The 52,540-nt window shown below is 35.2% G+C and overlaps 2 protein-coding genes across 10 annotated transcripts; one reads left to right on the forward strand and one right to left on the reverse strand.

The window, feature by feature from the left end:
* Positions 1-10,878: 10,878 nt before the first annotated feature.
* On the reverse strand, positions 10,879-17,958 carry LOC132603558 (transcription factor BEE 1-like). 9 transcript variants are annotated; one of them, XM_060316687.1, is made up of 11 exons: positions 17,712-17,958; positions 17,295-17,356; positions 16,986-17,100; positions 16,748-16,908; positions 16,288-16,451; positions 13,148-13,743; positions 12,468-12,587; positions 12,279-12,344; positions 11,812-11,880; positions 11,645-11,722; positions 10,879-11,160 (listed from the first exon to the last, which is right to left on the reverse strand). In XM_060316687.1, the coding sequence occupies exons 6-11, from the start codon at positions 13,523-13,525 to the stop codon at positions 11,026-11,028; spliced, it is 846 nt and encodes a 281-aa protein (XP_060172670.1). In that variant the 5' UTR covers positions 13,526-13,743; positions 16,288-16,451; positions 16,748-16,908; positions 16,986-17,100; positions 17,295-17,356; positions 17,712-17,958; the 3' UTR covers positions 10,879-11,025. The 9 variants fall into 9 exon arrangements, with proteins under 9 accessions (XP_060172670.1, XP_060172674.1, XP_060172671.1 ...); XM_060316691.1 differs by lacking the exon at positions 16,748-16,908 and adding an exon at positions 16,098-16,169 and having other exon boundaries at positions 13,148-13,432; positions 16,964-17,100; positions 17,712-17,952; XM_060316688.1 differs by lacking the exon at positions 16,748-16,908.
* A 17,934-nt stretch (positions 17,959-35,892) lies between these two features.
* On the forward strand, positions 35,893-39,348 carry LOC132603560 (small ribosomal subunit protein eS7-like). Its single transcript, XM_060316696.1, has 6 exons — positions 35,893-36,047; positions 36,697-36,781; positions 36,881-36,954; positions 37,291-37,414; positions 38,506-38,688; positions 38,927-39,348. The coding sequence occupies exons 2-6, from the start codon at positions 36,707-36,709 to the stop codon at positions 39,044-39,046; spliced, it is 576 nt and encodes a 191-aa protein (XP_060172679.1). The 5' UTR covers positions 35,893-36,047; positions 36,697-36,706; the 3' UTR covers positions 39,047-39,348.
* Positions 39,349-52,540: the final 13,192 nt, after the last annotated feature.

Consider the following 52,540-nt stretch of genomic DNA (forward strand, 5'->3'; position numbering starts at 1 on the left):
AGGGTCTGGTATTGCTTGTGACTTGTTTGATCAGGCTAATGGCCTGTAGACTCCATAGGACCCTTTTTGGTATGTTGTGTATAAATTGGTGGATTCATTGTGAAATTGGGAGTAAATCGGAAATATGAAATTACTTGATATTGATATCGGTACTTAGTGTACGCCTCATTATTAGTATAGCCATTTTGGGATAGTTGGCTCTTATTGTTATTGAAATTAGGAATTCATTATGAATACTGTGTGGATTACTTGTTGATGATATTGGTTTGCTGTGTGTGGCACAACTTGAACTTGATACTCTTCATTGTTTGTACTTGCATCGTTCCATATTCATTTCATATCATCTTATTATGCTGTGTGACTGGTACTATTGATGGGAATGAGAATGGACATTGATGATTATGGAACATAGTAAGTCACCTCTGAGCTATGTGTGGAGGGGCTTATTATGGAACATGGTGAGTCACCTCTGAGCTGTGTGTGGAGGGGATGATATGGAACACCGATATTGTGATACTAGTTGATAATTGAGTCCTCTGAGCTATGTGTGGAGTGACGGTGCTTGAACTTCGCGGGTCCCCAATGGGTTATGCTGTCGAGGCATGGAGGTATTCTGTTGTCGGAGTGCAAGAGTACAGGCATTGCATTGCATTCATATCTCATATTGCATTACTTGATTATCCTTTGTGGTTGCGTGCAAGAGTACAGGTATACTGTGTTGGTCATATTTTTGGACTGTATTTGAGATGGGTTATGTGCTGATTTGACTTGGTAAGACTTGGATTTCGGTATACTTGGATATTTGTTTCATTTGGAGCTAGTTGTTACATCAAGGCTTGATTATGTGAGTCGATTTCTTGGGAGCATGACTTGTACTCTATGGTTTGCTTGTTTTCTCTTACCTTATTGGCTTTATATATGTCAACTAGTCTTAGTCGGCATATGATACCTACCAGTACTTATTGTTTGTACTGACCTGCACTTGCTGCATTCTTTTATGAGTGCAGAGTTCCAGATAGGATCGACCTCTGATTCTCGTGGTTGATTGCGGTGCGAGAGTTGCTGCTGAGAGTCTTATAGGGTGAGCATGAAGACGTTTGCCACCTTGGAGATTCTTCCTTATCTATGTCTTATTTCATATTCTGAGACATATTCAGACTTGATATATTTTGTTACTTTCAAAGTTGTAGTATCTAGTTAGAGGCTCTTGTATGGTTAGACCAAACTCTGGGTGGATTTGATGTATTTTCTTATTTCCGCATATTTCTATATGATTATTGTCAGACTTACGTGATTCTTATCTCTTTCACTTGTTTAATAGTTAATTTATGACTCGGCAAATTTTGGGATAAGGGTTCGCCTACTGAGGTGGAAAGGTAGGTGCCCGCACGACTTAGTTAAAATGGGTCGTAACAATGTGTAAGTATCATAGACCTCTCTCAACAGAGTAGTGATGAGTGATACTAAAGGACAACCATTACCACTAACTTGTACAGTATATTTAGAGAGATAAATGATAAGGGAAGAAAAATGATACATAAACATCTAATGTCACTTCATAATAATGACAATTAAAGTATAGAAAGATAGAAAAATGCATATAGTCAATTAAAAGAAAGCAACAGTCAATAAATGTAGTAAAGATTGAATATTTATCAATAGAAATTACCTTCCAACTCTTTCACAATCATCATGCACACTACAAGGGAGATACCAAATTGGTGACTCATGAGGGATGAATTTATATCCGCATTCGCACATCGATCATATCAATTATCTCACAGAATCAATAGTCATAGTATATCACTATCATATCCAGGATCAATAGCCCCCATATCTTTATATTAAACTGAACTCACACGGTCCTCGTCACTATGTCAACATCGAACTCAAACGGCTCCATTTCAACATCACACTCACACGGCTCCATTTCAAATTTCCACAAGAGTATCACATCACAAATAAAGAGTACATAAGTAAATAAAATAGTGTACACCATATAATACAGAGGTAAATCATGTTGTTCTAGTCTATAACTAGTCCAGATTCATCAACAAGGCATAGATATTATTCTCAACTCATCAAAATATGACTAGGGTAAATAATGACACATCTAATCAATTAACGTAAACCCCATTCCATACTCGATAGTTGCATATATTCTTGCCACACCATATATACACTATCCCTCACATTACAAAGCACGTTCAATGCATAAAGTTTGGTGAAATTCACCTATTGAGGTAAAAGTCTTAACTTACTTCAATCAATTGAGTTTTAACCTCTCACGACTGGATTTCCATGCCCAAACGCATCCAAATGGCTCAACACTAGCCAAATGTATATTCAATAATGTCAATGAACCTAAGAAACAATTCCTATATTAATACACGGTCTTGGTCAAAATCAACAAAAGCCGACTCTGAGCTCCGTGATCAAACCTCGAAATAAGTTTCAGCTTCAAAATCTATGTTTAGATTCTCATTTCGAATTCAAATTGACCTTCAAAATCTAAAAATATATGTCCTTGAACTTATGGAAAAATCCCCAATTTTAGACTTTAAAATCCATAATTTAAAGCTCAAATTCGATAGGTAATCATGATATAGAACTAAAATTGTGTTTAGATTGCTTACCTCAATTCAAATTATAAATTTTTCCCCGAATATCGCACTTGGTCGAGCTCAAAATTCCTAAAAAGATATTGGAATAAAATAAAACTTTGAAACTCAACTTTTATACGCTTGTCAGGTTCCCTTCGTGATCGCGACAGAAAGCTTCATGACATAAAGAGCGGTTTTCACAAATGCAATGACCAGTCCTTCCCTCTTGCGCAATCGCGACTAGTGCTTCACGATCACGAAGCACTGGTGTTGCACTAGAAAAAATAAAATTCATGCACTATCCAAATGGGTGTTTTTGGTGCCAAAGCCCTAGTGTTCCAAGTTGAACCCCTCAAATAAGTCCCAAATGATTGTATTAACTTGTACAAAGTCTCAAATACTAAAATAGAGCGTTAAAACTTAAAATTAAGGGTTGGGTTGCTACATCCTCCCTTTTTCTCCTTCTTTTAGACCTTTCACCTCACCAGCCAGTAGTTCATTGCGAAAAAATAGACATATACAAAGGCATCACAACAATGATGATTGTTGGATGAAAATGAAAATGGGGTTTTATGATTTTAGGGAATAGTTCTTTGGGTGGCTCTTTGTGAAAGGCTAGGGCGGGTTAAAGGTGGAGAAGTGGAGATTTGAGTTTTCTGGATGAGGACTTTTAGAGGTGAACACTACAGTTAGGCCTAAATAAAAATGATAAATATGACCTTTCGGCTATGGTGGTCGAGAGGGCATTGAAAAATCATTTTCTAGTTGTTGTAGGATGGAAGAGTAATGTTCGATGAAGATGGAGTATAGTTATAACAAGATGGAAGAGGTGGTTCTAAAAGGTTGAAGATGTGGTTGATATGATTTTTGGGATGGAGAACCTAATGACAGAGGAGGTAAAGTGGACTAGTGAAAAGAAGATCAGAGAGGAATGGTGGTACTCAATTATTTGTGGTCAATTGAGAATGGAGGTTCACAGGGTTTTTTGGGTGTTGATAGGTGGTCAAAAGAAGTGGTGGATAGGTAGGTGGCTATTTCATGGTGGAATAGTGAGAAGATGGAGGCAGCGATCTATTTTATATTGGAGGTGGTTGAACGTTGGTATTGAGGCTGTGAATTGGGTTGGGGTGGTGGCCGAAGGGTGGTGGAAGAATTAAAGTAGGAGTAAGGGGGAGAAAAGTATGATCCACATTGAAAAACATAAAAAAAGATACATAATTTTTAGCGGTTTGAATTTCGGGATAAGCAAAAAAGCTCTCTTCTCTCTCCTAACTTTCATGCAAACCCTAATTTTAAAACCCTAGCCGTCATCGGAGATATAGCCATTCCGGCCACTGGTCAGTCGTCCCAAGCGACTGGCTAGTAACCTAACACACGAGAGTCACAAATGGAGACTGCTAACACTATTCTTGAACAACCAAAGCCAAAGTACAATGATTTCTATAAACCTACGACCATAATTCCCAGGCAAAACCCTAACCCTACGTCCCACTTAACTTTGAAAGCTATCACATATTGCAATGGAATTCCAATATTGCGTTGGAAGCAGAAGAAGGTGGAGCAGATGGAAATCATGCAAAAATTACAATATGGAGTCATTGGTAAGTTTTCGTATGGATGACCTGCAATGAAGGAACTAAGAACCATAATTCCAATGCAATGTGGGATTAAAGGTCAATGTGAGATTGGTTTATTTCGACATAGACATGTTTTGATCAGATTATCACGTTTGGAGTATTTCATAAATCTGTGTTCTAAAGGAGTTTATGATATTCAGTCGAGGGATGGTTATGCTTATCAAATGAGACCACTAATCTATGATACAAAGTTTAAGATAGACGAAGAAACCTCTAGAGTGATTACTTAGATATCTTTTCCAGATTTGATGCCAACTTTCTTTGGAAAAGAGTCTCTCTTTTCCCTTGCTTCTACAGTGGGCACACCTTTGCATGTAGATAAGGCAACTGAAAATAAAACCAGACCTAGTTATGCTCGAGTTAATGTTCCGGTGGATCTATTAGCAGATCTCCCATCCTTTGTGAATATGGAGATAGAAGATGATGAAACTCAGCAGATTAGGGTGGACAAGGTGAAGATCAAATATGATAACTTGCCTAAGTATTGTTGTGAGTGCAGGTTACAAGGACATAATGAAGAAGATTGCCGGAACTTACATCCAGAATTAGCTTATCATGAGGAAGAGGTTATTAATGTGGAAGTTCAGGATGAACGAAATGAAGAGAAAGGGGTAGATCAGGAAGCTATTGTCAAAGAAAAATCTTCTCATGTTGATAAAGGCAAACAAATCATGACAAATGAGGTCACACAAGAAGTTAACCAATTACAAAGAAGGAAGAATAATCATTACAATAAGAGAAGATTCAATGCTAGAGTATTAGCTAGTGGAACGGTGCTTAGAGATCCTGGAAATTGGAATATTATTAAGGACAATAGAAGTAAGGAGGTGGCCTCATCAAATGATAGGGAGCAGAACACAAAGGAGAATCAGCACAAACAATAACACACAATTGAAGTGATAATCCACAACAAATTTGATGCTTTGCAGATTGAAGATCAGACCATTCAGGTCAACAATGAAAAGGCTGGTGAAAAACAGGATGATATAGTGGAAAGGGATACAGCAGAAGTACTTCTTGGTGGGACTGAAAAGAGTTCTGTTGATCAGGAAAATGTAGAGAAAGGGGTGGTTGCTTTAGAGGATAATACAACTTTGGTGTCTCATATTTCTGATGGCTAAACAAATAAGTGTTTGATAAGGGGAGAGACTGATGATATGAATGTTCATACTGAACAAGAAGAAGAGGCAACTGTCTTGCAAGAAGATGTGGCTCCTGCAAATTTACTGGGGAATAATGATGATATGGTGGAGACTGATGTAATTACATCTATAAAGGATGATGGGAACATTCCTCCTGTGGAGGAAAGACAAGGAGATGATCAACTGCAAATACATGATGAAGTACTACCAGGAGTAGAGGCTGAGTTGATGGAGCAATTACAGATGAAGTCTTCAATACTAAGTGAGGAAAAAACAGGAGATCACTTTGATATGGAGGAGTGTCGAAGTGGTAACAGAGATGAACAAGCTTTGATGATTATTCCACAAGATCAGCAGGTTACAAAATTGAGGGGAAATTCTCCTACGAAGGATTTGCATGATTTGGTTTCTCATAAAATTGAGGAAGTTTTTAAATCAGGCTCAGAATGTAAGGAAACTATAGATGATTGTTGTGAAGCTGATGTTGTAAACACAGTTTTACAACAAGTAACAAAGGAGGTTGGTTTATCACCTGTTGCACAGGTGAAGAGTTCAAGAAAGTCAAAGAAGCAAAGGAATCAAGAAGCATTACCATTAAGGGTACTGTTAAAGAGGGGGTGCTAATAAAAATGTTAAATCATGATGAAATCACTCTTTTGGAATATAAGATTTGTGAGAACTCAAAAAGCTTTCCATAGAGTTCAAATGCTTCATAGGCATCACAAATTCTTTTTTATAGCATTAATGGAACCTTTCCAACATGTTAGACAGATTTATCAGTATAGGAGAAGACTGGGAATGCCATATGCCAACTTCAACTGTAATGGTAGAATTTGGTTTTTTGTGAATGATAATATTGATGTGGAGATTATTGAGAACACTGAGCAGCAGATTACCATTAAGTTGAATTTTCTATCCATGAATAAATTTCTGATTGTCACTATGGTCTATGCTAAGTGTGACAGTGGAGAGAGGTTAATTTGTGGGATAGTCTATATTGTCAGGCTGCCAATATGACTCTTCGTTGGCTGATCGGTGGAGATTTTAATGTTATATTAAATGAGGAAGAAAAAATTGGAGGACTGCCAGTATATCCTCAGGAATATGAAGATTTTGCATTTTGCATTAACTCTTGTGAATTGTCTGAGGTCAGTTACAAGGGCTGTCCTTTTACTCGGTGGAATGGTAGAACAGATAGAGATTGCATTTTTAAAAGATTGGATAGGATGTTATCAAATGAATGGTTTCAGAACTGGTTTGGACATTTAGAGGTTGATCACTTATCCAGAACTGGATCAGACCATGCCCTTATGTTGCTATCATGTGGTAATCAAGTGCAGCAATTTGTGAAACCTTTTAGATTTTTAAAATTTTGGACCACACATAAGAAGTTTCAAGATATAGTGAATCAACATTGGCAATTAGATGGTACTTTAGATGTTTTTCTGTCCTTTAAGCAGGAAATGAAAAAGGTTAAAACAGTTTTATCTCTTTGGAGTAAGCAGGCTTTTGGGGATATTTTTAAGCAATTATGTATTAGGGAAGATATTGTTAGAGTTAAGGAGCAATTATTTGAAGAAGATCCTTCAAAAGTAAATATAATGGTCTTGCAAAGAGCACAAGCTGGATTGAAAAAGTACCTGCATTATGAAGAAGAATTGTGGAGACAAAAATCTGGTTTTGAGAGTTTCTCAGAAAGTGATAGGAATACTAGATTTTTCCACAATATTGTGAATGGTAGGAGGAAGAGAACACAGCTTGGTAGAATTCAGAATGCAGATGGAAATTGGATTGAAGGTATATATAACATTGAGGGTATATATAACATTGCTGCTAAAGCAATTTCTTTTTATCAGAAGCAGTTTTCACAGGAGAATGAAGGTGTTGATTTTTCCCTTTTGAATCATATTCCTAATATGGTTATGCAGGAGGATAATGATCTTATTTGTAGCATGCCATCCATAGAGGAGGTGAAACAAGCAGTTTTTGAATTGGCAAGTGACAGTGCAAGTGGTCCTGATGGATTGACAGGTGCTTTCTACCAATCCTGTTGGGAAACTGTAGGCTTAGATGTCTTTAAAGTGGTAACAACTTTCTATGAAGGTCACACTCTTCCTAAATCCATAACACACACTAATCTAGTGTTGTTGCCTAAGAAGAATGTAATTGAGACCTTCTCAGATATGAGACCTATCAGTCTTAGCAATTTTATCAACAAAGTCATATCTAGGGCGATTCATAATAAGTTGGAGAAGGTACTGCCTAGATTGATATGTGCTAATCAATCAGGATTTGTCAAAGGAAGGAACATTATTGAGAATGTCTTATTGACACAAGAAATTGTGTCAGACATTAGATTGAGAGGGAAACCAGCAAATGTAGTCATTAAGCTTGATATGACTAAAGCATATGATAGACTATCATGGTTAATTCTAACCAGGGTGCTAAGGAGAATGGGATTTGCTTAACAATGTATTGATTTGATCTGGAGGTTGATAGCTAATAATTGGTATTCAGTACTCATTAATGTCCAGGCTTATGGTTTTTTTCACTCATCTAGGGGTGTTAAACAAGGGGACCCGTTGTCTCCTGCATTGTTCATTCTATCTGCAGAAACACTCTCCAGATCATTGAATGCTTTATTTCTAAAAGATGAGTTCAAGAGCTATGGGATGCCTAAATGGAGTGTCAATCTCAATCATCTGGCTTATGCAGATGATACAATTATATTTGCTTCTGCAGATCCCACCTCTATACAGTTAGTTATGAAGACTCTAAAGGAATATGAAGAAATATCTAGTCAGCTGATCAATGAGAGAAAAAGTTCATTTTACATGTTCTCTAAAGTGGATAACAATATTATTCAACAAGTTGCTGCTATCACTGGTTTCACTAGAGGTTCCTTTCCTTTCATGTATCTTGGATGTCCCATATCTCATGTAAGGAAGAGGAAATCTAATTTTTCAGAATTGATCAAGAAAGTCAAAGACAAGTTACAAGCATGGAAGGGAAAATTGTTATCTCCTGGTGGCAAGGTAGTGTTGATCAATAGTGTCCTGCAGAGTATTCCAATACACTTGTTATCAGCCATAAAGCCTCCTAAATGTGTTATTAAGGAGATTCATCAGATTTTTGCAAAAAAATTCTGGTGTAATAAAGAGGACATTAAGTCAAGGCATTGGGCTGCTTAGTTGAAAATGTGTTTACCTAAGGATGAAGGTGTATTGGGTTTCAGATCTTTATTTGATGTGTCTAAGGCTTTATATGCAAAATTATGTTGGAGGTTTAGAACATCTAATACATTATGGGAAAATTTCATGTGGAATAAATACTGCAAGAAGCAGTATCCACAATATGTGCAATGGAAAGGTGGTACACAAGTGTGGAAAATGGTCCTAGAGGCAAGGGACAATATTGAACAAGTGATCTGGTGGGAAACAAAGAGTGGAACAGCAAATATTTGGTTTGATTATTGGACCAAATTAGGTGCTCTACATTATGTATTACCTGATATTCCAATTGATGAATCTATGGAAGATGTTAAAGACCTGATAGGAGGTAATGAATGGAATGTTAGCAGATTACAACAGCTTTTTCCAACTGATGTAGTAGAGTATATTCTAGAGGAGTTGGAGCTGAGAGAAATTTCAAATCAGTAGGATAAACTTTGGTGGATGATGACTAGCGCTGGTAAATTCATAGTTTCTAGTGCATGGGACCTGCTTAGACAAAGAGGTCATGTTTCTGAGGACTATAAGAACATATGGCTGAAAGGACTTCCTTTTAAGATCTCATTCTGCTTATGGAGGTTATGGAAATTCAAGTTACCTGTGGATGAAGTTCTAGCAACTATTGGAATTAATATAGTTTCTAGATGCTGTTGTTGCATAGAACCTAGACAGGAGACAATAGACCATCTGTTTCTAAAAGGAGATTTTGCTACAACTGTATGGAATTGGTTTAGCAGTGCTGCAAGAATATTGAGGAACTGCTGTCAACTGAAACATGCAGTGAAATTATGGTGGAATGCAAAGTGTAATTATAAGTTGAGACCAATACAAAAGGCAGTACTGCAGTCATTCTTTGGCAGATCTGGAAGTGAAGAAACACAAGGCTGCATGGGGGCAATATGTCAATGTATAAAGTTTTGCTTGAGATCAATCAAAATATTCATCTGCTATGCAGGATAAGATTTCCTTCAATACAGAATATACCACATAAATGGCCTGATATCATTGACTATTTTGAATCATTTAGACCTGTTATCAGGACACTTGTAGTGAAATGGCAATTACCAGCAAGGGGTTGGTTCAAATGTAACACATATGGTGCTGTTAGAGGAAATCCAGGCCCTAGTTCCATTTCCTTTTGTGTTAGAAATGAGGAGGGTAATCTCATATATGCAGCAGGACAAGCTATTGCAGATTGCAATAATCTCATAGTAGAATCTTTGGCCATCAAGAAGGGAGTTGACTACTACATTTCTCATCAGCTTGTTCCTCTAGTTGTGGAAACTGACTCGTTGGCTATGAAGATGTTCATTTCTGGAACATGGGAGGTTCCATGGAGCATTACTTTGGTGGTTCAAGAGATTAACAGAATAAAGAGGGGAAATATGGTGATTGTGGAGCACATATACAGAGAAGGAAATGGCCTGGCAGACTTTTTAACTAACTATGTTTTTTATTTTGCAGGTACACAACACTTTCATAATTTTCAGGATCTTCCAATCAAGGCTAAAAGACTTCTCAACATGGACAAAGCTCAGATTCCTGATCTTAGGATCAGACATGAGAAGGATAACAGATTATAGGAGCTATAACTTGAATCAGACATTGCTACTGATACTGATAAGAGAATGAAATAACTGTGTTGCATGTCTAGGCCATATATACTTCATGTGTTGAAATGGAGATGAACTGGTGAGGAATCTTGTTATGGGTGGTATTAGTGTGCATGCATGCTCATTCCCATGCAGGAAGTCTCAACATGTTCAACAAAGCTTCAACATTTTCCAGGAAATGGCAACAGGTTGGATCAGTGACCATTAGAGCAAACATAGCATAGTAAGCTGATACTGTCCTAGATGTCTGAAGAAAATTCACCTGACTAAAATCCATACCACCTGGTGAGAACTTGGAGGTGTGAAAAATGGATGCAAGTCAAGACTATAGGACCTCTAGCAGCTTTATTTATGTTTGATGTTGTAATGGCTTTACTTTTATGCTCTTGCTTTTTTTTTTTTTAATCTTTTTTCATACTAACCAATTGGTTAGTTTTTGTACAGTTTGTTTGATTTCTAATAAAATGCCACCATTTTGGTGGTTTTTATAAATTTTAAAAAAAAAATATCGGTTCATGTGCTCAAATAAGTGGAAAATATACATTTTGTAGAGACATGTCTTTACCAAGAAGAGGTCTATTTGATTGTTGCTATAATTAAGATGTCTATTGGTTGTTGATGCTAACTTTTAGTGTCTATCTATATATAACGTCTTTGGTGAAATTCCAAACACAAAATTGTATTCTGAGACTTAATAAATGTATATGAGTCCAATTTCTCAATGCATGTGTCCAAAAATTACAAAGGTATGCATAAGTGGGATATATTGATCAGAAAAGGGAAAATTGCTGGATGAATCTTTAGTTGTTGTAAGACAACTTGGGATAGCAGTCAAAACTGTGGTCAATTAAGGGGCCAGCTTGATTAGAAGCCACCCCTTCATATCCTTCCTTCTTTAGCTTCTGCATAATCTGTGCTTCATATGCCTTTGCTCTCTGCATCATAAAATTCAGCTATTAGTTTAAAGTTTCATACGGCATAAAAATATTTATACAATAAATCACTTATATTTGTCCTTATGCCAAGAGTCTACCGGAAATAGCTTATCTACCTCTCAAGATAGGGGTAAGGTTTCTATACAACCTACCCTTTTCCGACTCCACTTTGTGGAATTTCACTGGATATGTTGTTGTTGTTGCAATTAAATCACTTACAAGGTAATTACAAGTTCATCTCTATCACAAGTATTACCAACAACCTAACATGTTAAAAATGGAAATTGTTGCTATCACATGTCAAATTACACTAATACTGTAAATTATTTTTACTTTATCAGTGTATATAACTTAAATTTAATCCTACTTAATCTTTGGCCAATGCATATTAGAAATTTCTCAAGTGAAAAATATACTCATGAGTAATAACAAAACTGTATTTAAAACTAAAACTACGTGAAAAACAAGAAACTATAAAGACTACCTGCATCGTCTGCAAAATTTCTGTCTCTGAGTTGACGTCATAATATGTGCTGGCCGCAGAAAGCTTCATGGAGAGGAACTAAATCCAACAAATAGAATTGCAAGTCATTTTTTTTTTTTTGGGTCAATCAGAAAATGTCTTATAGACTTATACTGATTTCAACTTACCTCAACTTGATTTTGCAAGGATTGCAAATAGTTAATTATTTCATCCAGCATTACTGCCATGCCCATAGACTGCAATTTGATTAGAATGGAATGTTATTTCGTTAAAAATTTAAAATTCTGTGTGTTTATTTCTAAGAGAAATAATATACTAATGTTCAACAAAATGACATTGTATTGTTAAAAGATAGTCCTTCTGTTCCAATTTATATGACATTTTTCGCTTTTTGAGAGTCAATTTAACTAAACTTTGAAGTTAAATTGGATTAGATTAACTCAACATTTTAACATTAAAATTTATATATTTGAAAACTACATCAGAAGTACTATAAGTTGCAACTTCTCATATCAATTTGGTGAAAAAATACATCTTAAAATGTTGGTAAAAGTTTATGCAGTTTCAATCTCAGTAAGCGAAAAGTGCCACATAAATTGGGACAGAGGAAGTATATATGGAAAAAAAAAATTACGTTGTAGCATCCTGGAACAATGTCTTGCAAACACCTAAGTCTTTCATTAATTTTTCCTCTTCTAACCTGAATCAGAAAAAGAATGCATCAGTCATTACAAGTTCATATGTGGAAAAAAAATTGCAGACAATGAAAAACTGAATTTACTAAGAGAGAGAAGCAGAAAAAAAAAAAAAAAAAGGAAATTACCCTTTCTGCTAAACTGTGACTATCAGTTGCTTGGCCTCTCTTGACTCTTACATGCACCACCTGCCTTAATTTCTCTTCTTCCTTTTCATCACTCTTTACTCTCTTTCCTTTTCCTTTACTCTGTGAATATGAAAAGTGAGCGTATCAGTGCCACTTATATATTATTAACTCTGGCAGAATCTATATGGTCCACAGAGAGTAATAAAAATAAATGTATATTAGTGAAAATAAATATATACTAGTAAAACTTCTAGTATAACGGCAAATGTGACTAAAAATTTTCTTTAGGTGGGTGGTCCGATTCTCAGCTGTTACATTCTTGTATTCGTTTGAATTTCTTGGCTTGTTTGGTTGCTGGTTAGAGTTATACAACTATTAATAATGCATGGATTAGTTATGAATTGATTATGCAGAAATTAGTTATTCATGTAATTAGTTAGTTATTCTATAAATAATAAATAGATTTTCTCATAACTTATACATGTATTAGTTATATAGAATTATAAATTGGTAACCAAACATCGTATTTGGTGTACTGAATTTTATAGGTAGAATTAAAATGCTATCAAACATGGTACTAGTCATGCTGAATTTAATATACATGAATAATTCACCTTCTAACCAGCAACCAAAGGATCCCTTACTACATACAGAGTACAAAGAATTCAAGAATAACTTACAGTTTTTCTTTTGGTCTCACTCCAAGAAACTGCAGGGGACGAGTATGCGGAGCTGCTTTCTGGGGTCTCTATTGTTTTCCTCTTCTTGCTTTCATTTATATCATCTCTAGCTAGAGCTACAGTATTCTTGTCATCTTGTTGAAAATTTCCAGGGAAGTTTTCTGTTAAACATACTTGAAATTCAGGGGCTTGGTTGAAAATGTGTTCATGGGAATGTCCAAGAAAGCTCTGAAAATTGACGTTTGACATCTCCAAGGAAGTGGGGTTCAGGTTTTGCAAAGGAAACTGGTTATGGAAATTCAAACTTGAGTCAGTGTTGAATACAGAGAATGGTGGATTAATGATTTGCATATCTGGATTGAAATGATGAAGAGCCATGACAACTTTTGTATATTATACAAATGCTGCTCACAAGGGATGTTTAGCGTATGTTTTCTGAAGATAAGATAGGTTGTGACTCACAAATATATATAGAGCATGGGCAAAATTGAGCATGGCTTATGTGAATTTCTCAATGTTCTTTTTTATTAATGGATGGAATAGTGAAGTATTTTGAGGATGCCACTTGGAAGTTTGGGCTTCTGTTGTTTTGTTGCCTATATGGACCATATTCAGGAGATATAACAATTTCATGGACCCTCCATTAGTAGTTGGCTTTCAATGAGCAAATATCATTTAAAAATTAAGAAAAAGAAAAAAAAAACTGAAGGTCATAAGAAATTGCCGAGGTATATAATGTTTAAGTGGCATTTACGGGCATCGAATGAGGTATAATAATGATATTAAAGTCACTCTTTTTATTACCTAAGATATTGAATTAGATTTAACTTTTTAATATGATAGCTGAAAAAGTATGGTTCGAATTTCATATCATAAACTACCACTCTACAGACAGTGAGATTAACTTAGTTTAGTTTCTTCTTTTACTTTTGAAGTCAGACTAGAATTTGTGCCTTTTGGATCTCGAGTTGAATTACCATAGTTAGATCATAATAAAATCATTTAAGTTATACATATATTTATAGTTTGTTGAATTTTATACTCTTTGTGTAATCTATCATGTTAATGTTATAACATATTATTTACTCTTTATTCTAAAATATTAATCAATGCTATTAAATAGAATTATCTGCAATTATTGTTTAAGTGGTCTGATTAAATAAATATTCTTTTATCGTGCATAAAACTTAAATCTTAATTAAAAAAGGAAATTCTAATTAGAAATCTTGTCAATCTTCCTGCAACTCCATATAGCCTTAAGGTCCATCAAGGTCTACTTGCTGTCAAACAAATAGTTCTATGTACTTGGTTCAGAAAAAAAAATTAAGCAGTCGATCTTAAGCAAAAAATTAGATAAAAATATTTCATTTCTAAATGTTTAAGCTTCTATATGACACAGTTGACACCTTTTGAAAGAAATTATGTGCAAACGATTAGCATGTGTAGCTGCAGTTTGGTTAGTTGGTCTCTATACTTCAATTAAAATTAGTGTGGTATGAGTGGATTTAATAATCCTAAAACTGGAAGTAAAAGATAAGCCATTAAGAGATTGAGTGATCCGCATGCACTTCATTTGGTTATAAATAATCAGAATCAAATTAGTGGTTGATTTGGTGATGAGATATTCACCCCCTTGGAATTAAGAAGAATCATTTATTAAGGCGCTATCTCATTGCTCCTTCTTGATTATCTCAATATTAAGGAACCAGCTTAATTCAGAGTTAGGTGAGACCATTATAATTGATTACTTTGTGAGAGTAAGAAGCAATTCATACTTTTTTCCCCTAATATTAAGAGTTTGTGATTTTTAAATTATACTTCTGCAAGCTGCAAGGTTTCAGTGTAAGCTTCAAACACCAAAAGATGCAATTGTTTGGAAAAGAGCGGAAGACAAAGTAGAAGCACAAAAATGACTCCAAACTGAAACATGTTAATACATGTAACTATGAATAACTTATATCTGTCAGGTGGACAATTAACTGATGAGCTAAAAGTATAACCTGTGCTAAAATAACCTCCGCTAAAATTAGCTTCATCTGGCACAACTTTTTTTAGTTTCCAATAGTGAAGAACATGTCAAATGACTCTCAATTCTCAATAAAAATTTCGAGAACTCAACTTTCACAATTAGCAATTCGACCTCTTCATATAAACAATTCGAAGCCCCAACTCTTTTTCAGAATTATCCTCTGTTAAATCATGCTTAACACAAATAAATAATTCACATGTTTTATAACAAAGGTAAATTATTTGAACCGCTCCTCTTAGTGTCTCTACTTCCCCTTTACCTTATTTACCTTTTTTCCTGATCACTCACTCTCTAAAACCCAGTATATCACATCTTATAATCAAAGATATGAGATTAACAACTCTTATCTTATTATTCTTATTGAATAATACGGAACATAACCTTTCACCTTTTATTTTATTCTATTTTAGTTACAAAACGAAAACCAGCTACATCCTAAGTGGCTCATTAGGATATTGTCTTGGACATTAATTGACTGATGCTGAAGAAGAAGCCTTCAATTTGTTGAGCTATAATGGGCAATATAATAGTACTTCAATTTCTGATTTTTAAATTATACTTCTCATCTTAACCTCCCAAAATTTCAGTTTTTAGATTGTTATAAAAGCACATATGATCATGTTGAAACATAGAGAATGGAAAAAACATTTACAACATGCTTAAATTCATCGATCTTCTTCACGAAACTTGTCCAGGCAGGAGCACTTCATGAATTATCGAGCTAGTGCCTAATGTTCTCTGTGTGTGTGTGTGGTTGGGGGGCGGGGGGGGGGGGGGGGGGGGGTGTACATCCTTTTTGTATTCTCTTGTAGCTTATATCACTATTATATGAATATTAGCTTGTATTAGGCATCCATCACATAAAAAAATCCAGAGCTTAAACATCTCAGAGCGAAGTATAGGATTAACTAAAAGACTAACTTGATTTTTGGTAAGACCCACAATGAGTGTTGAGTTAGGATGTCAACAGCAAAGGTAAGGCTTCATCAAGATCTATGGCATGCAGATGTCGAAAGTTCATGAAGATTTAGTAAATGATATAAAATTATGTATAACTTCCTCCAAGGAGTTCTCAGAGAACAAAGAGTACCAACAATATAATTAAAAATACCTGAAATGATTTATACACCTGCTGCCCATCTAGATATCTCTTTTCTGTAAATATATTTTGGGTTAGACAACCATCAACAGCCAGTACGCAACAAAAGCATGCTACTTCATATAGTACAATGCATCCCAAGGTAATCTTTCAAGGCCAAGAGGGAAAAATATCATCTGCCAAAACCAAAGTTGCAGTACGATTACATTAAATTTGCCTTTTTTATGGTCAGTCCAAACCAAATAGTCGTCATTTTCATCCACGACAACAACACATCTTGTTTTTATATGACCATTAGAAAGATTGTATGCATTTGTACTTCTACTGACCAATATATGAAATGAAAAGAAATCAATAAAATTTATTATCTATACCTAGCATTTAATTAAATACTACAGATATAAAAATGTAAGAAAAACACATGATATAAAGCAAATCATTATCAAAATGAACTTCAAACTCAAAAATTCACCTTCACAACCAGATTTAACACTCGATTAAATGAAAGTCGAGTGAATTAAATGGATTTTTCAACGGCATGCCTATAATTTTCACTTCATCTCTCATATGTGCACAATTTGTATCATCAAAGGTTCTGGTTGCAGAACAATAGATGTTTATGTTATAAATCACCTTTAAAAAGAAAGAAAAAAAATTATTAGGCTGTTTTAGGCATATCTTCAAACACCTTGGCTGCATCATTTCATTACATTTTTTTTTCGGGTGGCAATTCAATGTACTTAGTGCTATTGCACTTTGTGTATCTGAGCAGAACATCTTCATAGACGGGTTAAATTAATAACCACATACATGTACATAAACCACCTAAAAAATTCGGAAAAGAGGAAAATCAGTTACATGTTAATGAAAAATGCAAAACCTTAATACACTGAATTTAGAAGAAAAATAAATCAAAATGCAAAAGGAACTTCATATGCAAATGAATGTGCTAAATCAATTGAACCAAAGGTTTACAAGCTCATCAAGAAAGAATAGAAGCAAAATTTAGTAGAACTCACAAATATTCTCTTTCCTTCGTCTTCAAGCTTTTGGTTGTATCTCAGTGTATTCATAGATGTTTCTGCATGTACACATAAAAAAACAGAGGATAATTAAACAGCATAAACAAACAAAGTTGAACACCAGAAACAAAAGATAGACAACAAAACAGTAAAGAACAGACGAACAAAAATAAAAAGTAAAAACCTCAACCAGAACGGTACAAATTCAATGAACTGAAAGTGGAAACGGTAAAGTTAATCTGCAACACAAAAGAGTTTGAAAACAAAATAATTCAAAGTAAAATTCCTTTCAGCCTTGAGACCATGGAATTATTGTTAACAGCTAACATCTAACAGATAATCTAAGATTTTCACTAAAGTGCCATCATCAATAACCAGGTACATTAAACATAGAAAATAATGCAGAAAACTCACTATTGAGAAATGACGAAATTAGCATAGACTTGGAACTAAATGGAGAAATCTCAAAGAAAATGATTTCAAGGTCTCTGAGTCTGAGAGGAGCATAGAAAAGGAGAAGATTATAGAATTTTCTGGCTTGTACTACTGGAGTGGAGAGAAACAATATGGGTTAATGGGGGAAAATATACGTGTTAAGAAAGGAAGAGGATGAAGGAGCCGATTACCAATTTACCCCAAAAAAGGAACTTACAACTCCAACAAATTAACTGGTCTAGGTCAAGGGTATAATAGACAAATAGCCATGGAGTCATTTAGATAAATGAGCCAAGTACAATTCACGTTGAATTTAGTACAACACCTAAGGGCTGTGTTCGTCCCACTCCACTCCCATTTCTATATAGTAGATGAACAGATAGTAGTTAGCGCGCACTTGGTGCCATGGAGGCTTCCGTGTGATTAAAATGCATGTCCTTGGGTTATCGTCAACCTTTGTACTCCCCGTCTTCGTTCGAGGACGAAGGATTGGTAAATTGGTATCTAATGTAACGATCCGTTGGGTCGTTATAGTGGTTTTGACCTATGTATCCTTGTTTACACTTCCCAAGAGTCCCGTTAGTACGATCTATGACTTAGTGAAGTCATTGGTTTGGTTCCCGAAAGGTTTAATTGTGATCTGAGTTATTGGTGGAGGAACTAGTTAAGTTAGCGAGTTAGAGTTGACTACGGTCAACGTCGGGTTAGGATGACCCCGTGTCAATATTTTGGAAGTTCCAACATATTAATATGATGATTTTGAACTTGTCCACAAGTTTTGGAGAGGTTCCGAAGAGTTTCAGATGGGTTTGGGTTTTGTTGTGCTCGTTTTCGATGTTTTAGCCATAGGTCTATGGATAGAAATGGCTCCAGATAGATCAAACGACATTTGTTTAGTGTGAGGTTTGAACCATTAGATCTGTATCGTAATTATGAAGCTATAGCAAAAAGAATCGTCGCGTTTCGCCTCCGGATGACAGAGCTATGCCCTTTTTCGTTCGAGTTGTTCCAGCAGGCCCGCCGGCAGTGGACCTATGGCCGCTATAGCTGGTCTGCTATAGCGACCCACTGACCGCCGCAGCGACTGACAGGGGGCAAAAAGCCTTAATTTTATAGTTCAACTCCGAACCATTACCCCCAAGACCCCAAAGTCAATTTTCAAGAGAGAAGGAGGCAAACTTCATTTCATTTTTTGGTGAAAGCATCTTGGAGGGTAAGTCCCCACCTTTATTTGTCTCTTTTCCTTTCTTCTTTAAGTTCCATGATTATTTTAAGGTCCATCAATGGTGGGTGAAAATCCTAGAATCCTAGAATTAGTAAACCCTTAAATAATTGGTGGGTTGTTGATTTTGTTGTTGATTAATCATCTAGGAGTATGGATTATCACTTTCTAGGAAGGGAATTTGTTTTCTATTGGTTGAAATTTCATGTTGATACTTAGGGTTCTATAAAAATGGAAATTTTGTCCTAAAATATGTTTGAAAGGGTAAATTGATTAGAAACCCGAGAATTGAAGGTTAATGATTGTAGAGATAGAAGTTATGATAAATTCACCATTAAAGGATGGTTTCATCCATTGAAAAGGGTAGAAGTAAGTGGGTCTTCTTCTCAAAATTGTTGTTCTTGTTTAAATACAAAGTTTGTTGCTTACTTAGCATCATATTGTTAGACTTTGACCGTCATGAGATGCTTCGAAAATAGAAGACTCGTGTTATACCCCGTACTTCGCACGTTCGCATATGTTGAGAAAGTTGCGACAAGTTAAGGATGAGGCCATATCTTGGCCTTGTTTGATACATAAGTTGGTTATGAAAATTTTGGATGTGGAAATATGGAAGGAGGCCAAGGGCAAAATTGGAATTTTGGAAATTAGTTCTGTGAATTACCAAGTGTGATCCATCACTAGTTGGGCTCAAAAAAATAAGAAAAGAGGCCCAATGTTTGGAGGGTGGCCGGCCATACACTTATGGCCCAAGCCCATGGAAAATTGACCCATGTGATTAATAATAAAAGGAGCTACAAGTCATCATTTTAAGAAGTTTCAAGACTAATCAAGAAAACAAAAGAAAGAGAGAAAGAGAAGGTGAGGTTCGGCCATAAGAAAAAAAAGGGGAGAGAAAAGAAAGAAAAATTTTTGCCCTTCAATCTTTAATCCAAAAATCCTAATTTTCTTGTATCTCTACTAAGCTCAAGATTCTCTACAAAGTGGTATAATTATTTTGGCAAGAAAGTGACTTTGGTGGCAAGGAGAACTTATTGGAAAAAGTAAGGATTTCTTGTTTCTTTTATGTTATGGAAGATTTATAGATGTTAGAGTGAGTAGAATTGAATGGAAATCATGGAATTGTGATGTGGTGTGTGTGAGCCGTGTGTATGTGTGTGGCCGTGTGACACCATTCATGAAGGGAGATAAATTAAATTTATTTAGTATGTTAATTGTGTTGTTATGGCCTTGGAACGTAAATAGAAGATAAATGGTTCTTGTTGTTATGGAAGATTTGTTATAAGGTTGTTGTAGGAAAATATGCGACTTTATTGTAGTTTATGTAAATATGGAAATGAAAGTGGTAAGGTGCAAATTATGATTGTTATTAATGAAATTGGAAGGTGAAAATGCATTGTGAATGTTTATGTCGAAGGTTGGAAGTTTTGGATGAAGTATGGTTTCGGTGGAATTTTTGTATACTTTGTAAGAATAATGTGAAATGCTTCCGAATTGCATTTGAATGGTTTTGAATTAGCGCATGAATATGAAAATGTTGATAATAGCTTGGAAGTATGAAGTTGGAGTAGAAGTTGTGGCATTATGAAGAAAGGAAGACTGTTCATGTTAGAATGTGTTTTGTAGTAATTGTTGATGCTTTTGATATTGTTATGGGTGTTGTGTTGATATTTTGAGCCGAGTTATATTCTCGGGGCGGCGAAATTATAGGGGAAATGCTGCCCAAAATTTTGTAGACAAGTAGTGAATTAAAGATTCGAATGCTAAAAGTCTTACTATTGACATTTGGTAACTGTGACCAAACTGTAGATTTTGGCGAACTTGAGATTCGATTTCGGAGACGAGTAGGAAGCGGAAAAGGTATGTGAAGCTATCCCTTTTCTTCTCTTGGCATGTCCTAGATGTACTAGGTTTGAGTTTGAACCTCGGGGATCATTCTACTCATAGAAATCCGAGTTTACTTTTAGCACTATTTTATTCAGTGAAATTGAATTAGAAACTTATGCTTTGTTGAAAAGAAACGTTCAAACATTCATAACTTTCGTAAATATGATCGAATCACCCCTAAGCTTTCATGGTTGATTCCATAAGGTCAAATGTCTGTAAAAATTTGTTCGCCGCCTCGACTTGGACCGAGGTGGGCCCACTAGCCCCGAGTCTCCTTCGTTGCCCTAATTGACATAACTTTGTACGATATCGGAAAGAGACTTTTGCTTATAACTCTAGCCATTAAAGAATAATGTTTTGATTACTCCGTGATATTCTGATTTACATTTTGAACTATGAATACGATTTCAGAAGTACTTTTGTGAGCTAAACTCCGTATTGATCAGTTGTCCGGACTAGTTGCTTAACGGGTGGTCATATGATTTATCCAGTTTCATAAATGTTTTGATATGTAAATTGCATTAGTTTCCGCACTACTCTGCTCGTGCCCATTATTATGATATCGTTCGCCGGTTCCCGGGCCGGTTTGTGATCGTGCGCACTATGATAAATTCGGCAGTATGCTGTGTTACGGTTCCCGAGACCTCGCCATAGGGCCGGGTTCCGTTTATGGAGTTATGCTGTGATATGGCTTATGATATGTTTGATGATATGATATGTTGTGTTCGGGGTGTACGGAGATTTGAAACCTTCTGGAGTTATGCTGTGTTGTGGCACCAGCGTCGGAGTGGTGACCACGTTCCTGAGCCTTATGCATGATTTATGTTTGCATTATGTACATATGTCTTCAGTACAGGTTTTGATATATTGATCCGGTATTTTCTCTCTGTACCCTTCACTTCAGTTATGGTTTGGATTTCTGTACTTTATGCTTTACATACTCAGTACATCTTTCGTACTGACCCCCCTTTCTTCGGGGGGCTGCGTTTCATGCCCGCAGGTACAGACGCACAGTTTGGTGATCCACCAGTTTAGGACACCCTTTTTTGCTGTTTGGAGTGCTCCTCTCATTCCGGAGCCTACATTTTAGTATATATCTTCGTTCGTTGCATATGCGTATATTTGTTCAGGGGTACGGCGGGGCCCTGTCCCGCCATATGTTTCGGTTGGTCTGTTTAGAGGTCTGTAGACGTATATGTGGGTTGTGCCTACTTCTGTACAGGTGTGTTTGTATGATCCCACTCCCCATGGCAGCCTTGCCGGCGTGCATTTGTATATGTTTTGGGCCGTTGCGCCATTTGATAGCCTTGTCGGCTTCTGATATATATATATATATATATATATATATATATGTGGTTGTGTTTGAAATGTGTCTGAGACAGTTTGATATGATTTGTGGCAGCGTGTGATATTTGTGCCCGTATACGCTATTTGTATGTGATTCGGAATTGATGAGTGTGTTCGGGTGCCCAGTTCGGGCACTAGTCATAGCCTACAGAGTTGGGTCGTGACAACTAGTGTGGAGCAGTTCGTGGCTCCTATTCTGTATTCGAGGTAGGTTACGGCTTACTTTAGTTAGAATTTGATTAGCGAAATGTATGTATTGTGCAGAATTGACGGAATAAAGCATGATTAGGTCTTCGGACATGGTGTTTATACATATATATATAGGTTGGTATGACTTCTGATTTTGGGGGCTCGTCTCCATTACGTTATGTACTGAAATATGAGGTGTAGTTGTATTCATACTGTCGTGATTTGGGATGGATTTATATTAGGTTGATTGTTGTTGATGGTGGCTTGTTGCCCTGTTATTATGATTAGACTTATTGCCTAAATTGTCGTGATGTACTCAGTTCTCTCTTATTATGACACATATTATCGGAGAAAGGAAGGATAATGAGTTTAGGCTTGAATTGTGATACAAACTTATGACAGTCCGTAGATGAAAACTTGATTTATGATTTACTGTTAATGATAATATATAGAAAAGTGGAGCTTCTTGGTGATACGAGACTTAGTTGTGAGGCGTACTTGCTACATGTGGAAGTAAAGAGGGACATAGATTATTATGTTGGTTGAGAGGGTCTGTATGATTCATTTCATGCCAGAGTTGATCCAAGTCTTGATATGACTTGTGGCATGATGTCTTGTGTTTGACATTGATATTGCTAATTGTTCATAATTCATACATACTAATGAACTGGAATACATTGAGACATACATTTTGATGTGAAATTAGTGAATAAGTTAATATAATCTTCTTATTGAACTTGTGATACTATTTGATACATGGTACTTCATGAATTGATCATTGAGAGTGATGTGGCAGTGTTACTATACATATGAAAAGGCACATTTGACCGGGGGTGAGGATGTGACCTAGTTGTGAGCTCGTGGTCCGAGGTTCATTGAGTGGTGCATGATGTGGATCCGCGTCCGAGGTTCTTTCCGAAGCGGAGGATTTATGGCTCGGGTCCGATGAATATCCGGAACGAGTGGTACATGGACACCATGGGTCCTCTGCAGGTCATGACTATTGAGAAATGACATCAGTTAGCAAGTGTGTACAGTTCGAGTGATTGGCCAGTGCATTGCATTGTATTGCACATCATCATATTTTGCATTGCACATCATTACATTTTATTCTGCATTATGCTCATTTGTTTCTGATTTTGGTATGCATGTTGAAAGTCTATTGTGATATAAATATGACCATTGACTGAGTTAAATTGTGGATTTGTGACTCTACCTAAGGACCGGACTTGGACTTGTGATTATCAGGTGAGATTATTGAAGCTTGACATACTTGTGGTTTAGAAGCTTCATATTAGGCTGTGACTCTGTTATGGGATGTTCTGTGACTTGGATTTGAGTATTAAGTGCCTATATGTTTATCTTGTTGATTTTATACTTATATACGTGAACTAATCTTAGTCGACCTATGATGCTTACCAGTACATACTGTTTGTGTTGGTACTATCTTGCTGCATCCTTTTTTAGTGCAGATTGTGTTCCAGAGATTTCATCCAGACTAGATCTCTAGCTTGAAGCTAGTTTGCTCGATCAGATCCGAGGGTGAGCTTCTACCCATGCCATGCCACCTGAAGATCTCTCTTTCCAGATGTCTACTTTCGTTCCAGACATTATTTGTTATTATATTTGATATATATTTCATTATTTAGACATTGTTGGTTAGAGTCCTTGTACAATGACTTTAAGATTTTGGGGGTGTAATAGTTAAGACTTCCGCACTTATATTAATTATTATTTATGACTTCGTCAGACTATTTATTCATTTACTTATTTATTGATTGTTAGTGTATAAATGATTAAAAAAGTTGAAATTGGCTAGTGATAAATGGGTTAACGAGTAAGGGTTCGCCTACCAGTGATAATAGGGTAGGTGCCCGCAAGATCTGTAATTTGGGTCGTGACAGTTGGTATCAGCGCCCGGGTTCGTTAATCTCGTTGTACAAGAACATGTCTAGTAGATTCTTCCAGATCGGTACGAAGAGCTCTGTACCTATCTACGAGAGGCTATGGGGCATTTAGGAAACTTCCACTTCTTTCATTCCTTCGTGCTACTTCATTCAAATTGGTATCTAGACGATTCCAATTGGTTTCTGCACTTCCTTGTCTTATTTTTCCACGAATGGTCAAAACCCCTCCCCTGAACTCTTATGCGAGCATTTTGTGTTATGGCATGGCCTAGTATCGTACTAAATGCGTCTTCCTGATTCGGACGCATGATCTAAGTTTAGTTTCCAGTTGTGACTTGAAATTTAGCTCTATGGGTTGTAATTTAGACCTGATTATTTTGTTTGCATAATCTTGAAAAGTAGAGAACATTGGATAGATTAATCTCCACTCTGAGGAAAGAAATAATTGGTATTTGACTGTAACAACCCTCCCTGTCATTATAGAGATCTTGGCCACCTTAGTCGGTAACACCTCTCCAAGAATAGAATGAGCTAATAGAAATTCAAATGTAGCAGTCCAAGAACTGAAAACTTGGCTTGTTTGTGATTATTTTTTGGTTGTGTCGAGTCCATTTGGTGGGTGACATAGAAAATTAGACGTCCATTGGATATTCCGAGGCCACGGGTGAGTCCGTATGGTGTTTTTACATTAATGTGCATGTTTTGTTTATGTGTGTGAGGCCTCGGATGAAGTGTTGGGTGGTAGAGTGAAAAACTGTGAGAATTAGCAAGCTTACTGCCTCAGTGGGACCGCTATAACGGAGAAGTACCGCTGCGGCGGGACCGCTATAGCAACGGTCCTCTCGCCGCCACGGTGATGCGTGATTGAGTGTGTTCGCTATGGTGGGCATTGGACCGCTGTAGAGAGGTCACTATGGCGGAACCATGCCCGCCACAGCGGAGGATGACTTTTGGGAAATGTCCGCTACAGCGGGCACTTGCCCACTATAGCGAGACCGCTGCAGTGACGGGTTGACCGCTGCAGCGGTCAACGGGAAATAGTAGCCGTGTTTTAAAACACTTAGTCCGAATTCTTTATTCGTAAAACTCCAAAACATTTACCAAGAATACCTAGGGCGAAATTCTAAAGCTAGGGCCAGAATATTCTTGAGAGGTAAGTCTCGACCATTCTTTCCTTCATTATGCTTTCATCTCTAAGATTATCATCATTCTAATGGGTCTGCAATGGTGATTTGAGACTTAGGTAACTTGAAGAGTTCTTGAATTTGTTTCTTCTGGGGGTGAGTTCTCTTGTCTTATCTTATGATTATCTATCATCTTAGGCTTGAATTAATGGTGCAAATGTATGGGAACTAGTTGGAGAAGATGAGTTTCTACCTTAGCATTGAGGATTGAATAATAGGCTTTAAATATTAGTTTAATTGGTGAGTCTTGCCTATAGTAAGATGGGATTTCATGAAGTAGTAAATCATAAGCTTGAATCTCTAATCTAGACTAAGATTGATTAAGGATAAAAAGGGGGATCGTTTGAAACAAGAGCTAATAATTTGAGAGTTATGTTGAGGTTGTACAATGTGAATTCGACTCGAAGGTTATGTATGAATTGGTAAGTTCTAGTATGTCATAAGCTATAGGGGACATTGGTTGGATAACAGAAACGAAGACTCTAGTGGTTATTGTGTTACTTATGGCTGGTGAGAGATGATACTAGTTATTGTACTAAATTTTTGTATTTACCTATGTGGTTATTGAGCGTACATATATGTTTGTTGGTTGGTGTTCCCGGGTTGTACGGCATCTTGCTAAGGTAAGGCTTATTTTTTAGATCTCTGAGTTAAGATACGTCGTATTAAAGTAATGGTGATCTTAGTTAAATTAGTTGTCTAAGTCAGAAAAGGGTTAAGTATGAACTTTGTGAATCAGGTGTCTGAGTCCCAGTTTGTTGAGATAGACGTGAGGAATAATTAATAAATTGATGGTAGTTGAGATTTGTCTAAGAGTTGATATATTGTGGTGACTTCTTGATAAGGAGTAAATTCGTCATAATGTGAGAAATATAGGGATGTTAAACAGTTCCAATAAGACAAGATGTTATGAATAGTGTCCTAACGAATTAGTCTTGAGGAAAAAGGACAAATGAGTTAGTGGAATAGATAAGGGTGTTGGGTTTCACGTGGTCCTTTTGTAGTATTAAGTAAGTGATAGAAACGGAGAGGTTCGGGTAAGTCCGTGATAAATTGTTACTTGGCTTGAATGGTTGATAGGTAAAAGGTTGACATAGTATTAAACAAAGCGTGTTGAGATATGAAATCTTAGCTTACTGATCTAAGAAAGATTTGCTGATCGCATTGGTGATCATGAGGGTCTAGAGAAGTTGCAATCATTAGAGGTATAAATTGGGAGTAGTATGATCAAACTTCGATATTATTAGATGATGATAGGTGTTGTAACAATTCTTGTGGTAGGTTCGTGTACAGAATATGAAAATTGGGTCTTTGAGCTAAAGTAGAAAGAGTTTTGGCTGATAAGATGAACAGATAGTAGTTAGTGCGCACTTGGTGCCGTGGAGGCTTCCGTGTGATTATAATTCATGTCCTTGGGTTATCGCCAACCTTCATACTCCTCTTATTCATTCGAGGACAAATGATTGGTAAATTGGTATCTAATGAAACGACCCGTTGGGTTGTTATAGTGGTTTTTAACCATGTATCCTTGTTGACCCTTCCCAAGAGTCCCGTTAGTATGATCTATGACTTAGTGAAGTCATTGGTTTGGTTCCCGAAAGGTTTGACTGTGATTTGAGTTATTGGTGAAGGAACTAGTTAAGTTAGCGAGTTAGAGTTGGCTACGGTCAATGTCGGGTTAGGATGACCCCGTGTCAATGTTTTGGAAGTTCCAATATGTTAATATGATGATTTTGAACTTGTCCATAAGTTTTGGTAAGGTTCCGAAGAGTTTCAGATGGGTTTGGGTTTTGTCGCGCTCGTTTTCGATGTTTTTGCCATAGGTCTATGGATAGAAACGGTTCCATATTGATCAAACGACCTTTGTTTTATGTGAGGTTTAAACCATTAGATTTGTATCGTAATTATGGAGCTATAGCAAAAATAATCGTCGCGTTTCGCCTCCGGATGAGGGATCTATGCCCTTTTTCGTTCGGGTTGTTCCAACAGGCCCGCTGGCAGCAACCCGAACGAAAAATTTCATGTTAAAATCACTTTCTAGGAAGGGAATTTGATTTCTATTGGTTAAAATTTCATGTTGATACTTAGGGTTCTAATAAAAATGGAAATTTTGGCCTAAAATATGGTTGAAAGGGTAAATTGATTAGAAACCCGGGAAATGAAGGTTAATGATTGTAGAGATGGAGGTTATGATAAATTTACCATTAAAGGATAGTTTCATCCATTGAAAAGGGTAGAAGTAAGTGGGTCTTCTTCTCCAAATTGTTGTTCTTGTTTAAATACATGGTTTGTTTCTTACTTAGTATCATATTGTTAGACTTTAACCGTCATGAGGCGCTTCGAAAATAAAAGACTCGTGTGGAGTAGTTCGTGGCTCCTGTTCTGTATTCGAGGTAGGTTACGACTTACATTAGTTAGACTTTGATTAGCGAAATGTATGTATTGTGTAAAATTGACGCGAGAAAGCATGATTAGGTCTTTGGACATGGTGTTTTCGTTGGATATTAGCTAGGTTGGTATGACTTCTGATTTTGTGGGTTTGTCGCCATTACGTTATGTACTGAAATATGAGGTGTAGTTGTATTCATACTGTGGCGAATCGGGATGGATTTCTATTAGGTTGATTGTTGTTGATGGTGGCTTGTTGCCCTGTTATTGTGATTAAACTTATTGCCTAAATTGTCGTGTTGTACTCAGTTCTCTCTTATTGTGACATATATTATCGGAGAGAGGAAGGATAATGAGTTTAGGCTTGAATTGTGATATAAACTTATGACAGTACGTAGATGAAAACTTGATGTATGATTTATTGTTGATGATAATATATAGAAAAGTGGAGCTTCTTGGTGATACAAGACTTAGTTGTGAGGCGTACTTGCTACGTGTGGAAGTAAAGAGGGACATAGACTATTATGTTGGTTGAGAGGGTCTGTATGATTCATTTCATGCCTGAGTTGATGCTCTTGATATGACTTGTGGCATGATGCCTTGTGTTTGACATTGATATTGCTAATTGTTCATAGTTCATACATACTAATGAACCGGAATACATTGAGACCTATATTGTGATGTGAAATTAGTGAAGAAGTTAATATAATCTTCTTATTGAACTTGTGATACTATTTGATACATGGTACTTGATGAATTGATCATTGAGAGTGATGTGACGGTGTTACTATACATATGAAAAGGCAGATTTGACCGGAGGTGAGGATGTGACCTAGTTATGAGCTCGTGGTTCGAGGTTCGTTCCGAAAGTGAGTGGTGTATGATGTGGATCCGCGTCCGAGGTTCTTTCCGGAGCGGAGGATTTATGGCTCGGGTCCGATGAGTATCCGGAACAAGTGGTACATGGACACTATGGGTCCTCTGTAGGTCATGACTACTGAGCAATGACATCAGTTAGCAAGTGTGTACAGTTCGAGTGATTGGCCAGTGCATGGCATTATATTGCACATCATCATATTTTGCATTGCACATCATTACATTTTATTATGCATTATTATATGCTCATTTGTTTCTGATTTTGGTATGGATGTTGAATGCCTATTGTGACATAAATATGACCATTGACTGAGTTAAATTGTGGATTAGTGACTCTACCTAGGGACCGGACTTGGACTTGTGATTATCAGGTGAGATTCTTGAAACTTGACATACTTGTGGTTTAGAAGCTTCATATTAGGTTGTGACTCTGTTATGGGATGTTCTGTGACTTGGATTTGAGTATTAAGTGCCTATATGTTTATCTTGTTGATTTTATACTTATATACGTGAACTAAACTTAGTCGGCCTATGATGCTTACCGGTACATAGTGTTTGTACTGATACTATCTTGCTGCATCCTTTTTGAGTGCAGAATGTGTTCCAGAGATTTCATCCAAACTACATCTCTAGCTTGAAGCTAGTTTGCTCGAACAAATCCGAGGGTGAGCTTCTACCCATGCCATGCCACCTGAAGATCTCTCTTTCCAGATGTCTACTTTCGTTCCAGACATTATTTGTTATTATATTTGACATATATTTCATTCTTTAGACATTGTTGGTTAGAGTCCTTGTACGATGACTTTCAGATTTTGGGGGTGTAATAGCTAAGGCTTCCGCACTTATATTAATTATTATTTATGACTTGGTGAGACTATTTATTCATTTACTTATTTATTGATTGTTTGTGTATAAATGATTAAAAAAAGTTGAAATTGGCTTGTGATTAATGGATTAACGGATAAAAGTTCGCCTACTGGTGATAATAATAAGGTAGGTGCCCGCACGATCGGTAATTTGGATCGTGACACTAACACACCAATAACACATATAGAATATCAGGGAGACTCGAGGTACCATAAAAATGTAACCTAAAAGACTCAAGGCATAGTAAAAGTAGTTAATAGCAGATGTTTAATTCATTTGTAAGTTAAAAAAAATTTAGACAATACAAATTGAAACTAAAGGGAAAAGGCCACACACTGAGAAAATAAATAATAGGCCATTTATATATGATGAAAATCATGGACCGAATATTTTCTTGAATGATAAGTCACATGCTAATAACAATATCTTACATGCCAAGTTTAAATTATTAGCCGATTTATGTAATTTTAGATTGAGATTTTGTTGTTTGCAAGTGATAATCATTTGTCAAGATGAGAGGAAAATCTCATCGTAAATAATTTAAGAAGTGATTGTTTAACAATAATATTTCCTTTTACACTTTATCTTTTAATTGTTTGTTTGTCCTTTTAGTTTTTATGTTATCGGTTATTGTTTTTTCTACTTCCGATTAAGATGATTTTGCCCGTACTAAAAAGTGAAGTGTAACAGCGCAAACATGAAATGAGTATTCCCTCTCCTATCGAACGTTTCTTTAAAAAGAAAGGGACAATCTTTTCAACATAATTCAAGGAAAAAAAAAATGAGAAATTAAGTGATTCAAAAACACGATTGAGGTAAACAACATAATAAAGATGAGGTGTATAAAAGAAACTACATGATAGAGATGTATAAATAAAGATTAGGTAAAAACCTTTTGGAGACCATTTGAGTTGACATACATGAAAGCTCCATTTTTCTTTTTTGCCATGTCCAATTGAGTTCCTTGAACAACGTCTATGTCCAATATAATTTCACCAACAATGTGTATTGGAAACACTACGTGTTTTATATAATGAAGGGGAAAGGCAAAGGATAAAGTAATAACAATAGAGATTGTTAAGCTTACCGCAATTAAGATTAGGAAAGATGGGAGTAATTAGAATTGAAATATTTCTTCTTACATTTAAGATAAATAAATAGAGAATTTATGATTGGCAGAATGCTTACTGCACGCACGTCTGCACTCTCAATTAAGACATTCAAAGAAATTTACTAAGCAGTTTTTGAGTTTTTAAAATATCTTTAATGAACAAAATGAAAGGAAAAAAAAGATAAATAGAATCCTTGGTCATAGAGAGGTGCCACATTACCTTGTCTATGCCCAGCTTTATATAATATATAGAATTTTTTCCTTTCGTTTCTTTTTCTTTTCTTAATTTGAGCCAGCGGTCCATCCGAAACAGTCTCTCGTTTCTTTTTCTTTTCTTAATTTGAGCCAGAGGTCTATTCGAAACAGTGTCTCTACCTCCACAGGGTAAGGGTAAGGTTTGCGTACATGCTACCCTCCTTAAGACGCCACTCTTGAATTACACTTGGTTTAATGTTGTTATTGTTATCCAGGTTGTTTTTTCCGTTTCCCCTTTTTCTCCCTTATAGTTTTTCAGAATCCACTCTGTTCAGTTTGTAAAGTATTGGAAAGGTGCAGAACAAAAACCCCACTACTGTCTTACTCTTTTTATTTTGCAACTGAGTGGGAAAGACATGAATCTTAATTAATTCATCATATCCTCTATGATATTTGTATTCTCTCAGATCATGATATTATGAGATATACTAGTAGAGAAATTGTAACATTATCTATTTCTAAAGAAAATTCATACTTATATGCTTATAGAGAAAGAAAATAGGCTATCTGTTTGATAGTTTGGGTTGTACTGAATATCATGCTGGAACCGCTTAGTATTGGTTATTGTATAGAAAACCAATGTACTACAAATATACTCAATGAAATTGTGTTGTATACTCAGGGGCGGAGGGAGGAAGGGCCAAGAGGGTTCATCTGAACCCCTTTTGGTGAAAAATTACACTGTTTATATATGGTTAAAATTATTTTTGATGTATATGTAGTAGACGTTGAACCCCCTTTGGCTTCTTCGTGTGTTTACTTTTTTATATTTTGAACCCCCTTAGTGAAAATTCTAGTTCCGCCACTGAATATACTATGATCCTTGTAATTACGGGTATGTTAAATGATACTCAATATACCAATGACCTATTAGTCTGTATTGTGTAGTATATTACTGTTGAATCATGGTTTACTGCAATTTTGTATGTGAATAATATTCGCAATATACTAATAGTATATTATATAAAATATTACTGTTGAATCATGGTATACTGTGATCACTGCTATGTTGAATGATATTCACAATTTATCAACTATGTGTAGTATAACATGATTATAATTGAATCATGGTATAATGTTATTATTTGTATGTTAATATAAAATATAACATGATTACTGTTGAATCATGGTATACTGTGATCACTGCTATGTTGAATGATATTCACAATGGTTAAGGCTCAAATATGCCTCTAACCTTTGCGAAATTGTACACATTTGCCCATTGTTAAAGGTTGGTGTAAAGATGCCCCTAACATTTTTTTAAGCCATATATGCCCTTGAGTTAACGGAAAATATTGGAGGGCATATTTGTTTAGTTTCGCTAACGTTAGGGGCATATTTGAGCCTTTGTCGTTTCTGAATATTATGGCACAAATAGTTCTCAGATTTTTTTTTGGGAGTTCACTATATGCTAGCCAATGATTTATTGCAACTGTATTTTGAAACTCCACACTTATCGTACAACCCCTCACTTTTCTCTCTTATTCTTTCACTTGTTTATGAAATATCGGAAGCTTCGAGTTCTTCAAATAGCTGTGGAAGGGTTTGTGGATGTGAAGTTGTGGAAAGGTTTGTGGTCGTGGAGTTACTGCACTCCATCTCACTTATAGACTTCAAATAATTCTGCTAAATTTCGGTTATGCGTGAAATTCGCGAAAGGGCCAAACCACATTAAATGTTATGTAAGAAACCGTATAAATGCTTAAAATGTGATACTCGTTCTATTATTATTATTATCAAAATTTTGAGCACTGCGGGAGACATTTTTTCATGTGTCATAAGTATGATGTAAGTTATCTTTTTTTTTATGTTTATGTTTTATTGTGGCAATTGTTGCATCCATTATCGTGTAGATATTGGGACTGAGAAGACGAAATATCTAGAAAGAACTATCCAGATCATCAACAAATTGAAAATAAAAATGGTATTATCATTAGTAAAAAAAAATCTTTTGAAAAAGGAAAATGATGCTCTTGTTTGTGAAAACAATCTTTAAAAGATGGTTGTAATCGCATCTGCTCTTTTAGTTGTATAATTTTGATGTAATGCAATGGTAGATGGGTTGTAATTACAAATATTTTTTTTATGTTTTGGAATGCAATAATAGTTTGTGCCATAATATTCAGGAATGGCAAAGGCTCAAATATGCCCCTAACGTTTGCAAAACTAAACAAATATGCCCTCCAATATTTTCCGTTAACTCAAAGACATATATGGCTAAAAAAAACGTTAGGGGCATGTTTGCACCAACCTTTTAACGACGGGCAAATTGTATTTCATAAAAATTGGGGGCAATATAATCCTTATGTAAGGGCCATCCTATCCACCTTTCAGGCATTAAGATACGTTTCAAGCGTGGATGATTATCATAAGAGATTCTCAACATATCATATGATTCTCGTTCTTGAAAATCCCGATCCTGCACAATTCAGACCAGCTAGTATCTCTTTAATTTACTTAATGCACTCACAAGTGTATAATTTCGCAAAGGTTAGGGGCATATTTGAGCCTTAACCATATTCACAATTTATCAAATATGTGTAGTATAACATGATTATAATTGAATCATGGTATAATGTTATTATTTGTATGTTATATGATAGTTATAGTATACCAAATATATTAAATAATCTACAATAGTTACTGTTGAATTATGGCATGATGTGATATATTAAATGATATTCACAATATATCAGGTATATTATGTAGTATACCCTGGTCACTGTTGAATAATGATATAGTGTTTTTACTGGAATATTCGATGATATGCAATATACTTATGGTATATCAAGTTTACTGTTGAACAAAACCTATCAGATCCAAATTCTCAATCCATTTTTTACAATACTAGTGTATACGTGTACTTATAGTATACATGATATACTTAGTATATTTAATGATATATTAATACATTTAATATATTATTACAATTATTAAGAAATACGGAAAGAACAAAAAATAAAAAAATAAATGAAGAAAATAGAGGGGGAAAAAAAAAAGGAAAGTTAAAAATAGTGAGAGATTTACTAGAAAGAGCCAAAAAAAAAAAAGATTAGGAAAATGATAAAAACAATAACAAAGAATTTTATTATTTTAAAGCTTTTTGTCGGAAGGACTTTTTAGAAAAACATTTTTTAGGGAATAACAGTTCGTGTTTGATTAATAAATTTAAAAATCATTTTTATCAATATTAGAGCAGTATTTTGTGCTTGATCAATATTCTAAAAGTGCTTCTAGAAAAAGCTATTTTTCTAGCTTCTAAAAAATTGCTTCTGTTATTATTCAAAAACACTTATTTTTTTCCTATTTTTTCCCGAACACCTCAATTTTCTACAAGAAACACTTCTTTTTTCTTTTAAAAAAACACTTTTGGCTAAGGGTGGGCGTTCGGTTCTTCGGTTCGGTTTTTCCAAAGTTCGGTTAGGTTTTTCGGTTTTGGTTTTTCCAATTCGATTTTTTTCAATACCGAACACCGCACCGAATTAGTAGACCATATTCTTGTATGCTTTATTTTATCTTCCTCGTAAAAGTATTATTTGTTTGATAATCATTTATATACATTCAGCTAATTATTTTGATCAAGATGGTATAAAAATCAATCCCAGATTGAAAAAAATGATTTAATATAGGTCACGAGTATTATTGAAGACAAATTTATTTATCCAATTCGGATTGTATTCAAAATTCAGCTGAGTCAGATTTCGCTATATTCAAGTTCAGATTTCGCTGTATTCAAGTTAAATTTCGATGTATTCAAGTCAGATACATTCAACTAAGTTGTATTCAAGTCATATGTATTCAACTCAACTGTATTCATTTGTAGTTACTTTTACACTGTATTCACTTTTATATATTTAAAATCGGTTGTATACAAAAAAATATCCTTCAAAATACACACCCAAATACTGAATTTTGCACTAAAAATATTAACGAATACACTCATATATTGAATACAAGAAATAAAATTCACTGTATTCATTTATATACTCTTCAAATTCACTGTATTCATTTGTATACAAAAAGATTTTCTTCGAAATACAGACAAAAAATACAAAGAAACATGGTATTTTACCCTAGAAAAAAATGAATACACTCAAATCTAAGATACAAGAAATAAAACACAATTCGAATTCACTGTATTCATTCCGATCAGATCTGGACAATAAAGTGTATTCAAAAATACAAAATACACTAAATGCGGTCAGATCTGACTGTTTTCGTCTAGATCTGACACAGACGCTACCAGATGTACGAAAACACCACCGTCACCAACAATCACCACTGTATCCTTTATCGTCACCCACAAACGTCGTTGTATCCTTCATCGTCACCTTCATCGTCACCTTCATCTCCTGCGATACAAGTGTTTACCAACTCTCTGAATCAAACCAATTTCAAAACTCATAAAAACCTTTCTCTGTTATATACAATGTTGTCCTGTAATTGAAATATGGATCGAATTCATGGATCATACTCTCATATCTTAATACACTGAACAGTGAGAACAATTATTGCAGATCCATTGCTTTCTCCATTCTAAGATTAGATCTATTGATGAATTAGAGTTTTTTGGTTCGAATTTGATGAATTGGAGTTTTAGTGATTTCAGTGGGAACGTTACAGAGCGAGAGAGAGAGAGAGAGAGAGAGAGAGAGAGAGAGAGAGTGGAGGAGAGTGTTGTAGACATTAGAGAGAGGAGGAGGAGGAAAGAGTTATGTATTTTACCTTAATAGCTAATAAATGCCATTAACATACAACTTTTAGCTATTGAAAGTAATTAATGCAAACTATAGCTACTCAATGTAATTACATACTACTAGTTTGCCACACCATGTAAATTTCCCTAATAATAATAATAATAGGAAATTCTGGTTCTGCCATGTTTGGGCCTTCTGACCCAATACAAGATGGCGACTAAACCCAAATTCAATGGACCTAATTCAAGCCCATTAAATCCATCCTCTTCATTTAACACTCAATTCATCACTCCAAACCCTAGGGGTTTCTCTTCATCTCTGCAAACTGAACATAACTAGGGTTTCCCAGAAGTGCTGTTCTGTTCCATCATTACCTTTCTCACAGGTCTGCATTTTATTTTTCTAGTCGTTAACCATTGTTTGGACGGAAATAATATAATATATTTTAGCAGCTTTGTAATTATGGTTTGTATGACGTCAAACAAATGTAGTTGATATTGCTAGTGTCAGTATGCAAAATAATTTTTCATTAATTTGTCCAGTAAAAATTGGTATCTTGTTATCTGCTGGTAGACTAGTTTTTACTGTGTTTTATTCCTATTACTTATTTAGGCTCATTCTAGTATTTCTTTGTTTGGAAGGAAATAATATACATTTTTTTGTTGTTTTATCGTTTGTATGATGTCAAACACATTTAGTTGATGTTACTAGAGCTTGTATGCAAAAGAATTTTTCTGGGTTCATTAATTTGTCCGTTACCAATTGATTCTTTGTTGTTTGCTGATGGACTAGTTTTACTATGCATTATTTATTTTCAAGTTGGAAATGGTATTTGGATATTGGACAGCTTTTTGGAGGTTTCGAATTCCAGAATTCAACTTCAAATTGAATTCTGGAAATTGTAACAATTCTATGTCCATACAGTTTTCCGGAATAAAATTCCAGGAAAAAGTGGAAAATATCCACGGCCAAACAGGCACTTCATCATAACTGTATGATTGAAATTTAATTTGATTAAATTGTTGGATCATCAGACCTGTGAAGATGTACACGTCCAGGCAAAAGATTCACAAAGATAAGGATGCTGAACCTACTGAATTTGAGGAGTCTGTTGCACAGGTTACTTTTTTGTTCTTTTTCTTATTATACTGGTTATTTAAGACCTTAATCTGCATTGATATAAAGTTTCTGAAAAATGTTCGAATTGTTTCTGAGCAGGCTTTATTTGATATGGAAAACACCAACCAAGAGCTGAAAAGCGAATTGAAGGACCTTTACATCAATGCCGCATTGTAAGACTTGAAAAAAACTACATACTGTTGTTGTCAATAAATATATTTTAGGACTTTTTTCATTTTTGGCCTGTTGGGTGACATTAGTTATGAGCGGTAGCCAAAATATACATAACATATACACTGATTATGTATATGTTATGTATGTATATGTTATGTATGTTCATGTTATGTATGTTCATTTATTCAATATGTATATTATCTGTATATTTATAATTAATATATAAAACCTATACATTTGATGGCTATCATTTTTGTTAGCGGTCCAAAAATGTAATTATCCCTATATTTTACATCTCATTATGATGATTGGTGGTTGTGGACTGCTTTCTGCAGACAAATTGATGTGTCAGGAAACAGGAAGGCTGTTGTTATCCATGTCCCCTACAGACTTAGAAAAGCTTTCCGCAAGGTCCATGTCCGCCTTGTTAGGGAACTGGAGAAGAAGTTCAGTGGGAAGGTAGCTATTGAACTTTGTTCCTTGAGGATATATTCAAGCATTGAGTTTTTTGAGAATCTTTTTTATCTGAAATGGACATAATACCTTTGTTCTCCGTATGGTTATTGACAATTACGGTCATTTGGAATTAAATGTTCTGCATAATTGAAATAACGTCAAACATTGAGCCTCTCGTGTTGACGCACTGCTTCAAATTTTACCATGAATTCACGTTTTGTGATTTTGGTAAATTATTCTTTTGTTGGGCCAAGGAGGAAAGATTTTGATATTACCTTCGGGATTTGCTTTAAGAAATGCATGAACAGATTAGTTTTGTGAGCCTAGTGGGTTTAACTTATTCTTGGACAACTTATTTCCACCAGTGTTTGAATCATGGTCTTGTTGCTATTCCTATGAACAGAAACCTTTCTAGGTATTGAAGTTGGATTCCCAGTCTTTGATAACATTCTCCTGAAATGAAGATCTTCAGTAATTTTGGCCTACTTCTATACTGCATCTTTCATGCAAATGCTCTAGGCACCATTGAAATCATTCTCTCAGTCAGTTTCTTGTTGGATGTTTATTGTATGAAAGATGTTGGGATGGGTTTTCAGTTGTTGACCCCCATTTAGTGCATCATGAAGTGGATCGACTAGGACAAAACTTTAAGTGTCTCTCTTTAATGAGACATTTCTTAAGGTAAGGAAGTTCATTAAATGGCCTACTTCTATACTGCATCTTTCATGCAAATGCAAATCTTTCATGCACATGTTCTATAATGCAGTATAGAAGTAGGCCATTTGCTTACAGTTCAACTCGTATTACTCCAAGGTGTTCTCTGTATATTATCCGAATTCCCAAAGCATCTAGCCTGCTTTAACAAATGGAGGCCATTTGTTTACAGTGTGAGAAATTTATCCTATATGGTCACTACAGAGTTGTGCTGTTTTCCTTTGACTGTTATGATAACACACATAAATACTGCACCTTTTTTATATGGTTATGTTTTAGTTGCACTAGTTGTATTAGGTCTTCTCTTTTTCCTTTTTTGGTATGACAGATATATATTGCTGGTATTTTTCTTAAATTTACTGAAATGCTATTCCTTTTAGGATGTAATCTTCATTGCTACGCGGAGAATAACGAGGCCTCCAAAGAGAGGCTCTGCTGCTCAACGGCCCCGTAGCAGAACTCTTACTTCTGTTCATGATGCCATATTGGAGGACTTGGTTGTACCTGCTGAGATTGTTGGAAAGCGTACTAGGTATCGCGTTGATGGATCCAAGATAATGAAGGTAATTTATGCCACACCATATAATACTACTAATGTTTTGTGTTTCATGCTTAATAGGAAAATCTTGTACAAGTAAAAACCAGAATTCATGACTTGATGTTTGTCCACTTTCCCTATTAGTTCGAAGAACAGTTTAAATGATGGCTTCTGAAACATGTTAAGATCAATTTAGTTGATTGTTTTTTATTTTTATGTGAACTTGGCACAGTTATTTATAGTTTTAGTGGTGATGTGGCCAGGTAATCTTGGACCCAAAGGAACGAAACAACACCGAGTACAAGCTGGAGACTTTTTCAGCTGTTTACAGGAAACTATCGGGCAAAGATGTTGTGTTTGAGTACCCCAATGCCGAGGCTTAGGATACAAAATGTCTTCCTACTTCTGGAGAAGAGATTACCTTCCTTTTTGCAATTTTGGTGTTTATATTATTTTATCTAGATGCTAGGGAACAATGTGAAATTGCTCTCTGTTTTCTCTTAGCTCTCCTAGATTACTGGCTTGTTTGTTGAGTTTAGTTTCTTTGCTGTGCTCTTTGGTCTGTGTCAGCTCAATTGTTTGGTTGTCTCCTCTTGGTCTTAAAACTAAGTTTAGTGCTGCAAGCTATCTGCTAGTGCTGTTTGCACTTGGGTCAATCTATATTGGAATTTTTGGTTCTGCTTTATTAGCCTCGCACTTTAACGGGTCGTTTGGTTGATGGGATAAGGTTAATAATACCGGGATATACCATGAGATTATTTTATCATGTGTTTAGTAATGGGTATTATTTCGTCCTAGGATTATTTTATCCCACCATTTTTAGTACTCCCTCTGTTTCAATTTATGTGAACCTATTTCCTTATTAGTTTGTGCCAAAAAGAATGACCTCTTTCTATATTTAGAAACAATTTGCCTTTATGCCATGATTTATAGTCACAAAATATATGCGATTCATTTAGGACCACAAGTTTAAAAGTCTTCTATTTTTTTTTAAACTCCGTGTCCAGTCAAATGGGTTCACATAAATTGAAACGGAGAGAGTATAAACGTGGGATAAGTTAACCCATATAGAAGATGGGATAAAATTATCCAATGTCATATCCTTATCTATTTCATCTCACCAACTGAACGATTTATTTTTTTTTAAAATGTTTTTTTTAAAGGAAGTCATATTTCAGTAATGTGTTTTATGAAAACTATTTTACTAGAAGAGCCTGGTGTCTCGTTGGTGAGGTAAAATAGTTTTTGGAACAAATATATTAAAGACAAATAACAATATCAGCAAGTAGGATGATATTCTGATTATACTTTTGAGTATTTTAGGATGTGTCTGCCATATGTTTTTCATAGAAAATATATTTTCCTAGAACGTTTTTCGGTGTTTGGATGGTGAAATTGTATCAAAATTTAATAATAATATTAGCAAACTGAATAAAAGTTCGATGAAAATTTTAAGTACCAGAGATTAATAATAATATCCAGTGTTAGTTGAAAATATTAATATGAAATCAAAAGGTGAAATTTCTACTATATAGAAACATGGGTGGATCGTCGTGCACCCAGGGACCCACTCATGTTTCTATATAGTCGAGTAGAATTTAAAAAAAAAAATTAAGTGACCACTCTTTTATAATTAAAAAATAAAATTAAGGGTCCATCCTTCTATAATAGTAAAAATAAAAAATAAAAAAATTCAAGGTGAAGCTTACGTGAAGAATTAGGAGATAATATTGAACACAAAAATCGCTAAAGAAGTCATAAAACCAAAACATTTAAAACTTAAGTTTAGACACATACGTCTCACACAAATAATGAGGAATAACATCAAGAAGATGAAATATAAACGGTCATGGATAATAGTAAATTATAAAATAGAATAAAAATTAAGGTGGGGCCTACTCTTTTATAATAGCAAAAAATAAAAATAAAAATTAAAGTGAGGCCCACTCTTCTATGATAGTAGAAAATTTTTTTTTAAAAAATTAAGGTGGGGTCCACGTGAAGAATTAGGAGGCAATTTCAAAAAAAGGGTGGCCCACGTGAAGATGTAGGAGACAATTGTAAAAAAAAAATGTAGGATTCACGTGAAGAAGTAGGAGAAAATTGCAACAAAAAAAAGGACATTTAAATAATGATAATAAGTTCAGAAAATAGTAAAGTTCGTCGTCCACCCCAGGGACCCACTCATGTTTCTATATAGTAGAGTATTTGAAGAAAAACAAATTAAGGGCCCACTCTTCTGTAATTAAAAAAAAAATTAAGGGTCCACCCTTCTATAATAGTAGAAATAAAAAATAAAAAAATTAAGGTGGAGCCCACGTGAAGAATTAGGAGACAATTGCAAAAACAAAAAGGTGGGGTCCATTTTTTTGAAAAAAATAGGACATTTAAATAATAATGATAAGTTCAGAAAATAAGGTGGGAAAGAAAGTGGACCCCATTATCTCCAAACTCATTAAAAAAAAGTGGACCCCATATTACAAAAATCAAGCAATAAAAAGAAATGTGTGGATCCCAAAAAAAATTAGGTGTGCCCCATACTAAAAACACCAAGCAATATTAAAAAAAAAAAAAAAAGGTGGGAAAGAAAGTGGACCCCACCGACTCCAAACTCATGTAAAAAAAAAAGTGAACCTCATATTACAAAAATCAAGCAATATAAAAAAAAGTGTGGATCCCATATTAAAAACATAAGCAACGTAAAAAAAAATGCATCCCATATTAAAAAATCAAACAATAAAAAAATAAGGTGGGCCCCATACTAAAAACATCAGCAATATTAAAAAAATAGGGTGGGAAAAAAGTGGATCCCACCGTCTCCAAACTCATGTAAAAAAAAAGTGGACCCCATATTACAGAAATCAAGCAATATCAAAAAAAATAAAAAATGGATCCGATGTTAAAAAGTGGACCGTATTAAAAAGTGGATCCCATATTAAAAAAAAAATGCACCGTTATTAAAAAATCAAACAACATTCATCTAATTCCCAAAGTATCCCCATTAAGTCAATAATGGTGGATTCATTGTCACATGCGTATCAACCCATTAGTGGGAGCAAATGAAATTATTGTACAACAAAAACATGAATTCCATATTATTGTTTTTCTTCAAAAGGTTAAGTAGTCAAACCATACAATTTCCTTTCTTTTCTTATATTAGCCTGAGATCTAATCTAGATATTTAACTGTTGTATTTGTTATTCCGCAATGTCATTTATTTGTTATGTTTACTAAAATAAATATACTTTAAATATTTATATTTTAAAATAAGATAGAATCTAATTAATTTTTCATTTTTTTCCTTACTCTAATAAATGTGAAAAGAGATTAATTTGGTAAAAGAAAAAATAATATTAAATGGAGATCAAATAATTAATAAGGTAAATTAGTCAAATTATAATTCTAATTGACGTTTCCTTAAAAAACCGTGCAAAAGACAACATGACGAGTAAAATGAGTTAAACTAAGAATATTTACCAAAAATTTAAAAATAGTAGTTCTTCGTTTAAATAAAAAATAAAATTTCTACTTTGTGTTGTTTTAAACATGTAAAATTAATTTAATAATTTCAATTAGAATGATCCAAATCAAAAGTTGATAAAAAATAATAAGTATTGTTTAGGTCCAATCTACATACATTAACAATAGAATATTTTACACCTTTAAATTAATCGAATTAAAATTCAAAGTATCAACTGATGCTTAAATATTGCTATTGTTTTATCTAAAGGAGAGGAAAATAGTTTCCTTTTAAACAAGTCTTCTCTTTTAAAAAGTATTAATAAATTTTTGCCAACTTTGTATTCGTAGCAAACACTATTATAATAAAGTTTTGAATACGGAGCACAAATTACAATGTTATATTAATCGTGTTTTGAACATAGTGTGTGTGTATGTATATATATATATATATATATATATATATATATATATATATATATATATATATATATATATATATATATATATATATGCATAAAAACAGTGCAAATTTATGTATGTTTATTAGCAATATAAAATATATATAGTATCACTACCCAAACACAACTACATACGCATAAATACACTATAATCAAACGTGTTGGGCCCGTGCGCAGCACAACCATATGCCGTCTAGTATTTTTAACTATATAGAAGAGCCACTTGGCCCAACTTTTTCGCCGTCCGTTCCAATAAAAAAAAATCACTTGCCCCAACTTTTTCGTCGTACGTTCCAATAAAAAAAAAGTGTGGCCCCATACTTTTCACCAACCAATATTTAAAAAAAAAAGTATAAAGCTCCATACTAAACACCAACCAATATTAAAAAAAATAAAAAAAATGGAGCCCACCATCTCCAAACTCACGGGAAAAAAAGGTGAACCCCATATTAACAAAATCAAGTAATATTAAAAAAAAAAAAGTGAATCCCATATTAAAAAAACAAACAATGTCAAAAAAAAAAAAGTGCATCCCATATTAAAAAATCAAACAATATTCATGTCATTTTCAAAGTATCTCATTAAATCACTAATGATGGATTCATTGCCACATGCGTATCGACCCATTAGTGGGAGTAAATGAAATTATTGTACAACAACATACTTAAATTATATATATATTAAAATAAGATAGAATTTAATTACTTTTTCATTTTTTCCTTACTCTAATAAATGTGAAAAAAAGATTAATGTCGTAAAAGAAAAATTAATATTAAATGGAGATCAAATAATAAATAAGGTAAATTAGTCAAATTATAATTCTAATTGACATTTCCTTAAAAAAAACATGCAAAAGACAACATGACAAGTAAAATGAGCTGAACCAAGAATATTCACCAAAAATTAAAAAATAATAGCTCTTCGTTTAAATAGAAAGTCAAATTTCTACTTTGTTTCATTTTAAACATGTAAAATTAATATAATAATTTGAATTAGAATTATCCAAATCAAACTTTGATAAAAATAATAGATATTGTTTAGGCCCAATCTACATACATTAACAATAGAATATTTTACACCTTTAAATTAATCGAATCAAAATTCAAAGTATCAATTGATGCTTAAATATTGCTATTGTTTTATCTCAAAGGGAGAAAAATAGTTTCCTTTTAAATAAGTCTTCTCTTTTAAAAAGTATTAATAAATTTTTGCCAACTTTGTATTCGTAGCAAACACTAATATAATAAAATTTTGGATACGGAGCACAGACTACAATGTTATAGTAATCGTGTTTTGAACATAATATATGTATTACTTTATTACTATATAGAAGAGCCGGTTTATAGAGGTAAGATCGCCGTCCGTGTTCGGTCCCACTTTTTTATTTAAGGGCAAAAAAAATGACATTTTATACTTTATATTACCAACTCTTCAAAAAAGTAGATAGAAATACTTTATTATATTTCTATTTTTCTACTATATAGAAGCATCGGTTTACTCATGCTTCATCGTCAGTCACTCTTAAAAAAACAAAAGGTGGACCCCATACTTAAAACGCCAAGCAATATTTTTTTTAAAAAAGAGCGGACCCCACCCTCTCCAAACTCATGAAAAAAAAAAGTGAAACCCATATTAAAAAAAAAAGCAATGTCAAAAAAAAAAAAAAAAACATGCACCCCATATATTAAAAAATCAAACAATATTCATGTAATTCCCAAAGTATCTCTATCAAGTCAATAATAGTGGATTCATTGCCACATGCGTATTAACCCATTAATGGGAGCAAATAAAATTATTGCATAACAAAAAACATGAACCCCATATTATTACTTTTTTTTCAAAATATTTAATTGCTGTATTTGCTATTCCGCCATGTCATTTATTTGTTATGCTTACTCAAATAAATATACTTAAAATATTTATATTTTAAAATAAGATAGAATTTAATTAATTTTTTATTTTTATTCTTATTTTAATAAATGTAAAAAGAGATTAATATCAAATGAAGATCAAATAATGAATAAGGTAAATTAGTCAAATTATAATTCTAATTCAAGTTTCCTTAAAAACCATGCAAAAGACAACATGACAAGTAAAATGAGCTAAACCGAGAATATTTAACAAAAATTAAAAAATAGCATTTCTTCCTTTAAATAGAAAATCAATTTCTACTTTGTTTCGTTTTAAACATGTAAAATTAATTTAATAATTTGAATTATAATTATCCAAATCAAAATTTGATAAAAAATAATAAGTAGCATTTTACACTTTTAAATTAATCGAATTAAAATTGAAAATATCAACTGATACTTAAATATTGCTATTGTTTTATCTCAAAGAGAGGAAAATAGTTTTCTTGTAAACAAGTCTTCTCTTTTAAAAAGTATTAATAGATTTTCGTAGCAAACACGAATATAATAAAATTTTAAATACGAAATACAAACTACATATACATAGATACACTATGATCTAAAATATTTGGCCCGTGCACAGCACGAGCATAGGCCATCTAGTAGTTATAAGGGAGATGACTTCATCCCATAAGTAAAAAAAGGCTATTTTACTCTTGATGGAAAATGCTTTCTATCAAAAAGAGAAATTGGCCCAATGAGCTTTGATAGAAATCTCTACTGCAAAATCATGCTTTTGTGGTCCTATTACCTCCTAATATTTTAAAAGTGAAATTATTACATCCTTACAAAGTCACAACCACATATGTGTTGACCGGTGAATAGCACACGTTTGACACGTGTTAATTTTATTAAAACTTTTTATTTTTTCTAATTTTTATTGTTCTTTGCCCTTCTTTTGATTTATTATTATTTTATTCTTTCTCTTTCCTTATGGCTTTCTCTTCCTCTTGTTTCCTTCTTCCCAGAACATCACCCACATATCATATTTTTATTCTTTCTTCTTTCCTTTTTGTTTTTCATTTATCAAATCTTAAATTGTTATTGTGGGTATGTTATAAAATCCAATCAAAATCAAAGCTTCATCTCAAGTTACTTTGTCTTCTTTCTTTTACCCAGATTACACTCAAAATCATTCTTCTTCAATTAACAGTCAATGATTTCCCTACTCTCCTGTTTTTCAATTAGAAAGATGAGTTCTGTTCTGAACAGAAAAGCAAGGTGCTTCACCATCACTGAACAGAGAAGAAAGTGGCGAAATGGAACTTGAGGGCTTTCAATGACCACTTCACCGTTACTGAACAGAGAAGCAAGGTTCTCTTATTAAAATTATTTTCAGTAAAAGGTATGCTTAGGGTTGTAAATAAACAAATTTCGCAATGGAGATTAGAAGAGAAAATTGATTGGAGACTCAGAAAAGGTGGGGCTCTATATACGGTAAAAGATCCAGCAAATAGCACCAGCGATGACATTTGGACGGTGCTGTAAGGGTGGTGTAGTTGCTAACTGTTGATTTTGAAATTGGGTGTAAAATAATTACGTGATAGTTTATGGCATTTGCTATATATAGCTTGTGGTGGTAGTGAAAGTGTTGGCTTTGTCGTCGGCGGCGGCCGCTTCACGATGGTGAGTGGTGGAGAAATTTGGTGGGTGCATTGGAGGCCTCTCCATGAAGAAGGAAGGATATTAGGAATGAGAGAAAACTAAATAATTAAAAATACATATATTTATGAAAAGAAATATTAAAAATAAAATTTTAATGTTTATTTTTGGTGCTCACTATCTGAGAGAGAGTGGAATACACTTTCTATAGAACCCCGCAAATATATGATGTGTAGTTGAGATTTCAATCAAAACGTTGGAGGCTCGTTTGACCATTTTCTCCTATAAAAAAAGAAGTTTATTGTACCAAACACACAAAAATGATTTCCACCCATATAGGCGGGAACACATTTTCCTCTTTACAGAAAGTATTTTCCATAAAAGAAATGACTTTCATAGTATCAAACGTCCCAAAATATCTTCTTTATGATTAATTGAGTGGTCCGTATTTTTTCTTTTATTTTTCTTATATTTGAAGCAGACAACTTGTTAGGGTGGGTAGGTGGGGTTGGAGCAAGGGATGCCAGAATGGGGAGAACCATGATTGGAATCAAGCAATTCAGACTAATAGACTATACTCATGAAAGAGTTAGAATTACAGCTGCTTATCCACATTTTGATGAGATGCCAAAGAAACTGGAAAATAGTTGCCTGATAGGTCATGTTTTCTTTTGTTTACACTGATTTAGACAGGGGTACGTGGGTTCTCACATATATATGGACTCTTCTCGAACATGATAATGGTATCTTTATGGTAGTTGGGCATTGAGGGCTACGAGTGGTAAAAATTACCCACACTCATGTTTATTTTATACTCTCCCATTTTAAATGTTTGTTTGGTTTTGACTTAATACGGAATTTAAAAAAGTAAAGAATTTTTTTGAATCCTGTGATCTTAAATCAAAGATATGTAGAATGTACCAAAATGTCTTTAATATTATGGTCTTAAACATGCCATGTGGAAAGTTGGAATTAAAAAATTGTCAAAAAAAGAAAAAAATTATTTTTGAAACGGACTAAAAAGAAAAGTAAAACAAACATTTTGAAAGGGAGGGAGCATTATTTTGTCACGATTAATCAAAAATTAAGGTTATAATGTATATTAATTAACTATTGTTTAGCAATAAAAGTGTATCTTAAGACATGCGTCATGTATTCATTGAGTTGATATAGACGCTGAATATGGATAAATTTTTACTGCTATATGCTTTATGATTAACTGCTAAATGGTTTGATCATCGGACCTAAAATTTCAAGTTAATGAATACGGTGACTGTTAAGAATTCATCACCAACTTAATTAATATTTAAGATATTTTACTAAGAATTAATCTAGAATAGTCAGAGAATAGTAGGGAATTGGGAGGAGCACTCTAGAATTCTAATTCTAAACTGATTTTAGAAAAAAATAGCTAGGAATATTCTAGAATAGAGTAGTAAATATCTTTCACTAGATCCTTCCATCACCAACCTATAAGTACAGGTGGTTTATTTAAGTTGTATGGGTGGTCAAATAGGTGGTTCATTTGAGTTGTGAGTATGCTCAAATAAGGAGTGGGTGCTAAAGAAAGTAAGAAATGAGTCCCTTTTTTTTTTTTTTTTTTGGGTAAGAAGTGAGTACTCAAGCGAGAAGCGTGAGAGCAAGTGAGAAATATTAGAGGAAAAAAAAAAAACTAATGAAGAAACGAATGACAAAATCATATTAATACGTATATTCTGTACTAAAATTCGTTTTCGTGATATTATTAAAAAGAAAATAGACCACACGTCTTCAGTAGCAGAATGATTCAAGTATATATGAAACTTTCGACATAATCTCTCAACTAATAATTCCAATTAAAATTTTCTAATGCATTTTAGTCATTTCAATCGGTACTGGCCAGTTTCTATACGCTAAAGCTAATCCAAGACAGGACAAATTCTAAAAGCAGAAGCAAAGGTTTTGTGTTGCTGTTTTTGGGGGATTATGTATTTAATATGAGATTGTATTTTGACATTAGTGATTTGGGTTATGTTAGCAAGTAATCACAATTAAATGTTGTTTTACTTAAGTATAATCTACTACTCATAATAAAATTCACCTCTACCTGATAGCAATTGTGATTAATTTTATTTAGGCATGTCATTTTGGTCGTCATAGAGAAGGTTAAAAGTTAGGGATATAATGTCGGCGAAGAAAATGTATCGTTGGTTCCATCCAAACGCAATATGTTTAAATGATTAGCAATTAATGGCATGCCTAATAAAAGTCAATAAAAGAAGAGGTTAACAAAGTAAAAAGAGAAAAGAGAAAGGTTAGGAGAAAAAGACCCAGAAGTAAAATCATGCTTGTAGATGCACCATAAATCTTACTAATATTTACGAGAAAGGTGTTTACCCCGAATTTGGATAATCAGTTAAATTTGTGAGTGGGTATAAGATATGTGGTTAAGTCTCAATCTTCTTGATAAGAGAAAGATATATATATAGGTATGATATGAAGAGAGCAATGATAATCGGTGGTTTGCTCTAGACTCAAGTATCTACTAGCAAATGAGTGTTATTTGATTTAGAAAACGTAAGAGATAAAGCACAACAAATATGGACCGAAATCTGATATGAGAGAGATTCTTATATATAGTTTTCTATTACAAAGTGTTCTTGATATGATCAAGCCAACCCCTTAAGAGGGGGACAATGCCCCTTATTTATAGTAGTGCCCTATGGGCTACATACAACATGAACAATAAAATAATGATGAAAAAGCTCTGAGTTGGATTAGGTTGGGTTAGGTTGGCCGTACGGTCTGACACCCGTACGATTGGCAGTTGAGCATGGCAGGACGCTATCGACGCGTGGCAATCGCGTAACGGATCTCCCGGATCAACGGCCATGACCAAAACGGACTAACGGCCAGGATCTCCCGGACTAACGGCCACGATTTCCCGGACTAACGACCACGATCAAACGGACTGACGGCTATGATCAAACGGACCAACGGCCACGATCAATTCGGCTATGGAGAAATCGGACCAGATGATGATCTTCCCTCTTTTCCTTCGATCTCTGGTCTTACCGGTTCTAACATATGTCCGATTTTTACCGTATATAGATAGCCCCCACACTTTCCGGACCGTAGTTTTATCGGAGTAACGGGAAGTGGATGAATCACGCCTTCATTTTATTCTTCCTCCATTTTATTTTTTTCACTTCGCCTTATTCTCTCTTCATTTCGTCACCTCTAATCATCTTCCATCTCAAGTTTGTTGCTGATTTAACTGTTTATCCCCTTTGGTTCATCGCTTGTATTATGAACGGTGGAAGTCTCGGAGGATTACCCTTGAGCAAGCCGGGCATGGTTTTGCGGATCTTCCGGCCCTGATACTTGAAGCTAAGAGGGTCGAGGAAGAAGCTAAGAGAGCCCTCGAGACTGACTCCCACGACTCCGAGCGGAAAATGTCCGAACACTCCGGATCCAGCCATACCGGATAGACCAGGGGCTGTACTTATCCTTTTGTTTTTTGCTTTTGTAGGGGTTTCCGGTGTAAAGACCTTCGTATAAATGGAACACACATTTTTCTTGATTTTCTTTATTCTTTTGCTTGAATATTTGTTATGACCTTCGCCCGAATTGTCGGTCCGATTTAAGGACAAGCAGACTCGGAGTCATTATTCCGCGCTGTGCCTGAATATTGGCTTTTCTCTTCATCCGGTATGTTTTGTTCGGGAATTTGATGGAGTTTTTGCCCGTGGGACTTATCTTATGCTTTGTGAATTCAGACGTCTTCGAATCACGATGGACATTTTTAGGGCCGGTATTTTTCGGCTATTTTTTAGGGCCGGTATTTTTCGGACACCTGAATCTCAGCCTTAGCTAAATTTCGATGTAACAGTCCCCGTTTGAGAGGTTAACGATTTTGGCTCGGTTCACTATGACCTTGTTGCCTTTGTTGAATTTCGACCGTAGTGCCCGGAATAGAGTATACGAATGAAGTAATGCCGAAATATGGCGATAATCATCGGGGTAGAGCATTTTAATCAAGAAGACATCCGAGATATCGTTATCCGAACTTTCGATGATTTTTGTATTGCAAGCATTTGTACAAGATACGAGAATTTTGTTTCCTTCTGCTTTTGCCGTAGCTAATACTGTTTGGACACGATTCATTCTGATTGTTTGGTCCTTTCATCGACACCGAATGCAGAAGGTCCGGTTTTGGTTTTGCCGTAGCAAATATTGGGGGGACACGATTCATTTTGATCGTTTGGTCCTTACACCGAGACCTAATGCAGAAGGTCCGGTCTTGATTTTGCCGTAGCAAATATTGGGGGGACACGATTCATTTTGATCGTTTGGTCCTTACACCGAAACCTATTGTAGAAGGTCCGGTCTTGATTTGTTGAGCTCCTCCGTTTTCCATTAACTGGGGTAAACCTCGATGTGGGTATAAGTCTCCTAGTGCTTATCCGAGCTGCAAGATCAGGCGAGCGCTATTAAGCCCCCACTCGTAGGCCGTGACCCCGAGGTCCCGGGCGTTTGTCCTTATCTTTGTTAAGTAAAACGTTGTACTTGTTGCCTCATTAAAAACCTTGTTGAAAAACCCATTTTGGGACAAAACCGTACTAAGGAAAAGAGTGCAACACGCGTTTTCAGACCTAGATCCTAACTTTATCCGGTACTTGACTTCCTGCAAAAAGAAAAAAGGTTAAACATGAGGTGTCCATACCTTAGCAGTAACATCCCTTCAAATGAGCCACATTCCAGTTGTTGCACAATCGCTGCCCGTCCACGGATTCCAGCTGATACGATCCTTTGCCCGTTACCTTGGTTATCTTGTACGGTCTTTCCCAGTTCGGACCCAGTTTTCCTCCGTTGGGATTCTTGGTGCTCAAGGTAACTTTCTGAAGCACCAAGTCCCCAACTTAGAAATGTCGAAAATTGGCTCTCCGATTGTAGTACCTTTCCATTCTCTGCTTCTGGGCTGCAATACGGACCAATGCGTTTTCGCGAAGTTCATCCGTGAGATCGAGTTTCACAGCCGTGGCCTCCTCGTTTGACTCTTCGGTGGTATACCTGAACCGGGGACTCGACCCGTTTATCACCCCCGCTTGGAGAAATGACTCGGGCCATCCCTTGATTTTTTCGACCTGAAGCTTGGTTTTCGAGAGTATGGCCGATACCTTTCCCTCGATGGTCCGGCCTCCGGTTCGTAATTCTTTCGTGATCTCTCTGAGTTTTTGTTCATTTTTACGGGCCCCGGGGGAAGCTCGAGTTGGTCATCCTCTATCCGAATTTTTGACTCGTATCGGTTATGGACATCCGCCCAGGTCACAGCCTCATATTCCAGCAAGCTTTCCTTTAATTTGAATGAAGCCGTCGAGGTTTGAACATTGAGCCCCTTTGTGAAAGCTTGTGCGGCCCATTCCTCCGGAACCGGGGGGAGCTCCATTCGCTCCCTTTGGAACCGGTTGACAAATTCACGCAATAACTCCTCGTCTCTTTGGGCTATACGGAAAATATCCGCCTTTCGAGCTTGCACCTTTTTGGCTTCGGCGTGTGCTTTTATGAAGGCATCGACGAGCATTTCGAAAGAAGTGATTGAATGCTCGGGCAGATGATCGTACCAAGTCAATGCTCCTTTTGACAGAGTTTCCCCGAACTTTTTCAGCAACACGGATTCGATTTCATCCTCTTTCATATCATTGCCTTTTATAGCACAGACGTATGAGGTCACGTGTTCGTGAGGGTCCGTTGTGCCGTCATATTTTTGGATATCCGGCATTTTGAACCTCTTCGGGATCAATTTCGGAGCCGCACTCGGAGGAAAAGGCCTTTGGATGTACCTCTTTGAATCCGGCCCTTTTAAAATAGGCGGAGCCCCCGAGATTTGATCCACCCGAGAGTTGTATGTCTCCACCCTTTTTTCGGTCGAGTCCACCCGCTTCGCCAACGTTTCGAGCATTCTCAGAACCTCGGTGGATGAACCAGCTCCGGAGCCATTGCTTTCAACCATCCGTGCCTCATCTCTTCTGGGTTCAGCAACACCCTTCGCCTTTTCTGGGGTCGTTTTATCTCTTCCGTTTTGTAACTGGGCTATTGCGATTCCCTGTTCGGCAATCGCCGCTCTCTGTTCCTGCAACATTTCAAAAATTAAACGCAAGTCAATATTATCATTCGGGGTATCCGGTTCTTTCCGGACTTGTGTCCCGGACAAAGTAATTGAATTGTTAGTATTTAAAGGGTCAGTGGGGCTTGGCAATCCTCGTGGCCCGCTGCCTTCATTTTCGGCCACGATCTCGTTGTTGTTGACGTGACCAGATTGCCCACTGTTAGCCATTTGGTCCGTTTTTTCAGAGACGAACAGTAGATGTTTCTGATTTTGATGGGTAAGATAGAGATCAAGATCAAAGACCACTATTATCCTAGCCCCACGGTGGGCGCCAAACTGTTTACCCCGAATTTGGAT

This window comes from Lycium barbarum, chromosome 7 (assembly GCF_019175385.1).
Source record: "Lycium barbarum isolate Lr01 chromosome 7, ASM1917538v2, whole genome shotgun sequence".
NCBI classification, from domain to species: domain Eukaryota; kingdom Viridiplantae; phylum Streptophyta; class Magnoliopsida; order Solanales; family Solanaceae; genus Lycium; species Lycium barbarum.

Coding starts and splice junctions, on each gene's coding strand:
- LOC132603558 (XM_060316689.1), bottom strand. CDS start 13,525: ATGGCTCTTCATCATTTCAATCCAGATATGCAAATCATTAATCCACCA. Junction 12,345..12,467: donor GTCACAGTTTAGCAGAAAGG/GTAATTTCCTTT, acceptor TTTCTGATTCAG/GTTAGAAGAGGAAAAATTAA. Junction 11,723..11,811: donor CCTTGCAAAATCAAGTTGAG/GTAAGTTGAAAT, acceptor TGTTGGATTTAG/TTCCTCTCCATGAAGCTTTC.
- LOC132603560 (XM_060316696.1), top strand. CDS start 36,707: ATGTACACGTCCAGGCAAAAGATTCACAAAGATAAGGATGCTGAACCT. Junction 37,415..38,505: donor AGAAGAAGTTCAGTGGGAAG/GTAGCTATTGAA, acceptor TATTCCTTTTAG/GATGTAATCTTCATTGCTAC. Junction 38,689..38,926: donor ATGGATCCAAGATAATGAAG/GTAATTTATGCC, acceptor TGATGTGGCCAG/GTAATCTTGGACCCAAAGGA.